Raw genomic sequence first — 72,089 nt, forward strand, 5'->3', positions numbered from 1 at the left:
GCCTTTACCCTGGAGGCAGGGAGGAGGCAGAGGAAGAGGGGGGAAGTTAGGAAGCTGCACCCGGGGCTCTGCAGGGCTCCCGGCTAGGTCTCGAAGCACAAGGAGCCAGAAGAGCTTGGCCGGACAATCCCGAGCTCTGGACACCTTGTCCTCAGCACCGGGAACCCGTTTGCTTCTCCAGGCCCTGGGCACTGCTCCCGTGCTGCTCATGCAATTACACACAGACACAGAGCTACCTGCTCTGTCTCAACCCTCTTCAGCACTGAACAGCACAACACAGTAACATGTTCTCTTCAGTACATGGTCTAATTATTAATAGTCCTGCAAAGACTCACATTCAAAGCACACACAAAAACCCCAAACCCTGGTACAAACCTTGCATCAACACAAAATGCATGTTGCTGTTCAGAAACACAGGGCAGCACTTTTGGCCAATGCTTTTTCCTATAAGATCTTTCAAAGGATTGCAAAAGTGACATTGTTTGGCAACTTCTTCAAGGAACAGACAGGAGAGGCTTCTGAGTTTTTAAAGATTTATTGGTTTGCTTTCGCTTTCCTTTTGGCATCCTTACACTTCACCCAGCATTCCAGAAAATCGTGAAAATCCAAAATAATATCAGGGGAAGTTTCTGAATTCATTCATGTTTCTCCCAAAGACTTTCTTGACATACATACAAGTGACTGGTCCTATGACATACAGAGACGCAGTGGTTTCCCTGACTGGACATTACAAGACAACGTTATAGACTCCACTATACTAAAACACTTCTGTTGCCTGGTAATTACAAAGCCTGAAGCTCTTCTAGAGGCTTTTCCCAGTGCAACTTCATTAGGTTCCTCTCTGCCCAACTCTCGAGCCTCTCCAGGTCTCACTGAAGGGCAGCAGAGCCTTGTGGTGCCTCAGGCCCTGCTCCCAATTCTGTCCCATCAGCAAACACTGAGGGAACACTCTGTCCCTTCTGCCAGGTCACTGGGGAATAAGGCAAACAAGGCTGGGCCCAGCACGGCGCCCTGAGCTCACAGCTACCTGAGTTTGGAGCTCCCCTGTCCACTTCTCTGCCCCACTGTCCCTGAGCTGCCTCAGGGGCCTGTTATGGGAGGCAGGGACAAAGCCTTGCTGAAGTCCCAGCTGGCAACAACCACTGCTCTCCCCTCACAAGCCCAGCCAGTCACTGCAGCACAGGTGGCTATGGGATTGGTCAAGCATGGTTTCCATTCCTGTTATTCCACAGGCTTAGAGATGGCATCCAAGAGGAGCTGTTCTGTCACCTTTCTGGGGATGGAGCTGAGGCTGATGGCCCTGCAGTTTCCTGGCTCTTTCTTGGTGCCCTTTTGCAAGACTGCAGTGATGTTGGCTTTCCTCCACTGCTCATGCCTCTCTCCAGGGCTGTCTCCTTCCCTGACCTGCTGGCAGAGCACCCTGTGCCAGAGGCAGGAGCAGAGATTTCCCTTGGCCCCAAAAGGGAACACTGGGCTCAGGCCGAGTGTCAGTGCGACCTGACAACGGGAGGAGAAGGCATGAAGGAGCAGAGCTCACTCAGGGCTGAGCAGGCAGTAGAGCCCTCGTGGCTCTGGGCTTGCTCTGCAAGCTCCTTGGCCTCTACTTTCTCCACAGAGAGAGAGGAACAGCACCTCAAAGCGACCAGGAAACCCGGCCATGGAGCGAGGCTGGGGCTCTGACACCTCAGGGAAACTGGCAATGGAGCGGGACTGGGGCTGTCAGCCCTCAGGGAAATTGGCAATGGAGCGGGGCTGGGGCTGAGACACCTCAGGGAAAGCGGCCATGGAGCGGGACTGGGGCTGTGACACCTCAGGAAACCGGCCATGGAGCGGAACTGGGACTGTGACACCTCAGGGAAACTGGCCATGGAGCGGGACTGGGGCTGTGACACCTCAGGGAAACTGGCCATGGAGTGGGGCTGGGACTGTGACACCTCAGGGAAACCAGCCATGGAGTGGGACTGGGACTGTGACACCTCAGGAAACCGGCCATGGAGCGAGACTGGGACTGCCAGCCCTCAGGAAACCCGGCCATGGGGCTGGGGCTGCAGCTGTGACACCTCAGGGAAAGCAGCCATGGGTGTGGCTTGGCCTTTGACACCTCAGGGAACTCACCATGGCAGCCACCTCCAGGGGTTTTGAAGTACTTGTTTCTTGGTTTAATGCCCTTCCAAGATCAATTTTCCTGATCCTTATCCATGTTTTGGACAAGTATTGCCTCCTGAACAGGCCACCTCCTGGATGTGCAATGATTCCATCTGATCCAGCTGTGCCTCTTCCTTTCTCAAGCGATGGACAGAGGGGCTCTATTGAAGGTGGCATTTCCTGCAGGAAGGGAGGCGATGCCAGACACAGCCACAGGAGGTAGTTGCTCTGCTTCTGGGCCTGAGCCCTGCTGAGGCTTGAGCTGCCCTCTCTGCTGCTTGGCACTGCGGGCACAGCCCGGATAAGATGGGCACAGCCCAGAGGAATTGTCCCGAGCAGGCTCAGGGCACTCGGGTACTGAGCTGTCCTGCTGGGCTCCCTCCGTGGGAGACATGTCCCGAAACCTGGGAGCGGCTGCACGGGGTGCCCGTGGTGGGGAAAGGGCAGAGGGGGAGAGCAAGGCTCCAGTGTGTCCTGAGAGGGCCTGGCTATGTGCCCGTGGGCTGTGGGAGCTGTTCCATGGGCAGGTGGGCAAGCAGGAGGGAGGGACGGAGGTTGGGAGTGACAGCTGTGGCACTGCAGATTTCCCCAAGCATTTAGTGAGGGTTTCCTGTGTGGCAGGGAGAGAGCCCCAGGGCCCTGGGCTGCTCCAGCTGCCCCTCCAGGCATGTTGCACAGGACCTGCAAAGAGCGTGGAGAGTGACCAGGAGCCACAGGCTCCCACAGCCTTACCCCACCCCCTTGCAGTCCCCAATTCCCCAAGGGAGAAGGGGATCCCAACACACCATGGAAATGGTTCTGTAGCATCTGTGATCCCTCCTCGACTGGGATCATGACTTGGATTACTTGGAAATGCTGGTGAATGGTGCTTTGAAGACCTTGTCAGATGTTGGAGGCATGTTCTGAATGTACCTTTCCTGACAGAATAATCTGTGTCAGTATGCCAAGAGCTTACCATGAGCCAGTTCCCTTAAATTTCACTGAAGGTAGATCAGTTCTGGAAACCTTACCCTGCTCCCTTCTGGAGCCCTGAGGGATCCCACAGGATCACTGTCAGTGGGAGGAAGGGGCATTTGGCTGTCCATCCTCCTCCCGTGTGCAATGCCACTGTGTCCTTCTGTGTGCTCTGTGCAGCCACAGAGAAGAGCAGAGAGGGAAGGGGCTGGGCCCAGGGCTGTGCCCCAGGGCTGAGCCTTTCTCAGCTCCTTTGCAGCCCCCAGGGAGCCCGAGCTGCTTCTGCTGCCACTGCTAAGCCCTGGCCCTGCCTGGGGCTGGGTTTCAAGCTGCTGGCTGCTCCAGGGAGTCCTTTCTGCCCCGACTGCCCCGCAAGGGGCTCCTTCCATCCCAGTGTGGGGCCACTGCAGGCATGAGGTCCCCCTGGCCCTACTCCTGAGTGGAAGGCAGAGCCAAGGGAATGCCTTGGAGGGCACCAATCACCCAGATGCCCTCACTGCCACTCGGGCCTGAAGGAGAATCTTCAGCAGTGCCATTGGAGCTGTTGTGTCCTGCCTTTCTTTGCAGCTGAGCCTGTTGCTAAAGGTGATCTGGCTTCCCAGCCCACATTCAGGATTGAGCCTCTGGGAGATGGTGAGGGTACGCCAAGGCCTTTCCCCTGTGAGACCTGCCAGCTCAGAGCCCAAAGCTCGGCCAGGGGGGCATCGCTGCAGGTGCCAGGACAGAGCCATGCATGTGTGTGCCCTCACCCTGCACGATCCACTCACAACTTCTGCTCAGCACTGGCAGGTGTTTGAAGGACGGTGGGCCATGGCCCAGCTGAAAAAGCCCAGATGATTTGTTGATTTTATCCGATTTTGCATAAGCATGACGTTCTGAACATGCCATTAAAGAAATGGAGAATTTCTCCATCTTTTAAGGTGTACTTTTTGTTTCTCAAGTGATGGGCCAAAAGTTAGGACAGAAGGAGGTGTTTCCCCAACAAAGCAGAGGCCGATTGGCAGCCCCTGCTGCAGGAAGGAAGTCCGAGCCAAACACAGGCATGGGCACAGGCACAGAAGGTAATTGCTGTGCCAGGCTCAGAAGGGCTCAGCCATTGGCAGAGCTGTGTGGCTGCAGCTCTTCTTCTTCTACCAGGGCCTCCCTTGCACAGCCCGGCAAAGCTGGAGGTGCCTTTGGAGCTCGTTCACAGCCCTGGGGAAAGGGGACTCGTGCACCAACGTCCCTCCCACTGCAGCTGCTCTGGAGCTGGCCCTGAGTGCCCAGAGGCCCAAGGCACAGGAGCAGCCCGAGCGGGAGCGCTGCCGCGAGCCCAGGGCCAGAGCCAGCCTTGGCTCCTGACTGGGCAGGGGCTGCACTGGGTCCTGACAGGGCCTGACTCTGTGCCCTGGGGCGGGGGGAGCTGTCACGGGGCAGGGAGGGCCAGGGCTGGCAGGGGCTGCTCAGGGATGGGTGTGGCCCGTGTCCCTCCAAGCAGCGACTGCCCAAAAAGCTGCGCTGCCCCCGGGCTCTCCTCTCGGCCTGCTGGGCTTTGTTGGGTGGCACAGCCTGTGCCACGGGGTGGCAAGGTCCCTGCAGGCCCCAGCTCTGGGGGAAACGGAGAATGTCCTGCCCGCATCCACCGTGCTGCCAGCTCAGCAGTGCAGCACAGCACGGGCTGACGCTCCCCATTGCTCCCACAGGTGCAGCTGGAACCACAGCACATGTTCCTGATTCCCAGAAGGGCCTTGGAAGGGGTTTCTGTCAGGGAACAGGCTTCTGGCTAGGGTTACTGGCAGGCCTGCTTGTCTTGGAGCTGATCTTCATCTTATGCTCTGTCCGAAGTTGGACTTGCTGGAAGAGAAAAGGGTGAGTGTTTAGTTCACCTTTCCCTCAAACAGCTTCTTTTGAAAGTCTACGTCAGACAGAAAACATTCCCAGTGAGGTTGCAGTGTAGGGATGGCCAGTCCTTGATTGTCCGAAGAACTCTGCTGAGGGTTCTGCTGCTGCCCAGAGCTTTCATTGGCCTCCTAATTGCTGGGCCTTGTCCTGGGGGGGCCCGCTGGGGCTGCAGCCAGTGCTGGCTCCCACTGAGGCTGCCTGGCCAAGAGCAGCCCCAGGGGCACAGGGCAGAGGCAAAGCACGGTGGGGAGGAGAAAGAGCAGGGACGAGATTGCCCTTGAAAGGCAGCGGCGCTCTGGGGCCCGCTCCTGGCCAGGGAGCCTGCCCAGAGCCGTGCCCTGTGGGCCGGGGCCTTGAGGGACAGCTGTGCAGCTGGGCCAAGCTGTGCCAGCAGCTCCAGCCGTGCTGGGGAGCCTTGCCAGCTCTGGGCCCAGCTGTGCAGGAGGCTCCCTGTGTGCCACTGGCAGCTGGGGCCCCAGCCACCTCTTCTTTCCACAGTTCCACCTCTGGACAGGAGTTTTAAGATGGTGGCTGCATGTCACACCCAAACAGCAGGAGCACCTCCTCCAGCAGTTAGAAGGGCCTGGGCAGCCCTGTCATGAGTCCTGAGAAGAAGACTGCAGAACAGCCATCGACAAGGAAATCTCCTATTCTCCTGGATATCCCACTGCCACCTCCTCTCCCCATGTATATCCCCAAGCTACTTCCATCTCTTTTTTAATCCTCCTCTGTCCTGTCCCGACTTCTTCTATAGACCCCAGGAGCAGCCCAGCACCCTCCTGCCCCTCCTGAGTCCAACATGTCCCTTCCTCTGCCCCTGAGCCCCCTGGGCCTGCCCTCTAAACAACACTGAAGTTATCCCCGCTCTCTGCCAGGCCAGGTGATGGCCCTTTCTTTAGTTGCACTAAAGGGAAGGTGCCGTCACCCCAGTGTTTGGGTGGCAGCAGCAGCAAAGCCCGGCCGGCAGCACCACTGGCTGAGCTCCATGGCCAGGAGCAGCCGTGGATGCCCACGGTGTGGGCAGGCAGGAGCCAGGCAGGGGCTGCTGTGACCAGCGGCGGGGTCCCGAGGGCTGGGGGAGCCCAGTGGGCAGGCAGCAGCATGGGGCTCCCAAGAAAAAGCAACCCCATTTTCTTAATTTTTCACTTTTAGATATTAGAAATTTGTAGAAATATTTCAAAATATTTTTTCTGTAGACAGACACCCCCAAATATTTCTTCCCAATTCCTATAGTACTTAAAGATTTTTTAAAGTAGTTTTAGAATCCAAAAAAATGACCTCATTTTGTCTTCACTTCTCATTTTTAAAAATATTTAGAAATATCTCTTGTGTAGAGAAATCCTCATATGTTTCATTCCTTTTTCCACAACACATCTGTATTTTTGAAACTGGTTTTAGAGGTCTGGAAAATATTTTCCCCTTATACAATAAAAAATAAAATTGCATTTCAGTGGTAATCTTTATTCTAGGAAGAAGTAAGACCCCTTCAGCCAGCCAGCCTGCTGCAGAGGCTCTTTTCCCACAGGAGCTTTGTACCTAGTCACAACCAACATACATAAAACCTTTTCCCAGTTATTTCCTGGGATTTATGACAAGCTCACGTCCTAATCTTCTCAGACAAATTTTGAGCACAGTGGGAATGTCTTCAAATTACCATCTTTGTTTGCTTCTGGTGGAACTCCCTCCGTTCTAGAGCAGGGCCTTCTCTCAGCTTCCTGCTGCGCCCGGGCTCTCCTCTCGGCCTGCTGGGCTTTGTTGGGTGGCACAGCCTGTGCCACGGGGTGGCAAGGTCCCTGCAGGCCCCAGCTCTGGGGGAAACGGAGAATGTCCTGCCCGCATCCACCGTGCTGCCAGCTCAGCAGTGCAGCACAGCACGGGCTGACGCTCCCCATTGCTCCCACAGGTGCAGCTGGAACCACAGCACATGTTCCTGATTCCCAGAAGGGCCTTGGAAGGGGTTTCTGTCAGGGAACAGGCTTCTGGCTAGGGTTACTGGCAGGCCTGCTTGTCTTGGAGCTGATCTTCATCTTATGCTCTGTCCGAAGTTGGACTTGCTGGAAGAGAAAAGGGTGAGTGTTTAGTTCACCTTTCCCTCAAACAGCTTCTTTTGAAAGTCTACGTCAGACAGAAAACATTCCCAGTGAGGTTGCAGTGTAGGGGTGGCCAGTCCTTGATTGTCCGAAGAACTCTGCTGAGGGTTCTGCTGCTGCCCAGAGCTTTCATTGGCCTCCTAATTGCTGGGCCTTGTCCTGGGGGGGCCCGCTGGGGCTGCAGCCAGTGCTGGCTCCCACTGAGGCTGCCTGGCCAAGAGCAGCCCCAGGGGCACTGGGCAGAGGCAAAGCACGGTGGGGAGGAGAAAGAGCAGGGACGAGATTGCCCTTGAAAGGCAGGGGAAGGGAGAATGTTGCTTATCGGAAGAAGCCCCAAAGGGCGGCTGGAAGGGGTGCTGCCTGATCAAGGACCCCCGAGAAGCGGAGGGAGGGCGTATCGGCTGATGGGGTGTCCCGAGGAGCGGCTGTGGATAGTGGGGGTGTCCCTTAGTGGGGAGGAGCAGCTGGAGCGCTTGCACGGTCCGGTGGTGGGGAGGCCGGCGGGGCTGTCAGAGTAGGCTCAGCCCGGCCGGTGGGCACGGCTCACCCTGCCCGCCCGCAGGACCACGGCGCAGTTCCTGTTGGAGGCGGACCTGCACGGGCTGCTGAAGCTGGACACGCTGATCCCGAACGCGCCGCCTGCGCCATGGCAGCGCAAGGCCAAGGAGAGCGGCCCCGGGCCCAGCCCCGTCGGCGTGTCCCCCATAAAGCCGGCATGTCGCTCCCACAGCCCCAGCAAGACGCCGTCCAAGACACCCGGTGAGCGCCGGCCACCGGCGGCAGAGGTTGAGTGCGGGAGCCTGGCCCAGGCTGCTTGTCCGTAGCCATGGGGCCCTGGGCTCCCTGCCACGCTGCCCTACCGGCTGCTGCTCAGGCAGGAGGAGGTGGGCTGTGCTCCTGACAGCCACCCACCTCCTTGCCAGCATGAGGGGCAGAGCTCTGAGCACTGGGGCTGGCGAGCTGATGTTCGGCCAGCTGAGCCTTGCTGGCACAGCTGTATGCTAGGACGAGTGTGGGCAGGACTGTCAGCTGACAGCTTTACATCCTGTGACCGTTTTTGTATCTTCCCCTTATCTCTGGACTCTGGAATTGTTGCACTAGACCCAAGGAGTTGCACCACACAGTCCCTAAGCAACTTGATGGCAGGGAGGAAAATATAAGTTAGTTGGGACTGGGTGGCATGAGACCTCAGAGTCCTACTTGTCTGGTGGGTGTGATGTGGAAGAGTGTTGGGTTTGCTCCCGTGAAAACTCTAATACAGGCTGTTAAATAGCTGTAAGACAATATTTTCATATGTGAATGCAGGTAAATCTGGATCCAAAATTCAAAGCACCCCCACAATGGCTGGGGGGAATCGCTACATTCCCAAACGCAGCACTATGCAGATGGAGATGGCAAATTTCCTCCTAACCAAAGAGAATGACCCTGCTGAGGATTCCCCTACCAAGAAGGTGAGCATGTTGCTAAGTTACAATTACTTAAACAACCGCTACTCCTTCCTGCCCCTTTACAGAGCAGTGAACAATAGGTTCTATCAAGGGGGCACACGGCACTGACAAGTCCCAGCCATCACTACTTGCAGCTCTGGGCTTCAGGAGCCTAGGATGAGACTGAAGCTGTAGAGACTGCCATGCACTCGAAGCCTATGCTGCTTCTGGTAGCAAAATTTAGCTTTTGACTAACGAGGCTTTAAAATGTAGCAGGCAACAAAAACACAAAGCTGTAAGCCTATGCAAAGTGAAACTGCTGGTGGTAGCTATTCTAGGACAAGGTCTCCACAGGGAACACTTCTGGAATGTTTTACACTGTCTTCTGAAATCTGTTTATGAAGCATTTGGTCGCTTTGTGGCTGTGGCTTTTCCCTCTGGCAATGACACTGAATTTGCCATTGTTTGAAAATGTGAGCAGGACAATGTATGAAAGTCTGAGGAAAACTGCTTTGACCTGCCTCTGTGTGACTGACCCTTGCAGCACAGTCAAACATCTTCAGATTCTAAGAGAAGGGGACTTAGGTGTCTGTTTAAATTGTAGTGTGGGAATTGTTTTAAATGCATTGCACTGAGGGTGATTTGTCTCTGTAGGAGCAACAGAAAGCCTGGGCAGTGAATCTGAATGGTTTTGATGTGGAAGAGGCAAAGATCCTCCACCTCAGAGGAAAACCACAGAATGCTCCAGAAGGTATGATACAGGCTCCGTGTGAGCTGAATCAGCAGGAGGGATCAGGTCAGGGGAACAGCAACACAGAGGCTCTGTGTGTGGTCACAGGAGAAATCAACTGGTTTCTGAGAGCTGTACAGGCTGGAGTCTCCTTTCTTAAGGTTCCTGAGGTCGAGGGAGGGCATAACAGTTAAAGTGAATTTATTTAGGAGAGTTGCTATGACTGCCAGTTGGTCACCTGTTACAGGGCTTGCAAGGGTCTTCAGGGTGGAGAGAGAGATGAGAATCTTGACCTCATGTTCAGAAGGCTTGATTTAATATTTTATGATATATATTACATTATTACTATACTAAAAGAAATAGAAGGAAAGTTCTCAGAAGCTAGCTAAGCTAAGAATAGGAAAAGAATGAATAAACAAAGGGCTGTTTCTCAGCAGAGGGTGAGACCCAGCTCCGCTGTGAGTGGTCAGTAAATCCAAACATTCACCCAAGACTGATCATGCATCCACCTGTTGCATTCCCCAGCAGCAGATAACCATTGTTTACCTTTTGTTGCTGAGGCCACAGCTTCTCAGAAGGGGGAAAAATCCTAAAGAAAGGATTTTTATGGAAAGATGTCGGTGACAGTTACCGGTACTGCAGGTTCCAAACGTTCATGAAGTCTGTAAGAGCATCAAAGCCTCTGCTGTGCACTTTCTAGCTTAAACTGCAACTAAATATAATGGGATTCAAAAACCCAAGTATTTGTTAAATTTGTTTCCATGAATGAGGAAATTGTAGCTCACCCCTGCTCAGCAGTTCATTCTGCCAGTGATTTTAGTGCACTGCAGGCTTGTGAGTGTTTCTCTTAGGACTTTATTTTCACTCCAAGGGATTCCTAGTTGGGTGAGCAGCACTCAGCTGGGAGGAAACTAACTCAGGTTAACAAACCTGTTCCCCTGCACACAGACTATCAGAATAACCTGAAAGTGCTCTACAGTCAGAAAATGGCACCTGGATTGAGCAGGAAGAAGAGCAGATATATTCCCTCAAAGCCAGAACGGGTCTTGGATGCACCAGAGATATTCAACGACTACTGTAAGTAGGCTACAGGTGTGGAGAGTATTATTAATAATTGGTTAGCTGAGAAAGGCCACACTGATATAATGCCACTGGTTAAGCTGAAGGAGAAAAGTCAGCAGTCAGCAAGCTGAAAGGAAGAGTCAGCAGCGACCTTGCTGCAACATGAGGATAGGGAGTTGAGATTAGTCCTGAATATATCCTAAGAATATGTAGAAAGTATCAAAAGTAGAACCATAGGAATGTAGAAGTAGGCATAGGTGCTGATATGTAAGCTGACCAATCCTGAGCTCAACTTTTGCAATATGTATGAAGCTCATTATGAACTGTATTTAACCCGCCGTACTGATCAATAAAATCGAGCCTGTGATGATCAAACTGATGTCCTGGTTCCCTTCCGCCGACAAATGGTGGAGAATGCGGGCATAACTGAATCTCTGCCCTTTTTCTCGGATTAAAAGAAAAAGGGATTACGCCACGGTCGAGGAAGTTGGGTTTGGGTCATTGCAGCTGGGACGGTGCCAGAATTTGAAGCACCCTTAAGGTTCACAACTGTGACTTAAGCCAATACGTGTCCGCCGGAGCCTGGAGAGCTGCAACAGTGCGCGCTGATTAATAGGTATGGATAGGCAAGCGGCATATGATTTATTTACCGCCTATTTAGAGCGGCGTGAGATAAAAGGGATAGATTTAAAAAAGTAGCTACCAGAGTTATTAGCTTATGGCCATGCTAAGGGTATCTTTTCTAATCCTCATACAGTTCATGAGCTAGCAGAGTGGAAGAAGTTTGGGGAAATATTGTGGGATACAATACTAGACGATGATAAGTCAGCAAAGAAATTCGGGAAGTTATGGCGGGTGGTGTATAACACGTTACTTCAGCAGGTCTCTGAGAGAAAGGCAGCAGAAACGGCAACAGAAGCTCATAAGAGGAATATAGGGTATGGTCGTGAAGATGATCCCCTGGCACCTTCTGTAACTAAGGTACTTATGCCTAAGAGTCCCCAGCAAAGTGGTGTGGAGGATTTTCCTATAGGCGCAGTGGAACTGTCTGCACCTTTCCTGTCAGAGGGGGAGGGCGAGTCGGATGGTGGGGGTAAGAGCAAGCCAGCTTTGCCTCCGCCACCAGCTTCAGGCGGGTCGGATGGTGGGGGTAAGAGCAAGCCAGCTTTGCCTCCGCCACCAGCTTCAGGTGGGTCGGATGGTGGGGGTTGGAGCAAGCCAACTTCGCCTCCGCCGCCAGCTTTGCCTCCGCCACTTCCCCTGGGTGAGCCGGCTCCGGTTTCACTGTCAGCTCCAGCGGGGGGGCCGCTTCCCCCGCGCGAGCCAGCCTCTGCTCCACTGCCTTCCCTGTGCGAAAGCTCGGGGTCTGTACCAAAGCGCCAGCAGCATAGCACCCTTAAAGGGCCAGATCCCATCCCAGGGGCGCACCGTGATCCATGGGGGGAGATGGCTAAACAGAGGAGGGAAGCTTGGGCTGCTTTGGCGAAAGAAGTAATGCAAATGGGGGATGGTGAGGCGGTGGAAATAGCTTCTAGTCTTGCATGTCCAGTTACATACACACCACAGTATGATGCACAGGGGAACCTTACGCATAATATAGCAGAATATACTCCCTTAGATTGGAAGCTGTTAACTCAGCTACGTTCTACGGTTAGTCAGTTTGGAGTAAAAAGTGAACCTGTTAAGCAAATGTTAGATTATCTTTTCAATACTCAGGTTTTATGTCTTAATGATTTAAGAGGAATAGTTCGGTTGATATTCACTCAGCATCAGCAGTTATTGTTTAATGCACATGACCCATTACATGGAGTAATAGTAAAGGAGCTGATTGGCTTAGGGGCATTTTTACATTCAGAGGCACAGATGATATCGGGAGAAGATAAACTTAGAGAGTCTATGCAGTTAGTGCATGCTGCAATAGACATGGTTAAAGAGCCAGGAGGGTTACCGGCTTATATGGGCATTAAACAAGGTAGAGAAGAATCATTTGGAAATTTTATCGATAGAGCAGCTACTGCTATAGATCGGGCTGGTGTTGCAGAGCGCTATTGAAAACGTGTGCCTTGCAAAATAGCAATCCAGCAACCCAAAGAGTGTTAGCTACTTTAGGGGCAAACTGGACTATTGAGGAAGCATTAGAGCGAATGGCATTAATGCCAACAGCTTCACAGGCATTTATAGCAGAAGCCTTAAAGGAATTAGGATTAGGGTTGCAAAAGCATAGTCTACTCAAAATCAGGTGTTAGCTGCTCTTGCTCCTCTCCAAAGCGGCTCACTGGCAGTCACGTAAAGAGGCTCGAGACCATTCATCAAGTGTTACCAATACAGCAATGAGGGACAGACACAAGTTGCCGCCCTGACATCGGAGACACCAGTTACTGCCGTGACATCGCTGCTACCTCCTGTCTGCAACCCGCAACAACCGGGAGCCTCAGCTTGGACTTATCAGCAGCAGTAGACGTCACACTAATGACGAACCGGCCTGAGAGGATACCCACTGGAATAAAGGGTCCTCTTATATTAAATGGACAAACATGTGGAGCATTATTGCTGGGACGTTCCTCTATAACTATGTTGGGATTATTTGTTTTGCCTGGTGTTATCGATGCAGACTTTACAGGGGAAATACAAATTATGGCTTACACCCTTTATCCTCCGATTAAAATTACAAAAGGACAACGCATTGCACAATTGGTACCACTGTCACAAATGACATCAGGAATACAATCATTTACTGGGCAAGCACGGGATGAAAAAGGTTTTGGCTCTACTGGTGTTACCCTTTTAACTGTGGATTTACAAAATAGACCAAAACAAAAGGTTGAAATTACCTATGGGCATCAAAGCATAACCCTTTATGGATTATTGGATACAGGAGCAGATACTAGCATCATTTCTCCAGAAGCATGGCCACAACATTGGCCTCTATTTCCCTCATCAAACATGCTCACAGGAGTGGGAGGATTTACATTGGCAAGCAGGTCGCCGTCTTTGTCTGTGTGCATTGAGAATCAACAAATATCTGCTGTGTTTTCAATTGTTCAACTGCCTCCTACAGTTTCCTGCTTAATTGGAAGGGACATTTTAACACAATTGGGAGTGGTGTTAACTAATCAGCACCCTTCGTGGTAATTGCCATTGCTTGGACTTTCCCCATTCCACTCACCTGGAAAACGGATACACCGGTGGTGGTTAAGCAATGGCCATTAAAAGGGGAGAGTCTTATGCATGCCCATGAATTGGTACAGGAACAATATACGAAAGGGCACCTACGACTGTCCACAAGCCCTTGGAATACACCTATTTTTGTAATCAAAAAGAAATCAGGGAAATATCGTTTGATACATGATTTGAGGGCTGTAAGTGACCAAATGGAACCAATGGGGGCCTTACAGCCTGGTCTTCCAAATCCAGCTATGATTCCAGAACACTGGCCACTTTTAATTATTGACCTGAAGGATTGTTTTTTCACTATTGGCCTGCATCCTGATGACATGAAGAGATTTGCTTTTACTTTACCAGCAATAAATCGTGGGGAACCAGATAAAAGATTTGAATGGACATCTCTTCCACAGGGCATGCGCAACTCCCCCACTTTATGTCAGCTTTATGTTGATGCAGCATTACAGCCACTATGTCGTAAATGGCCAGCAACTATAATATATCATTACATGGACGATATTTTGTTTGCACAGCAACAGCCATTCTCCTCTTTACAGATTAACACCATTAAAAATACTCTTGCTGCATATTCACTTGTTATTGCTGCAGAGAAAATTCAGACTACAAAGCCCTGGAAATATTTGGGATGGACTTTGACGGATCAAATAGTAATACCACAAAAATTGGAATTACAATTGGACATTAAAACTCTACATGATGCACAGAAGTTGCTGGGAGACTTACAGTGGCTGAAGCCTATTGTGGGAATACCAAATCATTTATTAGAAGCCCTACGGCCTTTGTTAAAAGGCGTGGACCCTACTACTCCTGTACACCTGACAAAGGAGCATCGTCTTGCCTTGCAGCAAATTAGTAACTGTGTACAGCAAGGGTATGTGTCTCGTCGACAACTCGACCACCCCATTGACCTTACTATTTGGAATAGCCCTTGCCACTTGCTTGGTTCTCTCTCTCAGTTGCAAAAGAAAACGGGGGAGATACGGGTGTTGGAATGGTTATCACCGCCACTACAGCATAAGAAAACAATATCTTCAAAAATTGAACAATTGGCTGCATTAATCAAAAAGGGGCGTCTCAGAATTCTTGAAGTGGATGGTAGAGAACCTGCTACTATTAGATTGCCTATGGAAAAAGAAACCTTGGACTGGTACTTGATAAATTCAAAGAATTTACAAGAAGCATTATTGATGTCACCTGCTAAAGTAGAGACTAGTAAATTAGTGCCTAGAGTTTTGCAATGGATGACAGAATGGAACTGGATCACTCGACCTTTGAGAGAAGAAAACCCCATAGAAGGAGCTATTACAGTTTTTACAGATGCAGGAAAGAAATCAAGGTGTGCTGCTGTTACCTGGCATGAAAAAGGACAATGGAAGCATCAACTCCTCACAGCAGACCCTGCAGATAGCTTACAAACTTTGGAATTGTTAGCAGTAGTATGGGCGGTGTCCAACTTACAGGAGCCTTTAAATGTGGTCACAGACTCTATGTATGTTGCAGGAGTAGTCAAACGAATAGAGGAAGCAGCAATTAAGGAAGTGAATAATAAACGATTGTATGAGTTACTGATACAGTTAAGGAAGGCTTTACGAGAAAGAAAGGCAGCATATTCTGTGATTCATATTAGGAGCCATAAATGGTCTGAAGGTTTAGGAGAAGGGAATGAACGTGCAGATAAATTGGTTACCCTACCCATTGATAATTCTTGTCCTATTGACAAGCACACATTGGCCAGAGAAGCACATAGTAGATATCATCAAAATGCAAGAGGTTTAGCAAAACACTTTGAGCTGAGTTTTTCACAAGCCAAGGCCATTGTCAGAGCATGTCCAACATGTAGTTATCATAATGGTGGGATAGGTCTAGGCATCGGAGTTAATCCTCGAGGTTTAAAAATAAATGAGATATGGCAAATGGATGTTACACACATAGCCAGATTCGGTAAAGTCAAGCATGTGCACGTCACCATAGACACATATAGTCACTACATATGGGCTACGGCTCAGGCAGGACAGAAAGCTATACAGGTTATCAGACATCTGCTAAGTTGTTTCGCTGTTATGGGAGTTCCAAAGAGTATCAAAACGGATAATGGTCGAGCTTATGTAAGTGCTAGGGTCCGGAAATTTTTGAATCAGTGGTCTGTTAAGCATGGGACAGGTATTCCACACTCTTCTACTGGACAGGCAATAGTGGAAAGAGCAAACGGTACCCTTAAGCAGTATATTGAAAAACATCAAGATTTGACAGATCCACAAGCATGTTTGGCTAAGGTTTTGTATGTGATTAATCATTTATGCATTTTTGGGGAAGATGATACCCCCCCTGCAATGAAACATCATCCGAGGTCAGGTCAGGAAAATACTAAGGAAGCAGAGGTCTGGGTTAAGTATAAGAACCCAAGTACAGGATTATGGGAAAAACCTGCAAAAGTATTATATTGGGGTCGGGGGTATCTTTGTGTTTCCTCACCTACAGGGCCTTTGTGGGTGCCTGCTAAGTGGACTAAACCTGTTTTTGATGCAGCCTCTGGTGGATCGCCTTACGGAGGAGGACAAGGAGCGACTGGGGAAGAAACTGCTTCTAGTCCTACAACCACTACTGTTTCAATTGAAGGGGTACTCGGAAGCGGTGGACAGAGCACTGACACGTCACTATCGGACAGCCCAGGAGTTGATTGGTTTCATCGACTCATTATCAACTTTTCACTTAACAGATCCAGCAAAACTACATTGCCTTGACTGTCACAATCCACATTGTGCTGCCTGGATAGCCCTACGTTGTGGGGGTTGTAAAAGAACTTTTTGGATAGAACAATCATTATTACGGGATTTGTGGTGTCATACTTGTGAACACGAGCATACGTGGGGAAAAAGCTGGCAAGATGAATTAAGGAGACAAACAGGGCAAAACGCATATATAGCTTTAAATCTTTATGAGTCTCCTGAACAGAAGGTTCTTGCTTATTATCCATGGGAAATACAATGTATTGTGAATAGAATTAAGGTTCAAAGTAAATCACGTATAGTTTCTATGGGGTGTAGGAAATTAGTGCCTCTAACACAGCATTCAGTTGTAGGACCCTTCCAAGGGGATCCTGATAGAGCATTAGATTGCTGCATTGATAAGTTGCAAAAATTAAGTTTGAAAGGGGCAGGACCAGTGAAATTAGGAGCAGCAAGATTGAAGACAGATAAGAAAAAGAAGGCAAAAAAGAGAACGGTCTCATTTGAATAGGGGTATCAGTGATTGCTAATTAATTTTCTATGATTAGAACACTTTTACAGTTGTGGGACCCTCAGGAAGATATAGTTGTTGAGGAGGATAACGAACAAGAACTACGATTACAAAATAAGATACACCTTGTGTTAAAGAAAGACCTTGAGCTGTTAGCCTCATATAGTAAAAAGGCTGAAGAGGCTTTGCGATCACCACCATTGAATTGGTTGCTTTGGGTTGAAGATACACAATTTTATACTGGTCCTTACTTACATTCGCTTCCTTGTTATGTTTGCAAAAAGGATAAAGATAAATGCTATGCATGGGTAGCTTTGCATTGTGCAGATTGTAATCAGGTTTATTGGTATTCACAGAAGTCATTAGGATATTTATGGTGTACATCTTGTTTTGGAAAGTGGATTCGAAATCATATCTGGGTTAGAGCTCTTGAACAAAGTACTGGCCTGCCAGGACGGACAGGATTACAGCTCTTTGAGAGTGCAGAACAAGTGATTATAGCATATCTTAGGTGGAAGTTACAGGAAAACCTTAGAATATTTGAAATTACTAAAGCCTCACGCATCATAGCAGCTCGCTGCAAAGCTGATTTGCCTTCAAACTTACCTCGTGCTATACTTGTGAGCAAGGATGCTGATTTAGAATTAGATCAGTATATTCAAGAATTGACTCAGCCTTACAATAGACAATCTAGCAAACCAGGGAAAAGACAGCGAAGAAAGGAAAAACAATGTAAGCAGAAGGAAGAAAAGGAGAAGCAAAGCAAGCAGAAAGAAAAATGAGGTTTGTTTTTGTAATACTGCTCAATGCTGTAGCAAGTGAAGCAGTAGGAGTAACACACTTTAGTCAACCAAGGGAAAATTTATGGGTAACACTTGCTAATCAAACTAACCAATCATCACTTTGTCTTAGTCTTGGAGGAGTCACTAACCCATTTCGAACATGCCTGGTGGAACTTCCGGTGTGGTCTCCTGGAGAATTTTGCAGTTTGATAAACAATCAAACCTTATGTATGTCTAACATGTCAAACATCACATTGCCGGTGCAACAAGGGTATACTGCAGGTCAGAGTGATGGCTATCGTCAATGCTTACTAATCCAATCATTTCACACCTCTTTGCATTCTCCTAATGAGGAATTCGATCTTTTTGGAAGTACAAATGCCAGCATATCTAACACTACAGCTGGTGGATGGTTTAGCTTCAAACTTTCGGGTGCTCAGAATTTAAACCAACCTAAAGAAACATGGGCCACCCTAGATTCATCCCTGTATGTGAGTGAATTCTCTCCACAGCATTACAGTCAATGTAACGGCACAAATATCACAGCACCAATGAAATTAGCCACAGGAATATTTTTGATTTGTGGAGACAGGGCATGGAATGGTATACCAGCTAAACCACAGGGTGGACCCTGTTTTTTGGGAAAATTGTCACTGTTTCATCCTAATGTGTCCTTGCTAATGCAGCTGAGTCAAAATTCAAACAGGAAAAAACGTAGCATACATGACTTAGACTGCAGCAAGATAGGAGATCCACGGTTTTGGGGCACATTCAAACAGGTGGTGGTTTCAACTATCTTACCAGGAGGATCTGCCAATAAAGCCATGAATTTAGCAAAACAATTAGGATGCTGGGCAAGGGATGAGCTGAACAAGACATCACAAATTCTGGACATGTTAACTGCAGATGTGCAAAGTGTTAACCATGCTGTTTTGCAAAATAGAGCTGCTGTAGATTTTTTGCTCTTAGCACAAGGGCATGGATGTGAAGAGTTCGAGGGAATGTGCTGCATGAATCTGTCTGATCATTCGGTGTCCATTCACACTAAGATAAAAGAATTACAACAGGGACTTCACAAACTTAAGGAAGAAGACGGTTTAGGAATTGACGAATGGCTTAAAGGCCTGGGACTCGGACCGTGGCTGAGGAACCTTGTGATCTATGCTATAGGACTGCTGAGTGTAATTTTACTGTTTTTGCTTATTTTGCCTTGTATCTTTAACTGTATTCAAAACATGGTCAGCCGTACAATAGCAAAAACATGGCAAACTAATCTCCTTGCACAAGAAGAAAACGGGGGAAATGTGGAGAGTATTATTAATAATTGGTTAGCTGAGAAAGGCCACACTGATATAATGCCACTGGTTAAGCTGAAGGAGAAAAGTCAGCAGTCAGCAAGCTGAAAGGAAGAGTCAGCAGCAACCTTGCTGCAACATGAGGATAGGGAGTTGAGATTAGTCCTGAATATATCCTAAGAATATGTAGAAAGTATCAAAAGTAGAACCATAGGAATGTAGAAGTAGGCGTAGGTGCTGATATGTAACTGACCAATCCTGAGCTCAACTTTTGCAATATGTATGAAGCTCATTATTAACTGTATTTAACCCGCTGTACTGATCAATAAAATCGAGCCTGTGATGATCAAATTGATGTCCTGGTTCCCTTCCGCCGACAAGCAAGATATTAGGAAGGTTAAAGCTTAAGAATGGAGCTCTGTGTGTTGTGTTTTAAGGCTTACAAGCAGGTATTGTATTCGAAATAAGCAAGCATTGTTTTAAGCAAAGGTACGTGTGCTTATGGTGTGTGAAAAATTGTAAAAGTTTAGTAGTAATAAAATGGTTCTAAAAATAGTAATACAATTAGAGTAATAATAATTTGGACAATTTGAATTAGGACAATACAAGACAACAAATACAAAGAGTTACGGACCTCTGGGTACCTTTTTCTGGGCAGCATGAGCCCGAAAAAGGACCCCCGCTAACAAAGATTAACCCTTAAAAACAATAGCCCATTGCATATTCATGCACTTCATACATGATGCATAAATTCCGTTCAAACACAGGATTCTGTCTGGTCAGTGTCAGCTTCTTCCTCTGAATCCTAACAGCACCTTCGAGGCAGGAAGAAGTTTGTTTCTTCTGGTAAGAGAGCAATAAATTATTTTTCTCTGAAAGATTCAGGTGTCCTGTGGCTGCTATCTCGCTGGAAGTCCTTTCTTTAAAAAAGTATCCTACGTGGCATCGTTTCTATTTTAACAATTTTTATAACCTAAAACTATATTTAACATGGTACTTAAGAGAATTAATACAGCATTACTTTCTAACACAACACATATAATATTCATTTAATATTTGCGAAAAGCCAATCATAAAATACAGGCATTTTCACATTTACCATATGTATTTTGGTGTATTGATTAGTAGTGCTGTATTAACCGTTTAATAATAAATGTAGTCTTGTAATTAAAAGGTAACTTTTGTAGTTAAAAGAAGAACTATGTCAGTGAGGTTTTTTTAAAGGAAGGAATGAGGCACTCTCATCAGATAGCAGCCACAGGACACCTGAATCTTTCAGAAAAAAGAATTTTTTGCTCTCTTACCAGAAGAAACGAACTTCTTCCCGCCTCAAAGGGGCTGTTAGGATTAGAAGGAAGAAGTTGATGATGGCCAGACAGAATCCTGTGTTTGAATGGAATTTATGCATCATGTATGAGGTGTATGAATATGCAACGGGTTATTGTTTTTAAGGGTTAATCTTTGTTAACCGGTGCCCTTTTTCAGGCTCGTGCTGCCCAGAAAAAGGTACCCGGACATCCATAATTCTTTGTATTTGTTGTCTCGTATTGTCCTAATTCAAATTGTCCAAATTATTATTACTCTAATTGTATTACTGTTTTTAGAACCATTTTATTACTATTAAACTTTTTAAAATTTTAAAAACAAGTGATTGGCGTTTTTCACAGGAGTTGAGTCCCAAATATATTTTGGTGTCGCTGAGAGAGGTATTTTTAATTTATTTGATGAAGGGGGTACTTTTGGATCTCTCAGGAGTGCAAAGGGGAGCAGGGGAAGCGCTGAGTGCCTAGAGTGGGGGGATGCTGGAGAAAGGGGACCCTGGAACACCTGATGTAAAATTTCAATAGCGAATGTGAATTTTACTTCTATACCTTTTATTTTAAAGCAAGCACACAGCGCTGGGTGGCTGGGGAGTCACTGCTCCACTCATAGCACACACAGTTCAGTAAATTATATATACTGTTTTTAAGCCTACAAAGCATTTTCCAATATGCTTGGTTAGTCCAAATTAGCAAATATCAATAAGCTGGGAGCAGTAATTTCACAATATTTCTAGGTGGTCATTGATTGCTATCCTTCTTGTGATTGTCTGGAGGGAGGCCTTGCACTGGTGTCTGCTACATGATTTGTCAAGTGCATCAAGCTTTTTATTATACATAAGCTTTTAATTGCTTTGTTACAATATCTCTTAGCTTTACCCCAACTTCCTCTATTTTATTCTAAGCATCAGTCGTCTTGCTGCCTCATCTCTTTTGCTCTACTATACTTCTTTGATTTTGATGCTTTATTTGTCTATTTGGTCAGAAAGTTTCAAAACCTTTCTTTGTGTCTTGTTTTGGACACAGCAGATAGAAGCATTTGCTGATTCCATTCCCAATTGGCACGTGTCACAAAAACAATTTCCACAGAATCAGGGGAGGGTGAGCCCTGGGACCCCCAAAACCCCCTCAGCATGCCTGAGCAGGACCCGGGAGAGGGGGAATGCCCAGGACCCACAGGCCCCCCATCAGCTGTGAGAAGAGGGACCCCCATAAGCCCAAAATAAGGACACTGGAAACGAGGCACTCCTGGGAGAGGTTTTTGGAATTCTTGATTTTTGGAGGTATTTCTGGCCACCAGACACTCAGTGACTTCTAGAGATGGACTTGGCCAGTGGGACCTTCAAAGCCAATGTCCTGGCTTAGGGCAATTTTGGGAGGAAAAACTCTAAAGGTGTTTCCTGTAGAAGAGCAAAGTCAAGTGGCCCCTCCTCCAGCTGGTTCTGGAAAAGTATTTTCTTTGAGAGAAGTGGAAAAACTGTTTATTGAACAGGCAAAGCACTCACCAGCCCCAAAAATGAACAGTATTAAACAATAAAATCTCTTGCTGCTCCAAAAGAGATGACAAACTCACAAAGTCCCTCCGTGAGCTGTAGCATGGCTTGCTCAGTCTCTTATCAGTCTCTTATCAGTCTCTCTGGTGCTGGAAATGCCGTGGCCCAGCCCCGGTGGGGCACAGGTGTGAGCACCTGGTGCTCTTCTGGGTGTTCAATCCAGAGCAGGTTTAGACGGGTCCAAAGAAAAGGATAAACCAAAAACCACAGTCCAGGGAGCTTCTCTTCCTCTGCTAGCTCAAACTGACTAACAGCAAAGGAGGGCTCTGTCCCGCTGTCTGTCCATCTGCAGACAAGAGAGGAGCAGGAATGTGGAGGAGTGAGAGAGGTTCTGAAAACAAACTCCGTGCTTCTTCTTCCTCCCTCTCTGCTCTCAGAACCAGTGTTAAAGGTGCAAAGCTTATTTCAGAAAAATGGGGATACGAGCATCATAATTTCACCCCTGGGACCCCCAAAAGACCCTCAGCCTGTGTAAGCAGGACCCGGGAGAGGGGGAATGCCCAGGCCCCACAGCCCCCCCAGCAGCTCTGAGAAGAGGGACCCCCATAAGCCCAAAGTGAGGACACTGGAAACAGGGAACTCCTGGGAGAGGTTTTTGGACTCCTTGATTTTTGGAGGTATTTCTGGCCACCAGACGTCCGGTGACTTCTAGAGATGGACTTGGCCAGTGGGACCTCCGAAGGCAATGCACTCACATCTTGTTTTTCCCCCAAATCAGGATTTCCCATTCCCAAACCTCATCTGGATGGAGAAGGCTGTGAGGAAGAGGAAGATGCCCCAGGGCACTGAGGCAGGTGAGAAGGAAGTCAGTGCCCCTTTTCCCCTCTGTCCTGCTCCGTCTCCCAGCCCAGCACGGCCCCAGCTGCAGCACAGCCCCACTGCTGATGCTGTCCAGCCAGGGATGCACTGGGGGGATCTCCTTCCCCTTCCCTGTGGCACGGAGGCAAATCCCAGCCTCTCCTTGTCCTTCCTCCCCCAGGGAAGGAGCTGAGGATGGAGACCAGGGAGGACAAATCCTCACAGCAGAACCTGGTGGAAGAGGCCATTTTGAGCGGCTCCAGGGCACAGGAATCCACTGGGGAGGAAAAGCCCCGGAGATCCCTCAAGAGGAGGGGCTGCAAACCCAGCCCAGGGTGCTCCGAGGAGGAGAGACTCAGCCTGTGCCTGGAAGGCAGCCAGAGATCTGGCCAGAGCGCTGAAGTGGTGGTCCATCAGCAGCTTGATGAGGGCAAGAAGCCCCACCAGTGCTTGGAATGTGGGAAGAGTTTCAGCAGGAGCGACCACCTGCTCATCCACCAGAGGACCCACACCGGGGAACGGCCCTATGAGTGTAGGAAATGTGGGAAGAGCTTCAGGATCAGCTCCCACCTGATTGTCCACCAGAGGATCCACACCAATGAACGGCCCCACAAGTGTGGGGAATGTGGGAAGAGCTTCCGGATCAACTCCAACCTGATCTCCCACCAGAGGATCCACACCAATGAACGGCCCTATAAATGTGGAGAATGTGGGAAGGGCTTCAGGAGGAGCTCCAGCTTGAAACTCCACCAGATGATCCACACTGGGATACGACCCTTTGTGTGTGGGGAGTGTGGGAAGGGCTTCCGTGACAGCTGCCGCCTGATCATCCACCAGACAATGCACACTGGGGAGTGCCCCTACACGTGCTCAGAGTGTGGGAAGAGCTTCATTGAGAACTCCAGCCTGATTCTGCACCAGAGGATCCACACTGGGGAGAGGCCCTACAAGTGCAGGGAATGTGGGAAAAGCTTTAGGCAGAGCTGCCATCTGAATGCCCACCAGAGGATCCACACTGGGGAGAGGCCCTATAAGTGCAGGGAATGTGGGAAAAGCTTCATCGACCCCCCCGGCCTGAGTGTCCACCAGAGGATCCACACTGGGGAGAGGCCTTACAGGTGTGGGGAATGTGGGAAATGCTTCAGGCAGAACTCTAGGCTGATTGCCCACCAGAGAATCCACACTGGGGAGAGATCCGATGAGTGTTCTGAGTGTGGGGAGAGGTTTCAGAGCCGATACCGTCTCCTCAAGCATCAGCAGATTCACACAGAATAGAGGCCCTTCTGCTGCCCTGACTGCAGGAAGGGCTTTTAGAAAAACTGCACTCTCGTCACCCACCAGTGGATCCACACTGGGGAGAGGCCCTGACAGTGTCCCAAGTGTGGGAAGAACTTCTCCCAGAACTCTGCCATGACCCAACACCAAGGGAGGCAGCAGTAAGGGATGCCCAAGTGCCCTGTGTGCAGGAAGAGTGTTGCCTTGATTTTTAAAGATTTTCTGAGCCTTCTAATGTTTACATTCTTGTAGCAAACTTTCTCAAACACTTTCTGTAAATAACTTCTTGTTTGGCATTCTTTTATAGAAGAAGAAAAATATGATGGACTGTTAGTTTGTCCAGTGTCATTGGAGAGGTGGCACTTTCACCCTCCAATCCACGGTCGCTTTTAGAAAACTGTAAATGTTGGAGTCAGGAAATAAACTTCCCTTTTCTTCCCCTTGAGAGCAGCAGTGTGTGCACTCGTGTTGTTTTGTGTCCTACAGTGACAGGAAGAGCTTTGAGTGCTGCTTCAACTCCATCCCCCATTGGGGACCCCCACTGGATGGTCCACAGTGACCCTCGCTGGGCGGAGACTTGGTCATCCATGATCCTGGTGATCCATGTTGGGAAGACACCTGGCTGGTGGTCCCCACATCTTCCTGGCTCTCCTTGGGCACTTGGACACGGCCAGAGAAAAATCCATTGGGATGCAAACAGACATCAGAATTTCATAGTGGACAGCACAGTTTTTTACTTTCGACCCCAAAACAGTCTCACCTTTTGCATCCAGTCATTGCTTCGAGTGGCATCCAGAATTCCAAATGGTGTTGGAGGTCTTTTCCAACCTGAATCATTCCATGATTCTAATTCTCTCTGGCCCACCAGCATCTTCCACAGCCAAATGGTGATTGACTGGGGCAAAACCCAGGATTTTGGAGACAATGGAGTGGAAATCTTTCTAGAAAAGGTCCTTTCTACCCGCCCAGGCACACGGATACTCAGCCAGCATGGACACATAAATGCTTTTATTTTGGCCTTTATTTTCTTTCATTTTTCATTATCCTTCACCCAACATTGGGGTAAATATAAAGACATTCAACTAAGACATGGATGGTGACATTGTGGGACTTGGGTGGGGACATGGTAGGGATGGGGACAAGGACGTGGGTGGGGATATGGTGGGGATGGGGACAAGGACCTGGGTGGGGATGTGGTGGGGATGGGGACAAGGACCTGGGTGGGGATGTGGTGGGGATGGGGACAAGGACCTGGGTGGGGATGGCGATATTGGGCATGGGGGGTGTCACAGATAGAGATGGTGACATGGGGCTCTATGGCCATGGATGAGGAAATGGGGGACATGGCCATGGATGGTGACACAAGTGGCCTAGAGACAAGTCCATGGGTTGACATGTCCATGCCATGGGGTGTCCCATGGCCAAGGACAACACATCCCCACCACCACCATGATACTGTCCCTTTCATGCTGCCATTTATTCCCTGCTCCTCCCCATTGTCACCCCACTGTGAACCCAGCCAGGGACAGGGGTGACATTTGGGGACACTCCTGTCCCCACTCCAGCACATACCTGGGGCCAGCAGAGAAGGGGATGAAGGACGACGGGGACCGTTCCTTGCTGTTTTCCAGACTGAACCTCAGAGGACTGAACACCTGGGGTGACACCAACACAGTCACACCGAGGGGACACAGCTGTCACCACCATGGTGACAGGGACACCTCATAGGGTGGCCCTACCTCACGCTTGGGCCAGAGGTCTGGGTTGTGGTGGGTCCCATAGATGCTCATCAGGCAGATGACCCCTGGTGGGATGGGAATGGCCACTTTAGGGACAGCAGATGAGGGTGGGTGGTGACACTGGGGACACCCTGGCCATGCCATACCCTTGGGGATGACACGGCCATCACACAGGGGGATGTCCTCGGTGCAGCGCCAGGACACAGCAGTGACAGGAGGGTGCAGCCGCAGGCTCTCCTTGATGCATATGGTGGTGAAGGGCAGCTGGGACAGGTCGTCCCTGGGGACAAGCGGGGCTGGCATCGTGTCCCCAAGCCACATGACCGGGGTGGCCCTGGGGACATCTCACCATTCAATGTCTGCAGTGTCCCGGCCAGCCAGGAGCTCCTGTACCTGCTGGCGGCATCGCTCCTGGTGCTCAGGATGGCCGGCCAGGTTGTAGAAGAGCCATGCCAGGCCACTGGCCGTGGTGTCATGGCCTGTGGGGACACTGGGTGAGTGAGGGGACACTGGAGTGGCTCCTCCCCAGTGGCACCTGGGAGCTCGTGCTCACCCTCAAACATGAAGGTGTCAGCCTCAGCCGCGATGTCCTCGTCCGACGGGGTGCGGCCATTCTCGTCCTGCAGAGGCAAGATGAGCCACGGGCCACTGGGGCCACCAGTCTGTGGGCCACCTGGGGCCAAATCCCATCCATGGCCACCACCCTATGGCACCACCATCCCACTGGCCACCAGCTCTATGGTCAATGCTGCCCATGGCCACCACTGTTCCCCTGTAGCCACCAGTCTATGTCCAAGCCTCCCATGGCCACCAGCATCCTACTGGCCTCTATGGTCAATCCTTCCATGGCCACCACCACTCTCTTGACCACTTTCATGCCCCATGGCCACCACCCCAGCTCCACCTTGGTGAGCAGCAGGATGTACTCGCTGGGCTGCCTGTACCAGGGACGATGTGGGGACACTGTGGCCACCAGCATGGATGATAGCAGGACCATTGGGGCCACCAGAATGGCCAGCAGGGACAGTGATTGGACAGGATGGCCAGTGGGGACCATGGCAGAGCCAGCACAGCCACCAGGATGGCCAGCAGGGACAATGGTAGGGCCACCAGGATGGTGTCATGATCCGCTCGTACAAGCGAGGGTCATGATGGTTTGTTAACTGATCTGAGTGCAAAAGCAACACGGAAGGGGATTTTGGTATTAATCAAAACAAATGCACCTCTTGTTGAGTGCCCACAGCAGATGTGATGGAAGGATTAGAAAGGAGAATAAAGGAGAGAGAGAGAGAGAGAGAGAGAAAGAGGGGAGGAATAGCTGCCAGTGGAGAGATGAAACCCTCGTGGTCCAGCCAATAGATCCGTCTTGTCACGTCAGGGAGAATCTCAAAGTCTTGGTTCTGTTATAGTCCTCCACCAAGGGGGGGAGCAGGTAAGTCTATTGAAAGCACCGAGAGGGAACAGGTAAGTTTACAGACAGTCCATGTTCTCAGCAGTGAGTGAGACCAATTGTTTTCTTGGTCCAGGGAACACACCTGCAGGCAACACTTGGCAAACATCTGGCTTCAGTTCGGCCAGCCCCCTGTGTTAGAGTCATAGGGGTCTCAGTCTCAGCCCTTGGGAGGGGGCTTCAGTCTCCGTCACAGCGGTCGTGAGGCAGCTGAGGGAAACCTCAGAGTGTCTCTTACAGATGATCAGTGGGGACAGGTGTCAATCACTCCTGGCCGTGGGTCTCATAGCTGAAGATGCACTTCTGGAGCGTGTCCAGGGTGAGGAGGCTCAGGGGCTGCAGCTCCTCCAACTCCACCGGCCCCCACCAGCTGCCACTGCTGCTGCCGCCCACTTGGCCTGCGGGCAAGGGCTGGGTTGGGGAGGGAACAGGGAGGGGATCAGGGACATGGGATAAATTTGGGGGTGGGACAGGGGTGGGAGAGGGGGAGGAGTTGAAGAGAAGGTGTGGAACAGGAATGTGGTGATAAATGAGGGGTGGGGTTGGGGTTTGGGGGCAGCTTTGAGTTTGGGGTATGGGACAGTACAGAATTTGGGTACAGGACGGGGCTCGGGGTGCAGGAGAGGACTCAGGATGCAGCAGTGGGTGCAGGACAGAATTTTGGGTGCAGGACTGTCCTATGGTGACGTTATGATGCCTGTATCCCCATCCATGTGTTCTGTTTGTGCTGGATATTATGTTCTGTGCCTTCAAGACTGGCTCTGAAGAGCGAAGTTTTGTTTTGGTTTTGTTATCAGCCGCTCCCCCACGGCTGGCGGGACACAGAGACAGGGCAGTGCATGGTGCTGCTTTTGCTTTTTGCTTGGCTTTTTGCTTTGCTCTTGCTTTTGTTTCTGCTCATTACTTAGTTTAGCTAAGCACTCCGAATTTTTCCCTGGACTGTTTTTCCTTTCTCTTTTTTGGAACCACTCAAACCTGCTCCGGACTGGGACCTTGGAAACACTGAGAGTTTGCACCTTGTGGCTGCAGCAGCTGCCCCAGCACGGGAGGGACTGATAACAGAGCGACCACTCCCAAGAGAGACTTTCTGAATTTGTCATCTTTTTCAGAGTGGTGAAAGAGTGTTGTCACCTGGTATTGTTCATTTTGTGTGCTGGGGGTGCTTTGCCTGTTAAATAAACAGGTTCTTTCCACTTCTCTCCAGGGAATCCTTCCTGACCCAGTTGTGGGGAGGGGCAATGTGCGTTTGCTTTCTGGAGGAGCCCCTTTGGAGGTTTTCTCCCAAATTTGCCCTAAACCAGGACAAAATTTGGTGCCCAACGTGTGGGGCTTGAGAGAGAGTGGAAAAAACCCTGTTCTGACTGCATTTTGGTTGCCATTACTCTGTGTTAGTATAAAGCAGTTAATGGCCATGTTTTTTGAATTCATAATGTCTCTTGGGGTGGAGGCTTGCATGCATTTCTGGTCCCCAGGTGCAGAGGATCATTAATGGGACATCACACCATGATTAATATGATAAGGGAAACCAATTTATTACAAAAAGCAAGCCATATTTATACTGTTCTCTATTGTTCACACCTCAAGCTGATACATGATTGGTTAAATCCTTTTTACGCACGCATTTTGATATTTCAGTTAATTTTAGTTAGTCTTTCTTCTTCATGCATCTCGCTGTGGTTTTCTTGTCTGCCTTTGCATCCTGAACCGTCTGCTGCTGAGCGTGTTCTCCTTCTTTTGTGTCCTTCAAGGGCATGGTGACCTCACTCAGGTTCTATGAAGGCTGGATTGTGAACATGTTGCATATGTCCATTGTCCTCCAAAAAACCCTCAGCAATCCTCCCGGTGCTTTCTGGTCATTCAAGTGCCCTTCAGCTGACTGGTTTCATGCTTTGAGCTTCAGGGAATTGCCCAATCTTTCTGAAGCTGAAATAAATATCATATTAGTCAACATCTTAATTGTGTTTATATCTCACAGAATTGCCTTTTCTTTTGCCTTTGTCTAAAACTGTTCCTGTGCGGAAATCTCTGGGGGATGGTGGACATGTCAGATGCTGCTGGGACATCCCAGAGCACTTGGACCTTGGCTCTGCACAGGAGAGCTCTTCATCCCCTTTCTCTCTTTTCCTCCCTCTGGGCATGGACAGAGCTCCTGACTTCAGTGTGTGACTCGTGTGTGCAAAGAGCAAATCTGGGCAGAATTGGGGCAGGGAGGGTTTGGGGGGACCTTGGGATCTGTGCTGGGCACAGAAGGTGCTTTCCATTTCTCTGAGGCTGTCTGCTGTGGAAAGTGGATTTAATATCCAGCAGAGGAATGACTTTTGCATTTGATGGAACTGTGCCTTCCCTTGGCTTTGTTGGCTGAAAAGATACAGAGGAGCACACACAGAGTTACCAACTGCTGGATTCCAGCAGTGTTCAGATAGAAATTACAAAAGGAGGCAGGGTCAAGATGTGTGCTTGCCTTGTGGTCAGCCTTCAATACCCCTTGGTCTCCCTGGGCCCTTCCCCCAGGTGGGCCTTGGGCTCATTTGGTCCCTCAGGAGCTGGGCTGGGGCTGCAGAGGTGGCTGTGGAGCATTGCCTGTGCTGTGCCAGGGACTGGCAGCCACTGCTGGGCTGGGATAGAGGCTCTGGGGGGATTGGGGCTCCAGGGCAGGGCAAGGCTGGACCTGCCCCTTCCTCCCCCCCACACAAAATGTTTAGAGCCAACAATCTCCTCCAGTCTGTCACAACAGGGAATGCTGGAAGTGAAATCCCAGTTGTGGCCATGGGCACCTGGCTGAGAAGGACAGTTTTGTTCCATAGGAAGGAAAGCACAGAGCCTCAGTGTTTGGAAGGCAGGTGAGAGTCTCACTAGGCCAAGGCCAGCCAGACTTGTCAGGAATGGCAGATTTTTTTTTGGGAGCAGTCTTTGGATTTAGGGAATTCTGGAGGTGGAAGACCAATCTCAGCCATGCATGCCTGGAGAAGTAGGACAGTTCTTTCTCATAGGGAGGAAAGCACGGAGCCTTCCCCAGTGTTTTGGGGACAGATGGGAGGTGACTCTCCTGAAAACACTGCCTGCCACACTTGTCCTGGCAATATTCCTATGGGAAAAATTTGGAGTTGAAATCCCAGTTCTGGCCATGAGTAATTAGAAGAGATTGACAGTTCCTTTCCTAGCAAGGAAAGCACAGAGCCGCAGTGCCCCAGGAGCTGATGAAAGGCAGCCTTTGACATTCCAACATCAGCCAGAGCTGTCCGGTGGCCCCTGGGAGGCCAAGCCAGCCAGGCCTGTTCCATGTTCCCTCAGTTCCATGAGACCCAATGGTCCCTTGCTTCCATGTGTCCCTGAGGTGCCATAATGCCCCCTTGGTGACACCAGGCCCTGAAGGGTCCCAATGGTCTCCATGGTTCCATCAGGCCCCACAGAACCATAATGGTCACTGAGTCCATGAAGCCCCGCTGTGTCACCAAGGCCCCTTGGTTCCATGGGCTCCAGGGGTGCCACAATGATCCCCTTGGTTCCATGAGGTTCCATAGTGCCACCACGGTGTCCTTGGACCTGCTGGGACTCTCAGTGTGTTCCCAGACACCCCCAGCACGGTTACAGACGCTCCCAGTATATCCCAGTTGCCTTCAGCATACTCACAGTCATTCCCAGTCACATCCACTTGGTCCAGTAAGATTCCACTTTCCACCAGTATGATCCCAGTCACTCCCAGTGAAGGGAACGGACCGGGATGGACTGGGACAGGCTGGGATGGACTGGGACACCGGGATACACCAGGCAGGATACACTGGGATACACCAGGATAAACTGGGATACACTGGGACACACCGGGACACACTGGGATACACCGGGACACACTGGGATACACTGGGACACACTGGGATATACTGGGATACACCGGGACATACCAAGACACACCAGGATACTCCAGGATACACCAGGACACCCTGGGATTCACCGTGCCCAGCACTGGGACCCACTGGGAGCAGGATCAGAGCACACTGGGACTCAGCAGGGCCAGAACTGGGGCAAAAGGGATCACAGTGGGACCCACTGGGATATACTGGGAGTGACTGCAACCATACTGGGGATGACTGGGAACACACTGAGAGTGACTGGAGTCACTGAGTCTACATTGGGGGCAACTGGGAAGACTGGGATCACAGTGGATTCCTACCGGGGTCATACTGGGAGTGACTGGGTCTGTGCTAGGGTGTCGTGGTTTTGGTTTGCTAATATAAGATCTCTTTAATTTTGAGATTTTTTTTGGCTAATGCACTAAAGAATGTGGTGGGTTTGGTGTTGGTTAATTACTAATACACTTATTTTTGGTTGTGAGATAGGATTAGGAGAAAGGTAAAGCAGGCTCAAAACTTTAAAAGGGTAGAAAGAAAAATTTTAATAATAGTAAGTAAAAAGAAAAAAAAAGGTAGTAAGAATCAAAGCAAACTTTTTAGAATACTTCTCCCCACAACTTTTTCTTTCTCACTGACAATGTAAAGAAACTAAACTTAAGATTTCTAGTCAGTTTACTACCTCTCAAAGAGTCTTTTTTTAGTTCACTTAGGGAGAGAAGTCCCTCTTGATAAAGTTATGGAGACTTTTCTACAAAAGGAAAAAAACAGTTTTCTCGTGGTTCTCAATTTTGTCATGAATAACAACTGCCAGGGGAACCTTGCTATCGTAAAATCTTTCTTATTTCTACAAACCTTCCCACAACTTGGAGACAGGCTATGTTGATTGATGGGGTATTGTTTTAAAGATGTGCTGTTCAAAGGCAAAAGTTCTCATTATCTATCTCTAAAATCATCTTCATCTCTGGGAGCACAGATCTTCATTTTTAGAAGCACAAGACTGTGCTCTTTTTTTGTGCAAACTTCTCATGAGATTACAGCTATTTCAACATCTGCTTACTTTAACATAGAAGCCTTTACCTAATATCAATTCAAACACTTTCATTTCCTTATAGTTTTATGTGTTATAAGGGAAAAGAGTCTTTTCTTTATAGCTTACAAGAGGATTTCAGCTCTAAAAACAAAGCATCTTCTCCCCCTCCCATCTGGGCCTTACTTACCTTCTTCTTTATTACCTTTAATATCTTCATCTTGTTTTTAATATACGTGCATGTTGTTCTTTTCTCTCACTCAGAAGAAGACTGAAGCACTGAAAAAGTTAACATCACGCCTGAAGCCTACCTAACCCACCAATAACTACTAACAGAAAGCTGTGGCTCAGTTGTGTTCAGATCAGCTTTGTAGTTAGTGTTTAGTTTTCTACACCAGCCACAGAAGTCTCTGGTCTCAGCCAGGCTAAGAAGAAGAAGAAGCAGCAGCCTGACAGCGAGATCTTCGCAGCCACAGCCAGCCCTGCTCTGGCTAAAGCTCCGCAGCCTCCCCTGTCTCCTTGCCCGGCAGCTGCTGAAGCCCAGCCCGGCCAAACCAGAGCCCATGGAGAGAGAAGCCAGCAAGCAGCCCAGGAAATAGAGAAGAAGCCCAGCCTGCAGCAAGACGGCCCAGCCCAGCCCAGACACAGAGCTGAAGCCCAAACCGAAACCCAGCACCTCCCTGCCGACCAACAAAGAAAAGAAAAGTTTCTGAATTTTTTGGTCTTTACCATGTGTGTTTCACAAAAGCGTGTCTAGCTTTTCAGCAGCTCAACAGACTGTCAGATACACAAAAAACTTTGCATCACTTCCCTACATTTCCTCCCATTCCCAAACGTAACACAGGGGCCACTGGGAACAACTGGGATCAGACTGGGAGCAACTGGGAGCAGCTAGGACCAAGCTGGGAGCAACTGGGATCATCATGGCATCAGAGTAGGATCATACTGGGAGGGACTGGGTCTGTGCTAGAGGCAACTGGGATCACACTGGGAGGAAATGGGGACATGCTGGGGACCAATGGGATCATACTGGGAGCAACTGGCACCACACTGAGGGTGACTGGGATCCTTCTGGAATCATACTGGAAGTGACTAGGGGCAGGCTGAGGGCAATTGGGACCATGTTGGGGCAACTGGGATATACAGGAAATGACAGGAATCATGCTGGAGGTGACTGGGAGTGGCTGTGAGCAAATGGAATCATACCGGAAGCTACTGGGAGCAACTGGGAGTGAGTGGAAACACATTAGGGACAACTGGGATGTACTGGGAGAGACCAGGAGTGACTGGAATCACAAAAGAACCATAAAGGAAGTCACTGGAATAATACTGGGAGTATCTGGGATTGACTGGAATCCTACTGGGTGACTTGGAGTGACTGGGACCATACTGGGGGCAAATGGCACTGTACTGAGAGTGACTGGGTTCATCCTGGAATCATACTGGGAAGGACTGGAACCATACTGGGAGTGTCTGGAACTATAGTAGGGCTGAATGGGAACACCTTGGATCATACTGGGAGTGACTGGGATGATACTGGGGTCACACTGAGTGTAACTGGAAGTGACTGGGACCATCCTGGGGGTGACTGGGAGCCACAGGGCCCATGCTGGGAGTGACCTGGGGGGAACTGGGGGAACTGGCCCGGCTGGGGCTCAGGGTTGTTCTCCCCCAGGGCTGCCCTGGCTCCTGCTGCCACCCTGGGCCCACAGAGCCGAGGGACAGGGGACAGCTGAGGGACAGGAGACAGGGGCAGGGACGTGGAGAGGTAGAAGGGAGTTCCAGGGGGTCCTTGAGCCCAGGAAAGGGGAGTCCAGGGTTTCCCAAAAAGGGGGGACAAGGGTGGGGACACCAGGGATGTTCGAGAACGAGGAGTTCAGGGGGTCTCTGGTTTTGCACACAGCTGGGGCTGGGGGCTGGGAAAGGCAGGAATGAGGGACCAAGGCATTCCAGGGCATCCCAGGGTCAAGCCAATGGCCAGTCTGGAGGCTGGGAGCCATGGGATGGCCGGGGAAAGGGGAGCAGAGAGCCCTGATGTCCAGGAATGGGGTGTGAAAAATGCATGTATTTTATGATTGGCTTTTCACAAATATTAAAATGAATATTATATGTGTTGTATTAGAAAGCAATGCTGTATTAATTTTCTTAAGTACTGTGTTAAATATAGTTTTAGGTTATAAAAATTGTTAAAATAGAACTATGCTATGTAAGATGCTTTGTTTAAAAGAAAGGACACTTGCAGCGAGATAACTTGCAGCCACAGGACACCTAGATCTTTCAGAGAAAAAGAATTTACGGCCTTCTTATCAGAAGAAACAAACTTCTTCCCACCTTGGAGGTGCTATTAGGATTAGAGGGAAGAAGTTGACACTGGTCAGACAGAATCCTGTGTTTGAATGGAATTTATGCATCATGTATGAAGTGTATGAATATGCAACGGGCTGTTGTTTTTAAGGGTTAATCCTTTGTTACCAGGGGTCCTTTTTTGGGCCCGTGATGCCCAGAAAAAGGTACCTGGACGTCCATAACTCTTTGTTTTTATTGTCTCATATTGTCTTAATTCAATTTGTCCAAATTGTTATTACTCTAATTGTGTTACTATATAACCATCTTATTACTATTAAACATTAAAAATTTTAAAAACAAGTGATTGGCGTTTTTCACAATTTGGTAGCAGAGGATGGTTACTAACTCCTCGCTGCCGGTGCTTTGGGAGAGTCAGAGTGGGGAAGGCGCGCCCTGCCCTCTTTGGCAGCCTCGCTCTGCTTCCCCTGAAGTGACCGACAGACGCAGGTTACGATCTGTGGACAAAAGGAGACAATAAAACAAAGAGGACGGGAAAAGGGTCCCTACAACTGCTGTAATTTGCCCCCTAAGAGTAGTAGTGCGCACGAAGAACCCGGGAAGGAAAAAGGATTGGTAAGTATTTCTCGGGGGGCAGGTACGGGGGGATGAATGTGTGTGAATGAGAGGCGGGCTGGTTGTCCCAGACCTGCCAAGTGAGTGCGGAGTCTCCCACGCTGCGTTTCCGACTTTTCGCTGGAAAAGCGGCCAGTAAAGAGACAAAGCGACTCATAAGAGAGTGAAAGAATCCCCGGGGGTGACTGGGACTGGGTCTCAGGGAGGGGTTGGACCCCTCGGTGGTGGGGAGCAAGGTTTCCTAGCCCAATCCACTAGGAAACAGGACAGGAGGGGCTCCTAAAACCTGCTGGGTTGAGGGATTTATATTCCAAGAGCATCCAAGAGCAGGGTTGAGCAGAATTCTGTCCGAGTGAGGATATGCCCGAGAACACTCAGGGTGGGACAACACAGCTAGATTGGGGGATAAAAAAATGCCCAAGAACATCCAGGGTTGGACAACACAGCAGAACAAATTAAATGCCAAAGAGCATCTGTAGTTGTACCACACCGCTGGGTTGAGGGACAGAAAATGCCCAAGAGCATCTGAGGTTGAACAACACAGCTGGATTGAAGGAAAATTACCCGAGAGCATCTGGGGTTGGACAACACGACAGGATTGAGGGAGAAATTGCCCAAGAGCATTTGGGGTTGGATAACACAGCTGGGTTGAGGGATATCCAATAGCACCGGGACTGGCCAGTAACACCTAAACTTGTAATAGGCGATGTGAAAGTAAAAGGTACCTTATTGTTGTTTTGTGGTGTGTGAGAGTGACACACACACAGAGCCAGCCTCAGCTTCCTGGGCAGGTGGGAAGGGGGAGGTGTGGAAAGAGCGAGTGACCTGCACACCAGGCTGCAGCTCCCGGCTGGGTGGGGGCTTCTGGGCCCAAGAGGAGCGAGTGACCTGCGAACCAAGCTAGCGTTCCCTGGGCGTGTGAGGGGCCGTAGCTGAAGAGTGTGAAAGACACGCAGACAGCCTCACAGGGGAACGGGCACCAGAGGCAGCCAGAGTCAGGGCCCTTCTAGGGGGCCTGGTGACACTGAGACCTGGAGGTAAACCCCAAAGCGAAAGAGGGGGCCACAAGGACCTGTGATTTTCTAGCAATAAGGATCCCCTCTGTGTCTTGAGAGTGTGAAGGAATGTGTGAAAGTGAATGAGAAATAAAAGTGAGTGAATGTAGACGAATGAAAGTATAGGTAATGTCGATTGTGCATTTTAAGCCTTACCGTATCTCCTTGGAGGAAGTTGGATTGTATTGAAAAGCAGTGTGAGAAAAAGGGGGTTTTTTGGGTGTAAGTAGTTGAAAGAAAAGTGGTATTTAAGTTGTTAGTAAAAAGTGAAAAACAGAAGCAGGGGACGAATAGATAGAAAACTGAAAAATGAGACAGAAATTCAGTAAGGTGGATACAGGAAAAGAAAAGCAGAAAAAAAATACCAACAGAAATACCCCAAGACAGCACTTTGGGAGTTATGTTAACAAACAGAAATACAACTCATTGCAAAATACAGGGTATGCAGAAGTTGATGAGAAAAAACATGCAAACTTGTGAATTATATACTTTAAAACAGCATTAGAAAATTTAACACAAAAGAGTTATATATTGATTCAAGGTATGCCTTTAGAGTAGCACATACCTTAAGAAAAATTTTAAAAGGGAGATTGCTTAATTAAAGAAGAAAAAGATTAGTACATGAGAAACTTATTTTCGAGGTTTTAGAGGCATTACAATTACCTAAGAGAGATAGCAATAGTACATATTAAAGGACACCAAAAGGTAAAGACCTAGAAATAAGAAGAAATAAAATAAATAATTGGCAGATCAAGAAGCTAAAGATGCAGCAGAAAATAGAGCTGAAAGAGTTAATATTAACTCCAAATGAAGAAAAAAAAAGGGGGGGGAATTAAAACAAGATTGTGGCGAACAAGATAAATCGGGGAACTAGAAACATCTTGATATGGAAGACAATTAGATAATAAAACGCTTACGAGGGAATAGCAGAGGACGTGTATCAAAAAGCCCGGTGGGATACACAGGCTAGGTGTGATCATTTTTTTAAAAGAACTATGGGTGCATTGAGACTTTTAGAGTAAAAAAACAAGTACCTGAAACATGTATAATTTGCCAAAAGATAAATAAAAGGGTGATGAGAAAAACAATATGAGAAGGTCGTCAGTTAGCTCGTCGACCATTTCAAAGCATCCAAAAAGCAAAACGGGGAAAGTATAGAGCTGAGAACAAATTACCTCATCCATTCCCGTTCGTTCCCCGACTCGTTCGCACCAGCCCTCCCAGCCCCTGTGCCGGCTCCGGCACAGTCCGTCTGTCCCGGTCCGTCTGTCCCGGTCCGTCTGTCCCGGTCCGGCCGCCTGGCCCGCGTTCTTGCCGGGGGTCCGGGTCTGTCCTGCCGTGTGCACCGTGGTCACCGCGCTGATCGCACCGAGGGGGTCCCGTCTGTCCCATCCCCGGCTGCCCTGACTCTGTCGGCTCCCGCCGCTGCAGCCGGGGTCAGTCCCGGCTTTGTCTCTGCCGGATCAGCCCCCGTGAGCCGAGTGAGGGCGATCCCCGCTCCAGCTCGGTCTGCACAGGAACAGCCCCTCGGGCGATCCCAGCCACAGACCCCGCCTCTAGAGCCCCCAGACCCTGAGCTGTGCCGAGCCCCTCGGGCCATCCCAGCCACAGACCCCGCCTCTGGAGCCCCCAGACCCTGAGCTGTGCCGAGCCCCTCGGGCCATCCCAGCCACAGACCCCGCCTCTGGAGCCCCCAGACCCTGAGCTGTGCCGATCCCCTCGGGCCATCCCGGCTGCAGACCCCGCCTCTGGAGCCCCCAGACCCTGAGCTGTGCCAATCCCCTCGGGCGATCCCAGCCACAGACCCCGCCTTTGGAGCCCCCAGACCCTGAGCTGTGCCGATCCCCTCGGGCCATCCCAACCACAGACCCCGCCTCTGGAGCCCCCAGACCCTGAGCTGTGCCGATCCCCTCGGGCGATCCCAGCCACAGACCCCGCCTTTGGAGCCCCCAGACCCTGAGCTGTACCGATCCCCTCGGGCAATCCCGGCTGCAGACCCCGCCTTTGGAGCCCCCAGACCCTGAGCTGTGCCGATCCCCTCGGGCGATCCCAGCCACAGACCCCGCCTTTGGAGCCCCCAGACCCTGAGCTGTGCCGATCCCCTCGGGCGATCCCAGCCACAGACCCCGCCTCTGGAGCCCCCAGACCCTGAGCTGTGCCGAGCCTCCCCGTCCTGCCCTGAGCTCCATTCCCTTGGTAACCACAGCTCCGGCTGCTTAAGGAAACTCTCTAAAGGAATCACTTTATTGAAACACTAAAAAATCAGTTAGAAGAAAGCCCTCTCCTGATTCTTCCTAAAAATACGTGAGAAAGGCTGTAGAAGATAAAAATCCAAAAAGAATGGGATAAAGAGATTGGTCTATTTCCATTAAGAGAGGTTCTCAAAGGGGGGTGATGGATCAGAGTTTGTAAATGCTTCTTTGACTTTGTCTGAGGTCTGAAATTTTAAGAAATAAATAAAAGAGATATTTGGAGAATCCCATAGGCATAGCTGAACAATTAGACCAACTTTTAGGTCCAAACATGTATACTTGAGAACAGATGTGGTTGGTAATGAAAATAATATTTTTCTCAGGAAGAAAAGCAATTAATCAGAGCAACTGAAATAAAAGCTTAAGAAAAAGATAATCTGCAGGGACCCCCAGAGAAGACAAAATGCCAACTGTACCTCCTGAATGGGGTTAAAATAATGAGGAGGGGAGTAAACACATGAACAGTTATTGTAATTACATAACCAAGAGAATAAATGAGACAGCATATCAAAGGCGAAATGTGAAAACAAAAGATTTTTGAGAGACAGCTTTTAGAGGGGAAAGAAAAAACTCCAACTAAATAGATAAACAAACTTTAGAGAAAAAGGAAAATGGTCCTAAGTAAGCAGAAGATCTGAAAATCTTTAAAGAAATGGGCCCATTAAAAAAAAAAAAAAAAAAAAAAAAAGTCATAGGCTTTAATTTTTTGGGGGGGGAACAAATACCATCAGGAGCCTGTGATAACTTTAAAAGTGGGTCCCCAAGAAGAAGAATTGGAATTTGTTATAGACACAGGGGCAGAGAAAACCTGCCTGTTAAACGTTCCAAAAGGTTATAGTGTGAGCAAACATATAGTGAAAGTAACAGGGGCAAAAAGAGGAAGTTTTACATTTCTGGTCATTAAAGATGTGGTAATTGAGGGAAGAAACTAAAATTTAGGTGGGAGATGTGTTATTGGTCCCAGGGGCAGGTAGCAATTTATTGGGAAGAGTCTTACAAGTGCAATTAAGAGTAAGAGTTATATCAGAAAATAAGAAAATGACAGCTAGAGTTTTGAAATTAAGCCAAGAGGATGAAGAAAAAAAAAATCAACAAAGAAGTTTGGGCTGGAGAAAGAAATAGGGGAAGAATAAATATCGACCCCATAAGGGTTACAACTGAGAGAGGAGAAAGAGAGAAGTTGAAGTAGAGAAGTAGTTAGGAAACTCTGAGATGTTAGAATGTGAAGTGATGACATCTTGGTGCTAGAAGAGAGCAGAAGTGTGAATGCAAGTTTTTTGCATGAAAGGCAGAGAAGTATCTTAACACACGGTTGTTAAGAGGTTATTCAATGCCACACTGGGGTCCGGAAAAGCCTTAGCAGAACGGGCCCTCCTTGAAGAGAAAAGAGGATAAGTTGACGAGAGAAAGAGAAAGAATGTCAGGAGCACCTGGGCACGCCAGGTTTGGGGTGTCAAGGCTGGGAGGTGTCTGAGCGCTCCCTGCGATCGGCGGGGTCTCGGGGGCTGCGGCACGGACCGATCCATGGAGGTGCCCCGGGCGGGGCTGGCAGCAGAGGACACAGGTTTGCGGCCAGGAGCGGGCTGGCTCCGGGGCAGAGCTGCCGGGGGGCTCCCAGACTGTCGGGGCGCCGAGCCCAGGATGGCAGCGTCAGCCTGGAAGTAGGCCGAGAGAGAGAAGGGGAGAGAGAGAGAGAGGGAGAGGGAGAGGGCAAAAGAGACCCAGGGCAGCCCCCAGGGTCCCCATGCCCGGGGCTGCTCTCCCCTGCCCCGGCCCTGCAGCCAAGGGGCCGCGCCGGGGGAAGGGCCAAGAACAGCACTGACAGCAGGGCTGTGAAAAGAGGGGCAGGGGGGACTAGCACTAAAAGATAAAATCAAAGCAGAGATTGCTGACTCTCCAAACCTCACAAAGCGGTTTGTTTTTCTTAAGTAAGAAGTTTTTTGGTTTTTTTTTCTTTTGTGTGTTTTGTTTGCCGTTAACGAGAAGGCTTTTTTCCTGAAGAAGAGGCTGCTGTAGAGAAAGCTTTTAGCTAAACCCAGAAAGTTTAGAAGGAAAGCGAATCGTAAAAGTTAATGCAGTATTATCTTTCTTTTATTATCTATGCTATTAAGAAGTCCTTTCCAGGTACTACTGAAGCAACAATCAAAATCACGGAAAGAGAGTGAATTCATGCCAGCAGAATCAAAGGACTTGTGAAGAAACTTGAGGAACGGACTATCATATTTAAACCGGGTGATACTGAACTGACTTTCCAATGGGGACTGAGTGGTAATGGTTTGAGAAAACCCAAATGATCCAAGAAATGTACAAAGAATAACACTGAATTAAGAAATAAGATAATGCTTATATCACTGGATTTGAGCACTGACTGAATAAAACATCTCCTTGGGGGAGGAATACCTCAGATAGAAAGATCAAGAACGTTTTTGTATTCTGACCTTAGCCCTAGAATTGTACAAGGGAGAAGGGGAATTACTATTTCCATTAGTAAACTTTACTTGATTCATTCCAATACTGGACATGCTAGGTGGGTTATAAGTAAATGCTTAAATTGTAAGAGTAATTAGTGTTGTGATTCGCAAAATTTATGCTCTTATTGCAAAAAGTGTTAAAGTACTGACTTGGTTTTGTGGATGGGAATTATTAGTGCCTGTTAAATGAGAGATACCTGAGGAACAGTCAGAGACCACAGTTAAAGAGTGTCAAAAACAATTTGCCTAGCAATTAGTTAAGAGAAAGTGACAAGAAAATAGAGGGCAAGACCAGATTGGCCTCTGTATTTCACCACCAAGAAGATCAAATAAACCTGCTGTGGGTTGCAACCTCACAGGCATGGGAGGTGGGAGTATAAGCCATACTGGACCTCTGTTATTCCTGTTTCTGGCACTCACTTGTTGTCTTTTCCCTTTCGGGATACCAGCAGGATTGTGTCACAAATGCTACAGAAAGCATCACATAGAAAGAAACCAAAGTTCCTCCTTTATTACACACACCTATGTCAACAGCCACTGTTATAACCCAGCCAAATTAAGAACTTGTAGGCAAAACAGAGTAAACTATTAGATTACAAGAAACTTAAGAAAAAGTGGCAATAGATTTAGAACTGAATGTCCAAAAGGAGAGAGATGGATTTGTTTTAAATTTAATCTTGAAGATGCGGTTCAAGATTTGGAAAAAAACCCCCAAATAATAAAGGAAAAGGTAAAACCAGCACAGCAATCTAACTCTGTATTGACTCCAAATTATCTGTTGAATTGTATTACAAGACTCCAAGCAGTTATAGAAATGATAGCAAATAAGGCTGCCCAGGCATTAGAGTTAACATTAAGTCAGCTAAGCCAAACAAAAACTGTAGGGTATCAGAAAGGTTCGCTTTAGACTGTTTATTGGCCAAAGAAGGGGGTGTTTGTGGAAAGTTCAATATAGCAGATCGTTGAAAATTGATGACCACAGAAAAGTCATTCTAGCAAAAGCAAAAGAAATCAAAAAGAAAAATATATACACATATAACAACCCAGGTACCAGTCCAAAAATTAGAAAACAATGTTAAAATCTAGCCGGTGGGGTAATGTATTAGAAGAAATTAAGATCTTTCATTTGTGTTACAACTGTTTTTATATTTCTTTCTTGTGTAATCCCCTGTTTTATTTTACCAGCATAGTCCAGAAGATATAAGTAGAAAAAAAAATATTGCTCAAGCCAAATGATTTACAAAGAATAAGAGTGGGGATTGTGAAAAATGCATGTATTTTATGATTGGCTTTTCGCAAATATTAAAATGAATATTATATGTGTTGTGTGAGAAAGCAATGCTGTATTAATTTTCTTAAGCACTGTGTTAAATATAGTTTTAGGTTATAAAAATAGAAACTATGCTATGTAAGATGCTTTGTTTAACAGAAAGGGCTTGCAGCGAGATAGCAGCCACAGGACATCTAAATCTTTCAGAGAAAGGGAATTTATTGCCTTCTTATCAGAAAAAATGAACTTCTTCTCACCTTGGAGGCACTGTTAGGATTAGAAGGAAAGAAGTTGACAATGACCAGACACAATCCTGTATTTGAATGGAATTTATGCATCATGTATGAAGTATATGAATATGCAACAGGCTATTGTTCTTAAGGGTTAATCCTTTGTTAATGGGTGTCCTTTTTCAGGCTCCTGATGCCCAGAAAAAGGTACCCGGACATCCGTAACTCTTTGTTTTTATTGTCTCATATTGTCTTAATTCAATTTATCCAAATTGTTATTACTCTAATTGTGTTACTATTTTTATAACTATTTTATTACTATGAAACTTTTTAACATTTTAAAAACAAGTGATTGGCGTTTTTCACACTGACTGTTCACCGCTGCCAATGCTCACAGTATTCTCCTAACACACTTGAGCTTCCTGTCTTTCAGTGAGAGAAAGATTCAGCTAAAGTCAAGGAAAGAGGGCAGGGGAGATGGAAACCTTCCCTTGGGATGCTTTTAGGAAGGCCTGAAGGGACCCTGCCTTTCCTTGGAACAGAGGTGGTCACCATCCATGGTGTTGCCTGACCTGCCCTAGGTGCTCCTCTATTCCAGAAGGACTTTTGCCCACTTCATCACTTGTCTGTCCCTCCAATTCCAGGGCCTCAAACCTGCTCTGTGAGATACTAAACCTGTAAGTCAGCTGTAAGTTTTCAGAATATGGCACTGACCATGGCTCTAAGTAAGTTTTTTTAATCAGGCTTACAATATATTTTGAGAAGAAGAAGGAACAGAAGGGGTAGATACCACACAAGAATCCAGCAGTCTTCCCAGCTTTTTTGTCTGGGTTCTATGAAGCACAATGCCCAGTGCTTGCATTATGCTGTCTTTTCATGTGTTCTGGTGACCAGAACCATCCCATGGCCAGGCCCAGGATAATTTGGGTGCCAAAGTCCCATTGTGGGCAAACATCACACTCTTTTTTACCCAGCTGGTGCTCAGCTCAGCATATTTGCTGAGACAACTTTAGGACTGTTTTCCTTAACTTGGCAGTTCTAGCAGATGTCCTTATGGCCCCTAAATTCTGCATCCTTTGTGTCCACTATCAATGGGCATCCTTCTTCCCAAGCTTTGTCAACCTCCCTCTGGGTCTGAGATCAGTGAAACGGGCCCAGCCCTGAGTCTTAAAGACAATTCTAGCAACAACTACTTTGCTTTTCTAATACCTGGCCATCATTTCGAGCTTGTAGGCTGCTATGTGTGTCACAGGTTAAATGTCTCTTCCTGTTGATCAGGCTTGGAAGCGTGGACAGCCCAGGCATGACAGGATATGTTTTCTTCAGGAAATGGGACGTAGGGCCCAGCTTGCAACAGCTCCAGGCCCGCGCCTTCCAGAGCGCCAGAAGGTTCGCGGCGCCATTGCAGGGCTCAGGGCGCCTCCTTGTGGGCAAGAGTCGCCTCGACAGCGCGGGCGCCGCGCGGCGGGGCCAGAGGGCGGGAAAGGGCGGGCGGGTGTGAGGGGCGGGGCGGTTCGTGCCTAGAGCCGAGCCCGCGCTGTACCTCGGTGCCTTCCCGGCTCGGTGTTGGGAGCGAGCCGCCGCTGCTCGGGCTCTGGGAGAAGCGTGCGGCCGCTGCGGAGTCCCAGCCCGCAGATCTGGCTGCTGGCCGAGGCTGCAGTGCAGAGCTGCCATGCCAGAGCTGCCGTGCGCCGTGGCACTGCCAGAGCCCCTGGCAGAGCCGGGCTGGAAGTGCCGACAGCTGAGGGAAGCCCTGCCATGGCAGCGCCCCAAGCTCTTGTTTATCCCACAGAAAGAGAGGATCAGCACCTGGAGGTGACTGCGTCATTCCTGGAAAGGGACTATCTGCTTACAGTTGCGATGTCTGGCAGCAAGCAGGACGGCGCTGGTGCCAGGGAGCCAAGTGAGGGCAAAGCAGCCCTGTGACAGCCTGGCCCAGGGGCTCTTGTGGCAGCAGGCAGCGTGGGGATCAGAACAGAGGCAGGGGGAGGCAGGAGCTGCTCGGCCATGCCAGGGCTGGGAGCCTCCTTCCTGCCCAAGTGGGGCCCAGCTGGGCCAGGGGGCAGCTCCTGGGACAGCCGTGCCCGCAATGGCCCCTGCTCTGCAAGGCCTCCAGCACTGCCCATCAGCCAGGCAGGGACAGAGCAGCCTTGGGGCCGATGCTGCTGCAGGCTCAGAGCCCCGCACAGCTGCTCATGCCCGGTGCCATTGGCTCTGTCCCCTGCAGCCTGCATGCTGTGTCACCGTGCAGAGGCTGAGCCCTGTGCCTCCCCTGGCCCTGGCAACTGTTCCTGTGCTGCTCCTGCACTGCCCAGGGCACCCACGGGCCCTGCTTGGGCCGCACGCAGACCAGAACCAGCTGGGGCTGTGACAGCTCTGCTGCTCTGGGCCCAGCCCTTGGGCAAAGCACCCGCCTGTCCCTGGGCTGGGGGCAGTGCCCAGGCTGGGCTTGGCAGAGCCCGTCCGCTCCTGGAGGGCTGGGGGCACTGCTCTGGCCTGGCCTGGCCCGGCCCTGGGGTCCCTTGGCATTCCTGCTTGCCCTTGCATCCACCAGGGATGGGCTGCAGCTCAATGGCCCCGGCCTGGCCGCACACTCAGGCCTGGAGCCTTCCCATGGCTCCCCAGGGCACGAGAGCCTCAGCCCCAGCTCCCAAACACGACCTAACAGGGTTTGCTGATATTGATCCCTGTTAGACCTTTGAAAGCATGTTGAAAGTAACCTTGTTTGGCAACTCCTTCAAGGAACAAACGTGATTCGCTTCTAATCAGTAAAAACTTTATTGGTTTGCTTGCACTTCCTATAGGGTATCCTAATGCTTCCTTTGGCGTTCCAGAAAATAATGAAAATCTAACAAATTCTAAAGAGAAGTTCTTGAATCCACTATGAGGAGAAGTCTCTACATTCACTATCCTTACATACACTTAAGTAGCTGCTCCTGTAACACACAAAGATGTAGTGGTTTACCTGACTGGACCACACAACAGGATGTTATACACACCGCTACACTAAAAAACTTCTCTTCCCTGTTCATCACAAATTTAAAGCTCTTCTCGAGGTCCTGGCTTAATTTTACATGCACATTCATACCTGCAATCCCTCCCCATGCTCAGTTTTCACCTAGACTTACCAGGGAACAGATGTTCCATACTCACCTCAAGCAATAATCTACGTCTGTCTTCCTAACCCTCTTTTTCTTCACTGACTTCTACTAATCTACAAAATAACTTGGACCCTCTGCACAAAAGAAACATCCAATTAATAGCCTTAAACACTTGTGATTGTGCTGCTACTTCTAACAATCTTGACCACCACAGCACTAAAATCAGAAATCAATTCTTCACATCCTTCCTGTTCTCCTGCCCCCACCACGCCTTGGCTCCAGCAGAAATGTTCCCTACTGCAGCCTGGTGTGCTAAGAACAATCAAAGGCAGCAGCACTTTTCCTCAACATGCTGCAATCTGAATTGCAGTGAAATTGCAGCTGTTGCATTAGAAGCTCAGCACCAGCACCCCACATCTTCCCCCAGAACTGAGGCCTGCTGAGGCCTGAGCTCTCCATTTCAACACACCCTGTAAATCAGGCTGCCTGGAAGATTGCAGGCTGCTAACTGTGTGAACACAGCAGTGCATTTCAGCAGAGTTATGGAATCAGTCTCATGGAAGGCACATCCTTTAAGCTTAAGACTCTATTCTACAAAATCTAGCCAGCAATTGTTTTGGTGGCCTGTGCAGGTTTTGGGGACTGTGCATGTTTCCTTTGGATGTTGTTTTCTTTGTTTCTAAATACAAAATTCACTGGATTCAGAAGCGAAACCCCAGATTCATTAGAACAAAGAACCACAGGGACATATGTGGCTGACAAGAACACTCCTCATTTCTAATGGTAACACCAGAAAGAGAGGAAAAAGATAAAGATGATTTAAATACCCGAAAGGATCCGAAATGTCTACATAAGCTGTCAAGTGACTAAGTTTTTGGTAAACTCTAAAAGTCCAGATTCCTATTCGGTAATTGTCTGAAAGAAAAGAAAGCCAGAAAATCTGGTTGACCATTATTTTGCCAGGACTTTCTCAAGGGATTCTACCACAACTTGGATCACAAGTGAGGGTGGCAAATTTTGACTAGAAAACTTTGATAACTAGGCAGCATTTTTTCCTCCTCACTGAATTACAGGAAGGGTTTAAAAGGAAAAAAAAATATAAAAGAGCGTAAAGAAATTCTATCATACCTCTTAGGCGTTCATCATCTTTGGAGAACAAAAAAAAAAAAACTCTAGCACTTCCTGTGCATGGTAAAGAAAGAAACCTAGAAAAGGACAAAGGGATTTGAGCATCCTAAATTGTACTATCAAATTTCATGAACACAAGTTAATCCTGTAGTGCTTCAGAGAAATGCCATACATTGAAAAGCTTTATTCCCTAGAAACCAAATAAATCTTTTTATTTTCCAAATCCTCTTTTAAAGAGAAAACTGACTGTGTCTTTGGCTTTTGGCCAAACTCAGTTTGGAGTTGGTCAAACCAAAATGACCCAGTTAATTTCCTGTGCTCTGCTCTTTCTTTCCATATTCACATTCACATCCAATGGGTTGCTGGGAGTTTTGACTCTGTGCAGCACAAACGGTTTTCTAAGATGACTTTCATTGCTCAGAGGTGTGCAATGTCAGTTTCCCATTCCCTGAGTGCTGCTATTAATATTCCCACAGCATCCAACTACTACAGCCAAGTAGACAACAAAGAGAAATGGAACTTGCATTTCTTGGTCCTGTTCAATTTCTGACATCTCAGGCTCATCGTCACCCTCAGAACTGCTGTCCTGGAAACGTGGATCCTCTTGCCATGTGGCTTTTACTGGCTTTATTGTCCCAAGCGCGTGAGGCTCTGCAATGACAGCACCAATAGAGAAAAAAAGCCAAAACCAGATTATTCCTCTAATCATCAGGAAGAATTCCTCCTTTCACGTGAAATACTTACAGTGGAGAAGAGAGATTTAGGAAGGACAGAATCTGACCCTGCCAGATTTTCTAAGCTACATTTCTGCTCCACTTTGTATTTTCCACTTTGTTCCAGGGAGCCCTTATGTATTCTTAAACATTTCTCATTGCATTCAGAAGACACTGAATATCTTTTCAGTTCAGCGCAAGTCTGGGGGGCTCATTGCTTTGTGCTGTTGCGTTGGGTTTTTTAATATTTTGGGTAACTTCACGGGGTTTCTTTTCTCTCCTACATGACTGGGACTTGAGTTAATGTTGTTTCATCTTCATTTCAGACGGCCTCATTTTATCTAAGGTTAGGACACCCCAATGATCATGTGTCATTCCATTTCCTTTTTCTAAAGGTCCAAGAGTAGAATTCAGTAACAAACAGAATGTTCATGGATCTTGGGGCCAGCTCTCGGACTTTGCTCCTCCCTCTACATTAACGCACATTTCCTTAAAAGCCTTGTGAGTTCCTATGAAACTTGATATGACTGGTGTGTCACATTTTTCCCTGTTTGAGGAATTCAGGGCATGAGAACAAGCTTTTTCACCACTCAGCAAAAACCCCCAATGCCTTCTCAAAGCATGCCTTTCAGAATTCCTGAGATGCAAGCATGAGGCACCTCTCAATAATCACAACCCTAGCAAGCAGAAATGAAGATCAAAATGCTTCTGCCTAATTACTGACTTCTGTTGCTGAAAATCCCCTGCATCCTGACCTTTATTACACCATATTGCCCTACAGTGCCTGCCAGAAGCTCTTCCTTAGCAATGGCACTGTTAGAAGGGTTCTGCTGTTACCTTCTTTGATGCCCAACTCCTCTGTGCCTCCAAAGAAAGAAAACTTGAAGTAACTCGTCTCCTGAGCTGCATCATCCTCAGGCAAAGGTCCCAAATGGTCATCTGGGGCAGAGTCCTGTGCATCCTCTTTGTCCCAGGGTATTTCCTCAGTCTGGTTTGCTCTTTGAAGGTCTTTCAAAGAATAAACCAGAATAGACGGAGGAAATACCGTCTATTCTGGTTTGTTCTTTGAAAGGCCTCTTTCAAATCCGCAGCAATGGTGTAGGAGTTGTCTTCAGACAGTGAGGCAGTGTCTCATCTCTTTCTTCTTTTTTTGGCTTTACTGAAATGAGATTGTTCAAGGATAGCAACACAGCACACGTCCTTTTCGGACACAGCTTCCCTAAGAGTCACCTTGCTCTGAATGTCTCCCTAAGCATATCCAAGCCCATTAAGGAGTGGTTCATTATCAAGGGTAAGCAGTGGGGAAACATCTGAGGTTGAAGTCTAAAGGCCGGAACAAGAGTCCTTTTTAATTAGCCACATCCTTAAGTGACTTTTCACTGAATACACAGTTACACAGAAATCAAGGTATTTAGCCCAGACTTCTTCCTGCCAGTAGAAACATCAAGAGCTAATAGGGTTTGCCCACAGAGCTGCACATCTCAGGGTCCCTGCACTGACCGTTCTCACCTTCACTTCTGGCAAGGAACACACGGCCTAGAAAGAAAAGATGACGGCGCTACGTGCTGCTGTTGGAGGTCCCAGTTGAGGTCCGACGTCGCTGGTGGGAGCGGCTGCTCCTGCGGGATGTCCCCGACCATGTCCCCCTACGCCTGGGCCTCTCAGCACTCGCTGCTGTCCTCCTGCTCCTGTCCTGGCGACTCCTGGACCGCACAGTTTGAGTCGAGGCCCGGCGCTGCTGGCGGGAGCGGCTGCGTCTGGGGAATGGCCCTGACCATGTTTCCCTTCGCCTGGGCCTCTCAGCCCTTGTCCCTGTGCCACTGCTGGTGCCGCGGCGACTCCTGGAGCGGACAGGTGGACTCTGGGCCCAGCCTTGCTGGCGGGAGCGGCTGCGTCTGGGGGATGGCCCGGACCATGTCTCCCTTCGCCTGGGCCTCTCAGCCCTTGTCCCTGTCCCACTGCTCCTGTCACAGCAGCTCCTGGAGCGGACAGGTGGACTCCGGGCCCAGCCTTGCTGGCGGGAGCGGCTGCGTCTGGGGGATGGCCCGGACCATGTCTCCCTTCGCCTGGGCCTCTCAGCCCTTGTCCCTGTCCCACTGCTCCTGTCACAGCAGCTCCTGGAGCGGACAGGTGGACTCCGGGCCCAGCCTTGCTGGCTTGAGCGCCTGCGTCTGGGGGATGGCCCTGACCATGTCTCCCTTCGCCTGGGCCTCTCAGCCCTTGTCCCTGTCCCACTGCTCCTGTCACAGCAGCTCCTGGAGCGGACAGGTGGACTCCGGGCCCAGCCTTGCTGGCGGGAGCGCCTGCGTCTGGGGGATGGCCCTGACCATGTCTCCCTTCGCCTGGGCCTCTCAGCCCTTGGCCCTGTCCCTCTGTTCCTGTCATGGCAACTCCTGGAGCGGACAGGTGGACTCTGGGCACGACCTTGCTGGCGGGAGCACCTGCGTCTGGGGGATGTCCGTGATGGTGTCTCCCTTTGCTTGGGCCTCTCAGCCCTTGGCCCTGTCCTACTGTTCCTGTCACGGTGACTCCTGGACCGGACAGGTGGACTCTGGGCGCGACTTTGCCGGCGAGAGGAGCTTCGCCTGCGGCTGGGCCCAGCACGTCTGGAATGGACCCTGTCCTCAGGGTCAGGGGACGTGCTGCGTGTTGCCCTTGATCTGCTGATGCTGCTGGTGTCCAGTGAGGAAGATGGCAGCGCCTGCTGCCATGCTGCGTGTTGGGGCCTGCTGTGGCTGCCCATCTCTGGAGATGGAGGTGGGGAAACCAGCACCAATGGCACAGGGCTGTGGGAGCTGGGGCTGATGGCCTCAGATTCTGACCAGCCACGAGCAGATTGTAGTCCTGACTGTCTGGCCGGCCTGGGGCCATTGAGCTCTGTCTCATCCCTGGAGGCTGTAAGGGCAAGCAGGAATGTCAAAGATCACCCAGGCCCCGGCCAAGCCAGGCCAGAGCAGTGCCTCCAGCCCTCCAGCAGTGGATGCTGCGCTCTGCCAAGCCCGGCCTGGGCACTCCCCTAGCCCAGGGACACCGGGGACTTTGACTCATACATGTTCCGAGCCCAGCACAGCTGTCACACTCCCATCTCTGTGTGCTGTTCCTCAGGCCAGAGCAGCGCCTGTGGGTGCCCTCAGCAGCACAGGAGGAGCACAGGAGCAATTGCCAGGGCCTGGGGAGGCAAACAAGCTCATAGCACTGAGAACAAAAAGTGTACCAGCACGTGGTTGTCTAGCCAAGCGCTTCTGCTTCTTCCTGCTTTGAGCCCTTGTCGAGACACAGGTTCCCTGCAGAGCCCCAGGTGCAGCTTCCCAACTTACCCCTGTTCCTCTGCGTCCTCCCTGCCCCCAGGGTAAAGGCAATCCCTGGCATTGCATTGGCCGTGCCTCACTCCTAGATCTGCGAAGGCATCGTTGTCCTCCCACGTTGGCTGTCTGATGGAGAAAGGAAGAGATGATGAATTTCTGCTGCTCTCCCTCACGGAGGTCCAGGGTGTCCCAGCTCTTTCTCCAGCACTTTTCCAAGTTGGGGGTGAAGCTGAAGCCCAGACTCACAGGACAGGGCAGGGCCAGGGCTCCTGGGGCAGGGCCTGGCACAGCACAGCACTTGCACCCTCCTGGCTGGTGGGCCAGGCAGAAGGACACCAACCTGAAGGGGACTCGGATCCCCAAGATGAACATTTCAACAGGGAATTCCCCACTGTCTCTGCACAGGGGGCACTGGAAATAGAAAGCACCAGCGCGCAAGGCCTGTCCCTGCAGGGCAAACACAGGCAGGGTGAGCGAGGCCCTGCTGCTGCTGCTGCTGCTGCTGAGCACCTGCTGTGCCCCAGGGCTCAGGGGAGGGCTCCTACCTGGATGCAGTCCCTGTGGAACCAGGCCTTTTTGCACGCTGGGCACACCAATGTTGTGAAGGTCTTTCTGTCCTCCACAGGTTCCATGCAGATGAGGCAAACGGTGTCCGGCTCAGGAGTCACATCCACCTCCTGCTCTGGACGGTGCTCAGGGCAGAAAGAGCTGGGGGCAAAGGGATGGGGAAAGTGAGAAATGCTGGATCATTCCCCAGGGGTGGCCATAAAGAGAGATGAGGTACCTGAACGGAGTAACGTATAGATTGACACAGCCGCCCTCCTTGGTACAGGGCAAGTGGAACCATCTGTCACAGTTCTCCCTGCAGCACATGATGGTTGCCCCGCTCTGGCCGCAGACGCAGCAGCGCTGGAAAGAGCCAAGCAGCTGCATCAGCAGCAGCAGCAGCAGCAGCAGCCTCGAGGCCTCCCCAGGCAGCCCCAGGGCTAAGGGCAGGGCGCAGGACGTGGCCGCTGCCGGCTCCCAGCCCACAGAGCCGCCAGCTGGAGGAGGGAGGCTGCTGTGCCAGGGCCTCTGTGCCAGAGCTGCTGGGAGCCAGACTTTGTCCCGACTGTTGGGCCGGCCTTTCTTTCCTGCAGTCTGGGCTAAGCTCTGGCAAACCTCGCCAGGCACAAATCTCCCTGCTCTTGTCAGGCTCTCACCTTCTGTGCCGCCCGCCGCACTGCAATTAGGAGATCTCGAGGGAGAAAGTCCATGAGTCCCCCGCGGTCCGTCTCTTGCTGAAATAGTAGAGTGGCGAAGAACTGCAGCCAAGGGGAGAAGCTGATGAGGAGGGGGCGGGAGGAGCTGCCCATTGCAAAGGTGGAGGGAGCGCCCGGAGCCACTCACCATGCAGAACACGTGGGCACAGAGCCCACCCTTCTGCAGTTTGTCACCGCACATGTCCGGGTCAGCCTCGGCACGGCGACACAGCATGCAGGCTGCAGGGGACAGAGCCAATGGCACCGGGCATGAGCAGCTGTGCGGGGCTCTGAGCCTGCAGCAGCATCGGCCCCAAGGCTGCTCTGTCCCTGCCTGGCTGATGGGCAGCGCTGGAGGCCTTGCAGAGCAGGGGCCATTGCGGGCACGGCTGTCCCAGGAGCTGCCCCCTGGCCCAGCTGGGCCCCACTTGGGCAGGAAGGAAGCTCCCAGCCCTGGCATGGCCGAGCAGCTCCTGCCTCCCGCTGCCTCTGTTCTGATCCCCACGCTGCCTGCTACCACAAGAGCCCCTGGGCCAAGCTATCAGAGAGCTGCTTTGCCTTCACCTGGCTCCCTGGCACCAGGACCCTCCTGCTTTCTGTCAGACATGGCGGCTGTCTACGCTGAGTCTATCTCCTCGAAGGACGTGGTCACTTCGAGGTGCTGTTCCTCTCTTTCTATGGGAGAAAGAAGGGGGGGGGGGGAGTTTGCAGAACAGGCCCAGAACCACGAGGCTCTACTCCCTGCTCAGCCCTGCGTGAGCCCTGCTCCTGTCTGTTTCTCCTCCCGTCGTCGCCTTGAGTAACACTGCAGTGTCCTCTGGCTGTTCCTCTGCTGATTCTGTGATTTTGGGAAGGGAGAGGCAGGTGAGCCTGCAGCACAGGCCCAGAGCCCCGAGGTGTGGGGCCCCTCTGGTCCCTGGGCAGCCACATCCCCGCCCTACCTTCTCCTCCCGTTGTCAGGTCGCACTGACACTCGGCTTGAGCCCCGCGTTCCCTTTTGTGGCCTTGGTGGCACAGGTCACAATGGCCACTCTGACATCAGCACCGTGTACCCAAAATCGGGGCAGCCATGGCCCCAGGTCCCTGGCAACCACTTGTGGCGGCCCCCTTGGGCACCGAGCTTCTAAAATGGTCCGAGCGTTTGCTCAGGGTGGAAGCAGGGCCAGGACTCCTGCAGCAAGTGCAGGGTCAAATGCCAGGCCCTGGGGCAGCCATCCAGGGTGGCACTGTAGGCAGGGAGGTGCTGTTCAGGCACTGCCACACTAGGGCTCCGGCCCCGGCCAAGGGAAATTTCTGCTCCTGCCCCTGGCAGGCGGTGGCCCAGAGAGCCCGTGCGGAGTCAGCTGCACTACAGGGATTCAAACCCTGCTCTAGGTGAACTGATGTTTTCATCAAGACCTGTCTGCAGAAAACTAAGATGAACCTGATTTGATGCTGCTGCTGATCACCATTGGGTACAGGAGATAAACCTGGACACCACCACAGCTGCCTCCGTTATCCTGCCATCATATGAACTAACAACTTTGACTTTCCATATAAATGGAAAAATTAGTATTAAGCTTCTGAGAAGCGTCATCTTTTATACTGACTCAGCAGAAAGACAGAAAATTCACTGAGAATTTTCTGTGTACATTTGACAGGAGAGCTTGCAACTGTCCTCAACTCAAGTCAAATACAGGAGGATGCTTTTCCTACATTATAGGAACTTTGCCAGTTTGGTCCATGCTTTCCTACTAGAAAATACATTGGAAAAAATTAGGAAGAGAAGCACAAACAATTCTTGTCAATTTTTCTCTTTCGTGTCTTTGCAAACATGCTCCTGGAAATGCAGATCCATGACTTCTGGAACAATCAGTGGCATCTCTGGGAAGCAGGGCAGGGACTGACAGGCAAGGACACACTGCACCTGCCTGATGCTGGGGCAGCAGGAGTTTGCCCATTTTCCTGTCTCCATGGGAGAGCCACCTTGGCTGGGAAACGATCCCTTCACTGGTCTAGGAGGGAGGCACAGCCAGTGCAATGCCAGGGAGCGCCTTTACCCTGGAGGCAGGGAGGAGGCAGAGGAAGAGGGGGGAAGTTAGGAAGCTGCACCCGGGGTTCTGCAGGGCTCCCGGCTAGGTCTCGAAGCACAAGGAGCCAGAAGAGCTTGGCCGGACAATCCCGAGCTCTGGACACCTTGTCCTCAGCACCGGGAACCCGTTTGCTTCTCCAGGCCCTGGGCACTGCTCCCGTGCTGCTCATGCAATTACACACAGACACAGAGCTACCTGCTCTGTCTCAACCCTCTTCAGCACTGAACAGCACAACACAGTAACATGTTCTCTTCAGTACATGGTCTAATTATTAATAGTCCTGCAAAGACTCACATTCAAAGCACACACAAAAACCCCAAACCCTGGTACAAACCTTGCATCAACACAAAATGCATGTTGCTGTTCAGAAACACAGGGCAGCACTTTTGGCCAATGCTTTTTCCTATAAGATCTTTCCAAGGATTGCAAAAGTGACATTGTTTGGCAACTTCTTCAAGCAACAGACAGGAGAGGCTTCTGAGTTTTTAAAGATTTATTGGTTTGCTTTCGCTTTCCTTTTGGCATCCTTACACTTCACCCAGCATTCCAGAAAATCGTGAAAATCCAAAATAATATCAGGGGAAGTTTCTGAATTCATTCATGTTTCTCCCAAAGACTTTCTTGACATACATACAAGTGACTGGTCCTATGACATACAGAGACGCAGTGGTTTCCCTGACTGGACATTACAAGACAACGTTATAGACTCCACTATACTAAAACACTTCTGTTGCCTGGTAATTACAAAGCCTGAAGCTCTTCTAGAGGCTTTTCCCAGTGCAACTTCATTAGGTTCCTCTCTGCCCAACTCTCGAGCCTCTCCAGGTCTCACTGAAGGGCAGCAGAGCCTTGTGGTGCCTCAGGCCCTGCTCCCAATTCTGTCCCATCAGCAAACACTGAGGGAACACTCTGTCCCTTCTGCCAGGTCACTGGGGAATAAGGCAAACAAGGCTGGGCCCAGCACGGCGCCCTGAGCTCACAGCTACCTGAGTTTGGAGCTCCCCTGTCCACTTCTCTGCCCCACTGTCCCTGAGCTGCCTCAGGGGCCTGTTATGGGAGGCAGGGACAAAGCCTTGCTGAAGTCCCAGCTGGCAACAACCACTGCTCTCCCCTCACAAGCCCAGCCAGTCACTGCAGCACAGGTGCCTATGGGATTGGTCAAGCATGGTTTCCATTCCTGTTATTCCACAGGCTTAGAGATGGCATCCAAGAGGAGCTGTTCTGTCACCTTTCTGGGGATGGAGCTGAGGCTGATGGCCCTGCAGTTTCCTGGCTCTTTCTTGGTGCCCTTTTGCAAGACTGCAGTGATGTTGGCTTTCCTCCACTGCTCATGCCTCTCTCCAGGGCTGTCTCCTTCCCTGACCTGCTGGCAGAGCACCCTGTGCCAGAGGCAGGAGCAGAGATTTCCCTTGGCCCCAAAAGGGAACACTGGGCTCAGGCCGAGTGTCAGTGCGACCTGACAACGGGAGGAGAAGGCATGAAGGAGCAGAGCTCACACAGGGCTGAGCAGGCAGTAGAGCCCTCGTGGCTCTGGGCTTGCTCTGCAAGCTCCTTGGCCTCTACTTTCTCCACAGAGAGAGAGGAACAGCACCTCAAAGCGACCAGGAAACCCGGCCATGGAGCGAGGCTGGGGCTGTGACACCTCAGGGAAAGCGGACACGGAGCGGGACTGGGGCTGTCAGCCCTCAGGGAAACCGGCCATGGAGCGGGACTGGGGCTGTGACACCTCAGGGAAACTGGCCATGGAGCGGGGCTGGGGCTGTGACACCTCAGGGAAAGCGGCCATGGAGTGGGACTGGGAGTGTGACACCTCAGGAAACCAGCCATGGAGCGGGACTGGGGCTGTGACACCTCAGGGAAACTGGCAATGGAGCGGGACTGGGGCTGTGACACCTCAGGGAAACCGGCCATGGAGCGGGACTGGGGCTGTCAGCCCTCAGGGAAACCGGCCATGGAGCGGGACTGGGGCTGTGACACCTCAGGGAAACTGGCCATGGAGCGGGGCTGGGGCTGTGACACCTCAGGGAAAGCGGCCATGGAGTGGGACTGGGAGTGTGACACCTCAGGAAACCAGCCATGGAGCGGGACTGGGGCTGTGACACCTCAGGGAAACTGGCAATGGAGCGGGACTGGGGCTGTGACACCTCAGGGAAACTGGCCATGGAGCGAGACTGGGACTGTGACACCTCAGGAAACCGGCCATGGAGCGAGACTGGGACTGCCAGCCCTCAGGAAACCCGGCCATGGGGCTGGGGCTGCAGCTGTGACACCTCAGGGAAAGCAGCCATGGGTGTGGCTTGGCCTTTGACACCTCAGGGAACTCACCATGGCAGCCACCTCCAGGGGTTTTGAAGTACTTGTTTCTTGGTTTAATGCCCTTCCAAGATCAATTTTCCTGATCCTTATCCATGTTTTGGACAAGTATTGCCTCCTGAACAGGCCACCTCCTGGATGTGCAATGATTCCATCTGATCCAGCTGTGCCTCTTCCTTTCTCAAGGGATGGACAGAGGGGCTCTATTGAAGGTGGCATTTCCTGCAGGAAGGGAGGCGATGCCAGACACAGCCACAGGAGGTAGTTGCTCTGCTTCTGGGCCTGAGCCCTGCTGAGGCTTGAGCTGCCCTCTCTGCTGCTTGGCACTGCGGGCACAGCCCGGATAAGATGGGCACAGCCCAGAGGAATTGTCCCGAGCAGGCTCAGGGCACTCGGATACTGAGCTGTCCTGCTGGGCTCCCTCTGTGGGAGACATGTCCCGAAACCTGGGAGCAGCTGCACGGGGTGCCCGTGGTGGGGAAAGGGCAGAGGGGGAGAGCAGGGCTCCAGTGTGTCCTGAGAGGGCCTGGCTATGTGCCCATGTGATGTGGGAGCTGTTCCATGGGCAGGTGGGCAAGCAGGAGGGAGGGACGGAGGTTGGGAGTGACAGCTGTGGCACTGCAGATTTCCCCAAGCATTTAGTGAGGGTTTCCTGTGTGGCAGGGAGAGAGCCCCAGGGCCCTGGGCTGCTCCAGCTGCCCCTCCAGGCATGTTGCACAGGACCTGCAAAGAGCGTACAGAGTGACCAGGAGCCACAGGCTCCCACAGCCTTACCCCACCCCCTTGCAGTCCCCAATTCCCCAAGGGAGAAGGGGATCCCAACACACCATGGAAATGGTTCTGTAGCATCTGTGATCCCTCCTCGACTGGGATCATGACTTGGATTACTTGGAAATGCTGGTGAATGGTGCTTTGAAGACCTTGTCAGATGTTGGAGGCATGTTCTGAATGTACCTTTCCTGACAGAATAATCTGTGTCAGTATGCCAAGAGCTTACCATGAGCCAGTTCCCTTAAATTTCACTGAAGGTAGATCAGTTCTGGAAACCTTACCCTGCTCCCTTCTGGAGCCCTGAGGGATCCCACAGGATCACTGTCAGTGGGAGGAAGGGGCATTTAGCTGTCCATCCTCCTCCCGTGTGCAATGGCACTGTGTCCTTCTGTGTGCTCTGTGCAGCCACAGAGAAGAGCAGAGAGGGAAGGGGCTGGGCCCAGGGCTGTGCCTTGGGGGCTGAGCCTTTCTCAGCTCCTTTGCAGCCCCCAGGGAGCCCGAGCTGCTTCTGCTGCCACTGCTAAGCCCTGGCCCTGCCTGGGGCTGGGTTTCAAGCTGCTGGCTGCTCCAGGGAGTCCTTTCTGCCCCGACTGCCCCGCAAGGGGCTCCTTCCATCCCAGTGTGGGGCCACTGCAGGCACGAGGTCCCCCTGGCCCTGCTCCTGAGTGGAAGGCAGAGCCAAGGGAGTGCCTTGGAGGGCACCAATCACCCAGATGCCCTCACTGCCACTCGGGCCTGAAGGAGAATCTTCAGCAGTGCCATTGGAGCTGTTGTGTCCTGCCTTTCTTTGCAGCTGAGCCTGTTGCTCAAGGTGATCTGGCTTCCCAGCCCATGTTCAGGATTGAGCCTCTGGGAGATGGTGAGGGTACGCCAAGGCCTTTCCCCTGTGAGACCTGCCAGCTCAGAGCCCAAAGCTCGGCCAGGGGGGCATCGCTGCAGGTGCCAGGACAGAGCCATGCATGTGTGTGCCCTCACCCTGCACGATCCACTCACAACTTCTGCTCAGCACTGGCAGGTGTTTGAAGGACGGTGGGCCATGGCCCAGCTGAAAAAGCCCAGATGATTTGTTGATTTTATCCGATTTTGCATAAGCATGACGTTCTGAACATGCCATTAAAGAAATGGAGAATTTCTCCATCTTTTAAGGTGTACTTTTTGTTTCTCAAGTGATGGGCCAAAAGTTAGGACAGAAGGAGGTGTTTCCCCAACAAAGCAGAGGCCGATTGGCAGCCCCTGCTGCAGGAAGGAAGTCCAAGCCAAACACAGGCATGGGCACAGGCACAGAAGGTAATTGCTGTGCCAGGCTCAGCAGGGCTCAGCCATTGGCAGAGCTGTGTGGCTGCAGCTCTTCTTCTTCTACCAGGGCCTCCCTTGCACAGCCCGGCAAAGCTGGAGGTGCCTTTGGAGCTCGTTCACAGCCCGGGGAAAAGGGGACTCGTGCACCAACGTCCCTCCCGCTGCAGCTGCTCTGGAGCTGGCCCTGAGTGCCCAGAGGCCCAAGGCACAGGAGCAGCCCCGAGCGGGAGCCCTGCCGCGAGCCCAGGGCCAGAACCAGCCTTGGCTCCCGACTGGGCAGGGGCTGCACTGGGTCCTGACAGGGCCTGACTCTGTGCCCTGGGGCTGGGGGAGCTGTCACGGGGCAGGGAGGGCCAGGGCTGGCAGGGGCTGCTCAGGGATGGGTGTGGCCCGTGTCCCTCCAAGCAGCGACTGCCCAAAAAGCTGCGCTGCCCCCGGGCTCTCCTCTCGGCCTGCTGGGCTTTGTTGGGTGGCACAGCCTGTGCCACGGGGTGGCAAGGTGCCTGCAGGCCCCAGCTCTGGGGGAAGCGGAGAATGTCCTGCCCGCATCCACCGTGCTGCCAGCTCAGCAGTGCAGCACAGCACGGGCTGACGATCCCCATCGCTCCCACAGGTGCAGCTGGAACCACAGCACATGTTCCTGATTCCCAGAAGGGCCTTGGAAGGGGTTTCTGTCAGGGAACAGGCTTCTGGCTAGGGTTACTGGCAGGCCTGCTTGTCTTGGAGCTGATCTTCATCTTATGCTCTGTCCGAAGTTGGACTTGCTGGAAGAGAAAAGGGTGAGTGTTTAGTTCACCTTTCCCTCAAACAGCTTCTTTTGAAAGTCTACGTCAGACAGAAAACATTCCCAGTGAGGTTGCAGTGTAGGGGTGGCCAGTCCTTGATTGTCCAAAGAACTCTGCTGAGGGTTCTGCTGCTGCCCAGAGCTTTCATTGGCCTCCTAATTGCTGGGCCTTGTCCTGGGGGGGCCCGCTGGGGCTGCAGCCAGTGCTGGCTCCCACTGAGGCTGCCTGGCCAAGAGCAGCCCCAGGGGCACTGGGCAGAGGCAAAGCACGGTGGGGAGGAGAAAGAGCAGGGACGAGATTGCCCTTGAAAGGCAGAGGCGCTCTGGGGCCCGCTCCTGGCCAGGGAGCCTGCCCAGAGCCGTGCCCTGTGGGCCGGGGCCTTGAGGGACAGCTGTGCAGCTGGGCCAAGCTGTGCCAGCAGCTCCAGCCGTGCTGGGGAGCCTTGCCAGCTCTGGGCCAGCTGTGCAGGAGGCTCCCTGTGTGCCACTGGCAGCTGGGGCCCCAGCCACCTCTTCTTTCCACAGTTCCACCTCTGGACAGGAGTTTTAAGATGGTGGCTGCATGTCACACCCAAACAGCAGGAGCACCTCCTCCAGCAGTTAGAAGGCAGCCCTATCATGAGTTCTGAGAAGAAGACTGCAGAACAGCCATCGACAAGGAAATCTCCTATTCTCCTGGATATCCCACTGCCACCTCCTCTCCCCATGTATATCCCCAAGCTACTTCCATCTCTTTTTTAATCCTCCTCTGTCCTGTCCCGACTTCTTCTATAGACCCCAGGAACAGCCCAGCACCGTCCTGCCCCTCCTGAGTCCAACATGTCCCTTCCTCTGCCCCTGAGCCCCCTGGGCCTGCCCTCTAAACAACACTGAAGTTATCCCCGCTCTCTGCCAGACTAGGTGATGGCCCTTTCTTTAGTTGCACTAAAGGAAAGGTGCCGTCACCCCAGTGTTTGGGTGGCAGCAGCAGCAAAGCCCGGCCGGCAGCACCACTGGCTGAGCTCCATGGCCAGGAGCAGCTGTGGATGCCCACGGTGTGGGCAGGCAGGAGCCAGGCAGGGGCTGCTGTGACCAGCGGCGGGGTCCCGAGGGCTGGGGGAGCCCAGTGGGCAGGCAGCAGCATGGGGCTCCCGAGAAAAAGCAACCCCATTTTCTTAATTTTTCACTTTTAGATATTAGAAATTTGTAGAAATATTTCAAAATATTTTTTCTGTAGACAGACACCCCCAAATATTTCTTCCCAATTCCTAAAGTACTTAAAGATTTTTTAAAGTAGTTTTAGAATCCAAAAAAATGACCTCATTTTGTCTTCACTTTTCATTTTTAAAAATATTTAGAAATATCTCTTGTGTAGAGAAATCCTCGTATGTTTCATTCCTTTTTCCACAACACATCTGTATTTTTGAAACTGGTTTTAGAGGTCTGGAAAATATTTTCCCCTTATACAATAAAAAATAAAATTGCATTTCACTGGTAATCTTTATTCTAGGAAGAAGTAAGACCCCTTCAGCCAGCCAGCCTGCTGCAGAGGCTCTTTTCCCACAGGAGCTTTGTACCTAGTCACAACCAACATACATAAAACCTTTTCCCAGATATTTCCTGGGATTTATGACAAGCTCACGTCTTAATTTTCTCAGACAAATTTTGAGCACAGTGGGAATGTCTTCAAATTACCATCTTTGTTTGCTTCTGGTGGAACTCCCTCCGTTCTAGAGCAGGGCCTTCTCTCAGCTTCCTGCTGCGCCCGGGCTCTCCTCTCGGCCTGCTGGGCTTTGTTGGGTGGCACAGCCTGTGCCAAGGGGCAGCAAGGTGCCTGCAGGCCCCAGCTCTGGGGAAATGGAGAACGTCCTGCCCACATCCACCGTGCTGCCAGCTCAGCAGTGCAGCACAGCACGGGCTGACGATCCCCATCCCCCCCACAGGTGCAGCTGGAACCACAGCACATGTTCCTGATTCCCAGAAGGGCCTTGGAAGGGGTTTCTGTCAGGGAACAGGCTTCTGGCTATGGTTACTGGCAGGCCTGCTTGTTTTGCAGCTTATCTTCATCTTATGCTCTGTCCGAACATGGACTTGCTGGAAGAGAAAAGGGTGAGTGTTTAGTTCACCTTTCCCTCAAACATCTTCTTTTGAAAGTCTACGTCAGACAGAAAACATTCCCAGTGAGGTTGCAGTGTAGGGGTGGCCAGTCCTTGATTGTCCAAAGAACTCTGCTGAGGGTTCTGCTGCTGCCCAGAGCTTTCATTGGCCTCCTAAACGCTGGGCCCTGTCCTGGGGGGGCCCGCTGGGGCTGCAGCCAGTGCTGGCTCCCACTGAGGCTGCCTGGCCAAGAGCAGCCCCAGGGGCACTGGGCAGAGGCAAAGCACGGTGGGGAGGAGAAAGAGCAGGGACGAGATTGCCCTTGAAAGGCAGGGGAAGGGAGAATGTTGCTTATCGGAAGGAGCCCCAAAGAGGGGCTGGAAGGGGTGCTGCCTGATCAAGAACCCCCGAGAAGCGGAGGGAGGGCGTATCGGCTGATGGGGTGTCCTGAGGAGCGGCTGGGGAGAGTGGGGGTGTCCCTTAGTGGGGAGGAGCAGCTGGAGCGCTTGCACGGTCCGGTGGTGGGGAGGCCGGCGGGGCAGTCGGAGTAGGCTCAGCCCGGCCGGTGGGCACGGCTAACCCTGCCCGCCCGCAGGACCACGGTGCAGTTCCTGTTGGAGGCGGACCTGCACGGGCTGCTGAAGCTGGACACGCTGATCCCGAACGCGCCGCCTGCGCGATGGCAGCGCAAGGCCAAGGAGAGCGGCCCGGGGCCCAGCCCTGTCGGCGTGTCCCCCATAAAGCCGGCATGTCGCTCCCACAGCCCCAGCAAGACGCCGTCCAAGACACCTGGTGAGCGCCGGCCACCGGCGGCAGAGGTTGAGTGCGGGAGCCTGGCCCAGGCTGCTTGTCCGTAGCCATGGGGCCCTGGGCTCCCTGCCACGCTGCCCTACCGGCTGCTGCTCAGGCAGGAGGAGGTGGGCTGTGCTCCTGACAGCCACCCACCTCCTTGCCAGCATGAGGGGCAGAGCTCTGAGCACTGGGGCTGGCGAGCTGCTGTTCGGCCAGCTGAGCCTTGCTGGCACAGCTGTATGCTAGGACGAGTGTGGGCAGGACTGTCAGCTGACAGCTTTACATCCTGTGACCATTTTTGTATCTTCCCCTTATCTCTGGACTCTGGAATTGTTGCACTAGACTCAAGGAGTTGCACCACACAGTCCCTAACCAACTTGGTGGCAGGGAGGAAAATATAAGTTAGTTGGGACTGGGTGGCATGAGACCTCAGAGTCCTACTTGTCTGGTGGGTGTGATGTGGAAGAGTGTTGGGTTTGCTCCCGTGAAAGCTCGAATACAGGCTGTTAAATAGCTGTAAGACAATATTTTCATATGTGAATGCAGGTAAATCTGGATCCAAAATTCAAAGCACCCCCACAAAGGCTGGGGGGGATCGCTACATTCCCAAACGCAGCACTATGCAGATGGAGATGGCAAATTTCCTCCTAACCAAAGAGAATGACCCTGCTGAGGATTCCCCTACCAAGAAGGTGAGCATGTTGCTAAGTTACAATTACTTCAATAACTGCTACGCCTTCCTGCCCCTTTACAGAGCAGTGAACAATAGGTTCTATCAAGGGGGCAGACGGCACTGACAAGTCCCAGCCATCACTACTTGCAGCTCTGGGCTTCAGGAGCCTAGGATGAGACTGAAGCTGTAGAGACTGCCATGCACTCGAAGCCTATGCTGCTTCTGGTAGCAAAATTTAGCTTTTGACTAACGAGGCTTTAAAATGTAGCAGGCAACAAAAACACAAAGCTGTAAGCCTATGCAAAGTGAAACTGCTGGTGGTAGCTATTCTAGGACAAGGTCTCCACAGGGAACACTTCTGGAATGTTTTACACTGTCTTCTGAAATCTGTTTATGAAGCATTTGGTCGCTTTGTGGCTGTGGCTTTTCCCTCTGGCAATGACACTGAATTTGCCATTGTTTGAAAATGTGAGCAGGACAATGTATGAAAGTCTGAGGAAAACTGCTTTGACCTGCCTCTGTGTGACTGACCCTTGCAGCACAGTCAAACATCTTCAGATTCTAAGAGAAGGGGACTTAGATGTCTGTTTAAATTGTCGTGTGGGAATTGTTTTAAATGCATTGCACTGAGGGTGATTTGTCTCTGTAGGAGCAACAGAAAGCCTGGGCAGTGAATCTGAATGGTTTTGATGTGGAAGAGGCAAAGATCCTCCACCTCAGAAGAAAACCACAGAATGCTCCAGAAGGTGTGATACAGGCTCCGTGTGAGCTGAATCAGCAGGAGGGATCAGGTCAGGGGAACAGCAACACAGAGGCTCTGTGTGTGGTCACAGGAGAAATCAACTGGTTTCTGAGAGCTGTACAGGCTGGAGTCTCCTTTCTTAAGGTTCCTGAGGTCGAGGGAGGGCATAACAGTTAAAGTGAATTTATTTAGGAGAGTTGCTATGACTGCCAGTTGGTCACCTGTTACAGGGCTTGCAAGGGTCTTCAGGGTGGAGAGAGAGATGAGAATCTTGACCTCATGTTCAGAAGGCTTGATTTAATATTTTATGATATATATTACATTATTACTATACTAAAAGAAATAGAAGGAAAGTTCTCAGAAGCTAGCTAAGCTAAGAATAGGAAAAGAATGAATAAACAAAGGGCTGTGTCTCAGCAGAGGGTGAGACCCAGCTCCGCTGTGAGTGGTCAGTAAATCCAAACATTCACCCAAGACTGATCACGCATCCACCTGTTGCATTCCCCAGCAGCAGATAACCATTGTTTACCTTTTGTTGCTGAGGCCACAGCTTCTAAGAAGGGGGAAAAATCCTAAAGAAAGGATTTTTATGGAAAGATGTCGGTGACAGTTACCGGTACTGCAGGTTCCAAACGTTCATGAAGTCTGTAAGAGCATCAAAGCCTCTGCTGTGCACTTTCTAGCTTAAACTGCAACTAAATATAATGGGATTCAAAAACCCAAGTGTTTGTTAAATTTGTTTCCATGAATGAGGAAATTGTAGCTCACCCCTGCTCAGCAGTTCATTCTGCCAGTGATTTTAGTGCACTGCAGGCTTGTGAGTGTTTCTCTTAGGACTTTATTTTCACTCCAAGGGATTCCTAGTTGGGTGAGCAGCACTCAGCTGGGAGGAAACTAACTCAGGTTAACAAACCTGTTCCCCTGCACACAGACTATCAGAATAACCTGAAAGTGCTCTACAGTCAGAAAATGGCACCTGGATTGAGCAGGAAGAAGAGCAGATATATTCCCTCAAAGCCAGAACGGGTCTTGGATGCACCAGAGATATTCAACGACTACTGTAAGTAGGCTACAGGTGTGGAGAGTATTATTAATAATTGGTTAGCTGAGAAAGGCCACACTGATATAATGCCACTGGTTAAGCTGAAGGAGAAAAGTCAGCAGTCAGCAAGCTGAAAGGAAGAGTCAGCAGCGACCTTGCTGCAACATGAGGATAGGGAGTTGAGATTAGTCCTGAATATATCCTAAGAATATGTAGAAAGTATCAAAAGTAGAACCATAGGAATGTAGAAGTAGGCATAGGTGCTGATATGTAAGCTGACCAATCCTGAGCTCAACTTTTGCAATATGTATGAAGCTCATTATGAACTGTATTTAACCCGCCGTACTGATCAATAAAATCGAGCCTGTGATGATCAAACTGATGTCCTGGTTCCCTTCCGCCGACAAATGGTGGAGAATGCGGGCATAACCGAATCTCTGCCCTTTTTCTCGGATTAAAAGAAAAAGGGATTACGCCACGGTCCGGAAGTTGGGTTTGGGTCCCAGCAGCTGGGACGGTGCCGGAATTTGAAGCACCCTTAAGGTTCACAACTGGGACTTAAGCCAATACGTGTCCGCCGGAGCCTGGAGAGCTGCAACAGCGCGCGCTGATTAATAGGTATGGATAGGCAAGCGGCATATGATTTATTTACCGCCTATTTAGAGCGGCGTGGGATAAAAGGGATAGATTTAAAAAAGGAGCTACCAGAGTTATTACCTTATGGCCATGCTAAGGGTATCTTTTCTAATCCTCATACAGTTCATGAGCTAGCAGAGTGGAAGAAGTTTGGGGAAATATTGTGGGATACAATACTAGACGATGATAAGTCAGCAAAGAAATTCGGGAAGTTATGGCGGGTGGTGTATAACACGTTACTTCAGCAGGTCTCTGAGAGAAAGGCAGCAGAAAGGGCAACAGAAGCTCATAAGAGGAATATAGGGTATGGTCGTGAAGATGATCCCCTGGCACCTTCTGTAACTAAGGTACTTATGCCTAAGAGTCCCCAGCAAAGTGGTGTGGAGGATTTCTCTATAGGCGCAGTGGAAACGTCTGCACCTTTCCTGTCAGAGGGGGAGGGCGAGTCGGATGGTGGGGGTAAGAGCAAGCCAGCTTTGCCTCCGCCACCAGCTTCAGGCGGGTCGGATGGTGGGGGTAAGAGCAAGCCAGCTTTGCCTCCGCCACCAGCTTCAGGTGGGTTGGATGGTGGGGGTTGGAGCAAGCCAACTTCGCCTCCGCCGCCAGCTTTGCCTCCGCCACTTCCCCTGGGTGAGCCGGCTCCGGTTTCACTGTCAGCTCCAGCGGGGGGGCCGCTTCCCCCGCGCGAGCCAGCCTCTGCTCCACTGCCTTCCCTGTGCGAAAGCTCGGGGTCTGTACCAAAGCGCCAGCAGCATAGCACCCTTAAAGGGCCAGATCCCATCCCAGGGGCACACCGTGATCCATGGGAGGAGATGGCTAAACAGAGGAGGAAACCTTGGGCTGCTTTGGCAAAAGAAGTAATGCAAATGGGGGATGGTGAGGCGGTGGAAATAGCTTCTAGTCTTGCATGTCCAGTTACATACACACCACAGTATGATGCACAGGGGAACCTTACGCATAATATAGCAGAATATACTCCCTTAGATTGGAAGCTGTTAACTCAGCTACGTTCTACGGTTAGTCAGTTTGGAGTAAAAAGTGAACCTGTTAAGCAAATGTTAGATTATCTTTTCAATACTCAGGTTTTATGTCCTAGTGATTTAAGAGGAATAGTTCGGTTGATATTTACTCAGCATCAGCAGTTATTGTTTAATGCACATGACCCATTACATGGAGTAATAGTAGAGGAGCAGATGGGCTTAGAGGCATTTTTGCGTACAGAGGCACAGATGATATCGGGAGAAGATAAACTTAGAGAGTCTATGTGGTTAGTGCGTGCTGCAATAGACATGGTTAAAGAGCCAGGAGGGTTACCGGCTTATATGGGCATTAAACAAGGTAGAGAAGACTTATTTGGAAATTTTATCGATAGAACAGCTACTGCTATAGATCGGGCTGGTGTTGCAGGGCGCTATTGAAGCAGGTGTGCCTTGCAAAATAGCAATCCAGCAACCCAAAGAGTGTTAGCTACTTTAGGGGCAAACTGGACTATTGAGGAAGCATTAGAGCGAATGGCATTAATGCCAACAGCTTCACAGGCATTTATAGCAGAAGCCTTAAAGGAATTAGGATTAGGGTTGCAAAAGCATAGTCTACTCAAAATCGGGTGTTAGCTGCTCTTGCTCCTCTCCAAAGCGGCTCACTGGCAGTCACGTAAAGAGGCTCGAGACCATTCATCAAGTGTTACCGATGCGGCAATGAGGGACAGACACAAGTTACTGCCGTGACATCGCTGCTACCTCCTGTCTGCAACCCGCAACAACCGGGAGCCTCGGCTTGGACTTATCAGCAGCAGTAGACGTCACACTAATGACGAACCGGCCTGAGAGGATACCCACTGGAATAAAGGGTCCTCTTATATTAAATGGACAAACATGTGGAGCATTATTGCTGGGACGTTCCTCTATAACTATGTTGGGATTATTTGTTTTGCCTGGTGTTATCGATGCGGACTTTACAGGGGAAATACAAATTATGGCTTTCACCCTTTATCCTCCGATTAAAATTACAAAAGGACAACGCATTGCACAATTGGTACCACTGTCACAAATGACATCGGGAATACAATCATTTACTGGGCAAGCACGGGATGAAAAAGGTTTTGGCTCTACTGGTGTTACACTTTTAACTGTGGATTTACAAAATAGACCAAAACAAAAGGTTGAAATTACCTATGGGCATCAAAGCATAACCCTTTATGGATTATTGGATACAGGAGCAGATACTAGCATCATTTCTCCAGAAGCCTGGCCACAACATTGGCCTCTATTTCCCTCATCAAACATGCTCACAGGAGTGGGAGGATTTACATTGGCAAGCAGGTCGCCGTCTTTGTCTGTGTGCATTGAAAATCAACAAATATCTGCTGTGTTTTCAATTGTTCAACTGCCTCCTACAGTTTCCTGCTTAATTGGAAGGGACATTTTAACACAATTGGGAGTGGTGTTAACTAATCAGCACCCTTTGGGGTAATTGCCATTGCTTGGACTTTCCCCATTCCACTCACCTGGAAAACGGATACACCGGTGGTGGTTAAGCAATGGCCATTAAAAGGGGAGAGTCTTATGCATGCCCATGAATTGGTACAGGAACAATATACAAAGGGACACCTGCGACTGTCCACAAGCCCTTGGAATACACCTATTTTTGTAATCAAAAAGAAATCAGGGAAATATCGTTTGATACATGATTTGAGGGCTGTAAATGACCAAATGGAACCAATGGGGGCCTTACAGCCTGGTCTTCCAAATCCAGCTATGATTCCAGAACACTGGCCACTTTTAATTATTGACCTAAAGGATTGTTTTTTCACTATTGGCCTGCATCCTGATGACATGAAGAGATTTGCTTTTACTTTACCAGCAATAAATCGTGGGGAACCAGATAAAAGATTTGAATGGACATCTCTTCCGCAGGGCATGCGCAACTCTCCCACTTTATGTCAGCTTTATGTTGATGCTGCATTACAGCCACTACGTCGTAAATGGCCAGCAACTATAATATATCATTACATGGACGATATTTTGTTTGCACAGCAACAGCCATTCTCCTCTTTACAGATTAACACCATTAAAAATACTCTTGCTGCATATTCACTTGTTATTGCTGCAGAGAAAATTCAGACTACAAAGCCCTGGAAATATTTGGGATGGACTTTGACGGATCAAATAGTGATACCACAAAAACTGGAATTACAATTGGACATTAAAACTCTACATGATGCACAGAAGTTGCTGGGAGACTTACAGTGGCTGAAGCCTATTGTGGGAATACCAAATCACTTATTAGAAGCCCTACGACCTTTGTTAAAAGGTGTGGACCCTACTACTCCTGTACACCCGACAAAGGAGCATCATCTTGCCTTGCAGCAAATTAGTAACTGTGTACAGCAAGGGTATGTGTCTCGTCGACAACTCGACCACCCCATTGACCTTACTATCTGGAATAGCCCTTGCCACTTGCTTGGTGCTCTCTCTCAGTTGCAAAAGAAAACGGGGGAGATACGGGTGTTGGAATGGTTGTCACCACCACTACAGCATAAGAAAACAATATCTTCAAAAATTGAACAATTGGCTGCATTAATCAAAAAGGGGCGTCTCAGAATTCTTGAAGTGGATGGTAGAGAACCTGCTACTATTAGATTACCTATGGAAAAAGAAACCTTGGACTGGTACTTGATAAATTCAAAGAATTTACAAGAAGCATTATTGATGTCACCTGCTAAAGTAGAGACTAGTAAATTAGTGCCTAGAGTTTTGCAATGGATGACAGAATGGAACTGGATTACTCGACCTTTGAGAGAAGAAAACCCCATAGAAGGAGCTATTACAGTTTTTACAGATGCAGGAAAGAAATCAAGGCGTGCTGCTGTTACCTGGCCAGAAAAAGGACAATGGAAGCATCAACTCCTCACAGCAGACCCTGCAGATAGCTTACAAACTTTGGAAATCTTAGCAGTAGTATGGGCGGTGTCAAACTTACAGGAGCCTTTAAATGTGGTCACAGACTCTATGTATGTTGCAGGAGTAGTCAAACGAATAGAGGAAGCAGCAATTAAGGAAGTGAATAATAAACGATTGTATGAGTTACTGATACAGTTAAGGAAGGCTTTACGAGAAAGAAAGGCAGCATATTCTGTGATTCATATTAGATGCCATAAGTGGTCTGAAGGTTTAGGAGAAGGGAATGAACGTGCAGATAAATTGGTTACCCTACCCATTGATAATTCTTGTCCTATTGACAAGCACACATTGGCCAGAGAAGCACATAGTAGATATCATCAAAATGCAAGAGGTTTGGCAAAACACTTTGAGCTGAGTTTGTCAGAAGCCAAGGCCATTGTCAGAGCATGTCCAACATGTAGTTATCATAATGGTGGGATAGGTCTAGGCATCGGGGTTAATCCTCGAGGTTTAAAAATAAATGAGATATGGCAAATGGATGTTACACACGTAGCTAGATTCGGTAAAGTCAAGCATGTGCACGTCACCATAGACACATATAGTCATTACATATGGGCTACGGCTCAGGCAGGACAGAAAGCTATACAGGTTATCAGACATCTGTTAAGTTGTTTCGCTGTTATGGGAGTTCCAAAAAGTATCAAAACAGATAATGGTCGAGGTTATGTAAGTGCTAGGGTCCGGAAATTTTTGAATCAGTGGTCTGTTAAGCACGTGACAGGTATTCCACACTCTTCTACTGGACAGGCAATAGTGGAAAGAGCAAACGGTACCCTTAAGCAGTATATTGAAAAACATCAAGATTTGACAGATCCACAAGCATGTTTGGCTAAGGTTTTATATGTGATTAATCATTTATGCATTTTTGGGGAAGATGATACCCCCCCTGCAATGAAACATCATCCGAGGTCAGGTCAGGAAAATACTAAGGAAACAGAGGTCTGGGTTAAGTATAAGAACCCAAGTACAGGATTATGGGAAAAACCTGCAAAAGTATTATATTGGGGTCGGGGGTATCTTTGTGTTTCCTCACCTACAGGGCCTTTGTGGGTGCCTGCTAAGTGGACTAAACCTGTTTTTGATGCAGCCTCTGGTGGATCGCCTTACGGAGGAGGACAAGGAGCGACTGGGGAAGAAACTGCTTCTAGTCCTACAACCACTACTGTTTCAATTGAAGGGGTACTTGGAAGCGGTGGGCAGAGCACTGACACGTCACTACCGGACGGCCCAGGAGTTGATTGGTTTCATTGACTCATTATCAACTTTTCACTTAACAGATCCAGCAAAACTACATTGCCTTGACTGTCACAATCCACATTGTGCTGCCTGGATAGCCCTACGTTGTGGGGGTTGTAAAAGAACTTTTTGGATAGAACAATCATTATTACGGGATTTGTGGTGTCATACTTGTGAACACGAGCATACGTGGGGAAAAAGCTGGCAAGATGAATTAAGGAGACAAACAGGGCAAAACGCATATATAGCTTTAAATCTTTATGAGTCTCCTGAACAGAAGGTTCTTGCTTATTATCGATGGGAAATACAATGTATTGTGAATAGAATTAAGGTTCAAAGTAAATCACGTATAGTTTCTATAAGGTGTAGGAAATTAGTGCCTCTAACACAGCATTCAGTTGTAGGACCCTTCCAAGGGGATCCTGATAGAGCATTAGATTGCTGCATTGATAAGTTGCAAAAATTAAGTTTGAAAGTGGCAGGACCAGTGAAATTAGGAGCAGCAAGATTGAAGACAGATAAGAAAAAGAAGGCAAAAAGGGAACGGTCTCATTTGAATAGGGGTATCAGTGATTGCTAATTAATTTTCTATGATTAGAACACTTTTACAGTTGTGGGACCCTCAGGAAGATATAGTTGTTGAGGAGGATAACGAACAAGAACTACGATTACGAAATAAGATACACCTTGTGTTAAAGAAAGACCTTGAGCTGTTAGCCTCATATAGTAAAAAGGCTGTAGAGGCTTTGCGATCACCACCATTGAATTGGTTGCTTTGGGTTGAAGAACCAGAATTTTATACTGGTCCTTACTTACATTCGCTTCCTTGTTATATTTGCAAAAAGGATAAAGATAAATGCTATGCATGGGTAGCTTTGCATTGTGCAGATTGTAATCAGGTTTATTGGTATTCACAGAGGTCAGTAGATTATTTATGGTGTGCCCCTCGTTCTGGAAGGTGGATTCGAAATTTTTTCTGGGTTAGAGCTCTTGAACAAAGTACTGGCCTGCCAGGACGGACAGGATTACAGCTCTTTGAGAGTACAGAACAAGTGATTATAGCATATCTTAGGTGGAAGTTACAGGAAGAACTTAGAATATTTGAAATTACTAAAGCCTCACGCATCATAGCAGCTCGCTGTAAAGCTGATTTGCCTTCAAACTTACCTCATGCTATACCTGTGAGCAAGGATGCTGATTTAGAATTAGATCAGTATATTCAAGAATTGACTCAGCCTTACAATAGACAATCTAGCAAACCAGGGAAAAGACAGCGAAGAAAGGAAAAACAATGTAAGCAGAAGGAAGAAAAGGAGAAGCAAAGCAAGCAGAAAGAAAAATGAGGTTTGTTTTTGTTATACTGCTCAATGCTGTAGCAAGTGAAGCAGTAGGAGTAACACACTTTAGTCAACCAAGGGAAAATTTATGGGTAACACTGGCTAATCAAACTAACCAATCATCACTTTGTCTTAGTCTTGGAGGAGTCACTAACCCATTTCGAACATGCCTGGTGGGACTTCCGGTGTGGTCTCCGGGAGAATTTTGCAGTTTGATAAACAATCAAACCTTATGTATGTCTAACATGTCAAACATCACATTGCCGGTGCAACAAGGGTATACTGCAGGCCAGAGTGATGACTATTGTCAATGCTTACTAATCCAATCACTTAACACCTCTTTGCATTCTCCTCCTGAAGAATTGGATCTTTTTGGAAGTACAAATGCCAGCATATCTAACACTACAGCTGGTGGATGGTTTAGCTTCAAACTTTCGGGTGCTCAGAATTTAAACCAACCTAAAGAAACATGGGCCACCCTAGATTCATCCCTGAATGTGAGTGAATTCTCTCCACAGCATTACAGTCAATGTAACGGCACAAATATCACAGCACCAATGAAATTAGCCACAGGAATATTTTTGATTTGTGGAGACAGGGCATGGAATGGTATACCAGCTAAACCACAGGGTGGACCCTGTTTTTTGGGAAAATTGTCACTGTTTCATCCTAATGAGTCCTTGCTAATGCAGCTGAGTCAAAATTCAAACAGGAAAAAACGTAGCATACATGACTTAGACTGCAGCAAGATAGGAGATCCATGGTTTTGGGGCACATTCAAACAGGTGGTGGTTTCAACTATCTTACCAGGAGGATCTGCCAATAAAGCCATGAATTTAGCAAAACAATTAGGATGCTGGGCAAGGGATGAGCTGAA

This window comes from Melospiza melodia, chromosome 7 (assembly GCF_035770615.1).
Source record: "Melospiza melodia melodia isolate bMelMel2 chromosome 7, bMelMel2.pri, whole genome shotgun sequence".
NCBI lineage: Eukaryota > Metazoa > Chordata > Aves > Passeriformes > Passerellidae > Melospiza > Melospiza melodia.